Source organism: Ctenopharyngodon idella, chromosome 8 (assembly GCF_019924925.1).
Source record: "Ctenopharyngodon idella isolate HZGC_01 chromosome 8, HZGC01, whole genome shotgun sequence".
Lineage (NCBI taxonomy): Eukaryota > Metazoa > Chordata > Actinopteri > Cypriniformes > Xenocyprididae > Ctenopharyngodon > Ctenopharyngodon idella.
In genome coordinates, this window is record NC_067227.1 from 28275638 (window position 1) to 28336585 (window position 60948).

At 35.0% G+C, this 60948-nt stretch overlaps 2 protein-coding genes across 5 annotated transcripts; one reads left to right on the top strand and one right to left on the bottom strand.

The window, feature by feature from the left end:
• Positions 1 to 4051: 4051 nt before the first annotated feature.
• On the bottom strand, positions 4052 to 10056 carry fxn (frataxin). The gene is made up of 6 exons (XM_051904285.1): positions 9862 to 10056; positions 9392 to 9472; positions 9184 to 9260; positions 8149 to 8269; positions 6064 to 6161; positions 4052 to 5122 (listed from the first exon to the last, which is right to left on the bottom strand). Exons 1-6 carry the CDS (start codon positions 9970 to 9972, stop codon positions 4984 to 4986), a joined length of 627 nt encoding a protein of 208 aa, XP_051760245.1. The 5' UTR covers positions 9973 to 10056; the 3' UTR covers positions 4052 to 4983.
• A 551-nt stretch (positions 10057 to 10607) lies between these two features.
• pip5k1bb (phosphatidylinositol-4-phosphate 5-kinase, type I, beta b) lies at positions 10608 to 60194 on the top strand. 4 transcript variants are annotated; one of them, XM_051903983.1, is made up of 15 exons: positions 10610 to 10811; positions 25707 to 25852; positions 26075 to 26143; positions 28877 to 29007; positions 31735 to 31852; positions 37121 to 37273; positions 38808 to 39104; positions 50133 to 50326; positions 51766 to 51849; positions 51993 to 52041; positions 52152 to 52236; positions 53635 to 53790; positions 54928 to 55063; positions 57388 to 57496; positions 59193 to 60194. In XM_051903983.1, exons 3-15 carry the CDS (start codon positions 26075 to 26077, stop codon positions 59193 to 59195), a joined length of 1584 nt encoding a protein of 527 aa, XP_051759943.1. In that variant the 5' UTR covers positions 10610 to 10811; positions 25707 to 25852; the 3' UTR covers positions 59196 to 60194. The 4 variants fall into 4 exon arrangements, 3 of the variants coding, with proteins under 3 accessions (XP_051759943.1, XP_051759941.1, XP_051759942.1); XM_051903981.1 differs by having other exon boundaries at positions 25743 to 25852; XM_051903982.1 differs by lacking the exon at positions 10610 to 10811 and adding an exon at positions 20826 to 20844 and having other exon boundaries at positions 25743 to 25852.
• The last annotated feature ends 754 nt before the right edge of the window (positions 60195 to 60948 follow it).

The following is a 60948-nucleotide window of genomic DNA, read 5'->3' on the forward strand; positions in this document are numbered from 1 at the left end:
TTTTACTTTGTAGAAGTAGTTCATCCCACAGAACCATTGACATTAACCAGTGAAATTCAAAATTAAATTAAAATGGTGAAAAACAGGAAATCATGACCAGTTACAACACTAACAACATTCCCCATATACACATTTGTACATTTTATCCTAAACTCTTTCAAAATATTAATTTCAATTAGTCAGCCACCACTATGATTTAAAAATAAATTAAAAGCTTTTTAAAATTAAATTCACAATCAGATTGTTGATCATCTTAAAAACTCAATTAGTCCCATTACACCTACATTTGTGTTTAACGTCTTAATTTTTTCAGTATATAAAGTCTCCCACATGACAAATGGTAACTGTTCCATGAAGACTGGAGGAATTTAATCTTTGAGTGTGACAGCAGAGTCTAGTGCTGTCACAGACCTGAAGAAAATTGAGACAAATTGCTGCATTCACCGGAAATGGGAGAGATTAATTTCTCATCTTTGACAGACACTCTGGAGCACTCATATCTTCAAAGCAGGACAATTTTTTTTTTGCTTCTTTTGTGAGACCTCCTTGAGATAGCATCTGAAGGATAATCTGAGAGGGACCTTATCTTTCTTGAAACAGCGGCTCTCGCTACTTTAGCTGTCTGTCTACTGTAGAGCGTGTTCAATAAGTTATCGGCAAAAAATGTGCAGTGACACACTGACATTTTTCTTCTTACTTAGTGTTTTTGACCAGACCAAAACATTGCTTACTAGCATTCAGCCTAACAAGTATCATGTCATAATTATTGCAACACTAGTATATACTGTGTATATATAATATATATATATATATATATATATATATATATATATATATATATATTACACATACACAGTACAGACTTTAGAAGTGCAGTAAGTGATTTCTGAAAAATGCTGTTGAAAGTGGATTGGACTGAGCGCCACAACACACTTGTATCCAATCAGCAGTAAGGGGGTATATTCACTCATGACCTGGGGCAGGAGAGAGAGTGAGCAAGAGGGAGATTTGAAGAAAGACTGTAGAAAGAGTGATGGCTGGGAAACATTACAAAAGAGAAAAGGTCAGAGGAATATCACTGGAAAAAGAAGGGTTATGATCAGGCAAGAGCTTCAGGACCCACGTTAATATTAGAAAAGCTGTCCAGCTGTCCAAAAGCTGTTGATTTTTAATGATAATTTATAAGCCTTTAAAGACAGTTTTACTATGAGGTTGTTAATCGATGCTATTTGCTTCTGCTGAAGCCGCCAGACCTCATTATTTTAACTTAAAATAATTGTTTAACAGCGGAATTCATGGTGAAAAACTACATTACCCATGATGCTGAACAGAAAATTCCACCAATCAATCACCAGTCAAAAAAGTTTATATATAGTCAAACCAAAATGTATTCAGACACCTTGAACATTTCATTCATTATTACAGTTTATTCATTATAGTTTAAAAAAAAAAGGTAATAAAATATGACAAGATCTCAGAGTTAAACTGTCAGAAAAAATTCATCTTAATTATGTCAGATAACACTAAGGCAAAACATGCATAATTTTTGGTTCCAAATTTTATCATCAATTTTACTGGTAGTCCACTGTATGAAGAATTTTTGGGTATAATATGACAGTTTATTTATTTTGCTATCCTCACTTACAGAAATGAACTATAGTGTCCTGCACCCACTAGTAAAAATATATCAAAAATGTCTGAATAATTTTTGGTTTGAATATATATATATATATCTCATTCCAAACCCGTTCTGACATAGAACCTGGAAGCACTGAACATAAAGCAGTTATTTTTGTTTTGTTTTTTGTGCAGAAAAAGTATTCTCATCGCTTCATAACATTACGGTTGAACCACTGTAGTCACATTGACTATTTTAACAATGTTTTTACTACTTTTCTGGACCTTGAATGTGGTAATTGTGTTGCTTTCTATGGGGGATAAAAAACCTCTCAGATTTCATCAAAAATATCTTAATTTGTGTTCCGAAGATGAACGAAGGTCTTATGGGTTTGTAACGACATGGAGATGAGTAATTGATGACAGAAATGTAATTTTTGGGTGAACTAACCCTTTAATTACATTATGCTGTTTGCAGTGGTTCATGGGATTGTAGTTCTTTCTTTCACTAAAGCTGGAAAAAAATACTTCCGGAACCAGCACTCTATTGAGACAATTTCTTATTATTTTGACTGTCATAATTGAGACTATATCTTAAAATGTGATATGATACGAAGTCACAATTCTGAGAAATTAAAGTGGCAATTGTGAGATATAACATTGCAATTACAAGAATTACCTTTTTTTGAGAACAGGCTTCTATAAAGCAGACTAAAATTGCCATCTGGATATTATAGAAATCCCTTTGATAACTATGCAAAACCATGGGCTGCATTTTGTGCTTATTAACATCCAACAAATTCTAATTAGCCAGTTTCTTTTGATGTGGAATTAATTCCAAACATCCCACATGATCTCTACACAGTACAGTTGAGTCATCTGAAGTGCATCAGGCCTTTTGTTTGATTCATGGCATTGATGTTGACAGTGAAATAGCAAGAAAGGAAAAGACTCACCTGAATTGAAGAATACTCCTTTTTCGTCTTCTTTAGAACACTGAATCCTCAATTAGCAAATGCAAAAAAATCATGATTGCATCATCAGATAAGTGTTTTGGGGCACTTATCTAAATGTTGCTTGACATGGGTTAATTTTCCCAGGTCAAATTGTATTTTTAGCCCCATGCTTTCATGTTATTCCAGAATGTTTACATTAGACGACGTCCTTCCGAGAAACGCTCTGCCGAGGGCGATGTTTGATGTCCAGCAACGAGGCCGAAATGACAGTAAAACGTGTGTGAGCTTGGGAATCTTTCAGACTTCCTTCGCTTGTTTGGAGCAAAACCACTCAATTGACATCAGAGTTCAGTGATAAATCCATGTTCCCATGGAAACTTCATGCTATTTTTGGGCCTGTGATTCGAGCTCTATAATAGACATTTGCATATTCATGTCTGGACAAAGAGAGACGAAGATGCTCAAAGTGTTTATCATCAGCCTTGAGCTCTGATTCAATAGCTGTTCGTATCATAATTAGGTGCCATTAGTACTGGGAATAATCTGCCATCTTAAAGGACACTTTAGCTCAAAGACAGAGAGTGTTACAGCTTTCACAAAGATTTAAAAGCAGCTGGTGCAATTAATCTGAGAGACTTATCTCAAAGTAATTGGTCTCAAATCTTCATATCAAAGTGTAACACTGAAATCAGTTGCATTTAACACATGCATATATCGAGGCAGACTCCCTCCGATTCACAAACACCTACCGAAATTAAACTTATGACTGAAAACTGGTCTAAAGATATTGATCTAAAACATTGTCTTGCTAAAATAAATAAACATCTAAGTAATATTTTAACATGTATTATTAATAATCATAATATTCAAAATATAATACATAAATAATAACAATTATTATTAATAATAATAATACAAATATAATAAAAAAATATTTTAATGATACTATAATAATGAAATAATATTTTAATAAATAATAATAAAAATATACAATGCTAAAAATTAAATTACTGAAAACTGGCCTAAAGATATTGGTCTAAAACATTATCTTCCAAAATAAATAAAGAAAATAAAAACATACAAGTATTATCATTTTAGAATGTATTAATAATAACCATAATCATTTAAAATAATAATAATAATAATAATAATAATAATAACAATGATAATGATAATAATACAGTGCTAAAATTGAAACTACCGAAAATCGGTCTAAAGATGTTGGTCTAAAACACTGTCTTGCAAAAAAAAAAAAAAAAAAAAAAAAGCATTATTATTATTATTTTAATTAAAATATATATATATATATATATATATAATAAAAAAAATATAAAATAAAAAAATAATATATATTTATATAATTGTTTTTATAAAATAATAATAATAATAATAATAATACTATAATAATAATAATATTTTAATGATAATAAAATAATAATTAAATAATACTATAATAAAAAAAAAGATAATTTGTATACAATGAAAATGAAACAACATTCTAATTTAATTAACATTATATTTACATATGCATCAATGGACACAAACATCAGATGTCAGACATCAACACTGCGGTAGACGTGCCATTGTTTCATCACATGCAACCCGATTAAATACATCAAACATTTCACCACAGTACAATAAATGTCATATTTCAATATTTGCATGGACAGCGTATCAGGTTAATGTTGCGATATATGGGCTTTTATGTTAAGAGGCGTCTGGGGAGTAATGATCGACTATGTTGTATCACCAGAGTTAATGACGGCGCTTTAACTGACGGGTGGATTGATGCTAAATTGGGCTGATATTTTTAAATCAGAGGGTGGTGGTAAAGCTGTGTGAAATATAATCGGAGAGTGATGCCGTTATTCACAGATAATTCCTGAATAAAGGCTCTGGCCGGGGGCTTTTAGAGCAAGAACTTCTCCATCTGTCTGTCATAATCCTCTTCTTTTCAGGCATCTACCCAGCAGCCTATAGTTCAACTAGGGCCAGGCGTGCAAAATACAGCCTCCAAAAAACAATATGTATCCATTTGTCTTATTCAGCTGGTTTAAGAGCCATTAAATGTGATCTCTTTAATCTAGGTTTAATCTAACCAGGTTCATTTACAGAGATTTGATTATGAGAGCACTTTCTGCTGTTCTGAGTACATTTAAAGCTTAGAATTACATACAGGTTTGATGCAGACAAATAAAATCATCCCTGCGGTTTATCTGAGGTCTATACTTTTTTTGTGCTTTTATGGCCAATTTTTAGGTCTGTAAACAATAAAACCATTAAAAATATCAAGCCTGCCTAATAAGTTTTTTGAGCTTTTGCTACAGTAGTAACTTGTTAAGATCACGAAAGTCATGAGAACTGGTGAGGAAAAGATCAATAACGGTGTCCGTTCTTCAAATTGTTCTCATCATGAATGGATGAGATGTGACAGGTCTATATTTGTTTTGAAGATGATAGACAACTCTTTGGAGAGCAGACTGTGCAATGTCACACCATCATGAGCGTACACCCATTGCTCCCCCGTCCAATCGTAGCGCTTTGGCCCACTGAGAAAGGAAACATTCAGAAATGTCTGATAAAGCTGAAAGCTGAACATATTTGCTTTTATTATATCACATTGTTAATATGTAATTCAAAGAACTAGCATTTCTAAGGCTACTCAGTTAAAGAATAAAAAAAATACTTTCACTTTAAAGAGTTAGTTCACCCTAAAATGAAAATTCTGTCATTAATTACTCACCCTCATGTCGTTCCAAACCCGTAAGACCTTCGTTTGTCTTTGGAACACAAATTAAGAGATTTAATGAAATATGAGACCTCTCCGACTCCTCCATAGACGCATTTAAAACAGTTCATGTGACTACAGTGGTTCAACCTTAATGTTATGAAGCGACGAGAATATTTTGTGCGCCAGAAAAACAAAATTCAAAAATATCTAGTGATGGGCGATTTCAAAACACTGCTTCATGAAGCTTCGAAGCTTTATGAATCTTGTGTTTCGAATCAGTGGTTCGGAGCACGTATCAAACTGCCAAAGTCACGTGATATCAGTAAACGAGGCTTCATTATGTCATAAGTGTTTCGAAATTTCAATGGTCCACCACTGGGGGGCGTGACTTTGGCAGCTTCATACATGCACCGAACCACTGATTCATAAAGCTTCATGAAGCGATGTTTTGAAATCGCCCATCACTAGATTTCAAAGATAAGTCGTTATTTTGTTTTTTGCCACACAAAAAGTATTCTTGTCGCTTCATAACATTAAGGTTGAACCACTGTAGTGAACGAAGAAGGTCTTACAGGTTTGGAACAACATGAGGGTGAGTAATGACAGAAATTTCATTTTTGGGTGAACTAACCCTTTAAGTAATTACCAAGGTAAAAGATGTTATCAAGAAATTTGCTGATTTAATTCTAATTCTTTTACATAAAACATATTCAACACAGTTAAGCATTACACACAGACATCAATGAATGACTGTCTAACCTTGTCGGCGAGGAAAGCCAAATCTGTCGGTTGGGTGTCTGTTTGTTGATAACGTATGTACCGTGGTCAGAGCCAACTTTCAGTGTCAGCACACCACTCTGTCAAGACATTTAACACACATGTAAACATACAAGAGCTTCAGTCTGTGGCTTTAACATTGAAACAGTGCCATTGACAAGGAGAACAACCTGGAATGAGTTGATGAAAGAGATTTTTTACAAATATTTAACAATTAAACTTTTTAAAACCCAAAAAAGAAAATATATAAAAAATAAAATATAAATGTAGGGGATGGGGTTCACTTATTTTTTTCTCATTTCTGAAGATATTTTTTAAAATAAAATGTTTTTAATTAATTACAATCACTTTCACCCATCACTGCTGTCCAAATGAAGTTTGAGTATCAATACGCCAACATTTAAAATAGATAAATAAATAAATAAATTCAAGGGGTGCACTAACTTCTCTCACAGATAATTATAATTATCTTAAATCATAAAAAAAAAAAAAATGAAGCTCAGTTTAAACCACAAACTATTTGTACCGTTAAACTGATGCCAAAACGCCACTGGTTCAGAATTCCTAAAGAACAAAATGATGGTTTAATTATGTAATACTATATGAAAGAACCTCAACAAAGATGATCTATATATGTGTGACTGTATAGTCAGATCCGAGGCTAAACATTGGGAACACGGCTCAATTCGTCACCCACACCTTGGCTTGCAGCTGTCCGAATGTTTTGATTTAAAGGGTTGTGGTGTCATTATATCATCCCAACTGTAGCAACAGAGTCAGTGTGTTTAAACAGAATTTTCTGAATCCCTGTTAACGGGATGGCTGCATTGTGAGGCTACTACATACTGTACATTATTGTTGAGAACACCAGCACTGTTTACCGGCTGCATGTGAGGTTATAGAGAGGTGTAAAAACAAGCTGCTCAGAACAAGCAGCTGACAGGAAGCTCAGCACCTGACATTTATCCAGCCAGAGGAGAGCGAGGAGCGTGAATGACCAATCAATCTGTCAGCAGGGCCTGCTGGCCACCCGCCAGATGCTTAAATGGAACGAGTGCAAGGACTTAATCATTCACTGGAGGTGAGATATGATATGATATGATTTACAAATATCATATTATATATATATATATATATATATATATATATATATATATATATATATATATATATATATATATATATTTCTTTTTTTTTCTTTTTCTTTTTTTTTATTAAAAAGTTGGTGTTTCCAGTCTTTACTTAAAGATACACACTTCACCTGTCATGTAACCCATTTGTCTAACCTTTACATCCCTAGCCTTTTTGTGGAACATTGCAATTAAGTTGTTGCTCTGTAAGGTGAAAAGGGGTCCTAAAACTTTTATGATAGTATATTTTCTTTTTTTATATGAAAAAAGGTTTGCTTGAGTGTTATTGTTGTTGAGTGCTCCCGCACAACTCCTGTTAAGAGTTCACAGCCAAAAACAGCCTTTTGTGCAGCAGCCTTTGTTGGAGCACCATGCAGAGAAAATGCATATGTCCTGCAGGATTTATGAAGGCTACAAACACTCTGAGCTTTTAGTATGTTATTGTAAGACTGGACTAATGCAATCATTTCACACACACGCATTTATTATATATATATATATATATATATATATATATATATATATATATATATATATATATATATATATATATATATATTTTTTTTTTTTTTTTTATTTTTTTTTTTTTTTTTTTTTTTTATATATTTTCTTGCTAATTTTTATTTTACTTTTGTAAAGGCAATGGTCTATATTGTGTCTATGTATGCTTTTTTTTTTTTGCTAGTGGTTCCTTTGAAGGTGAATTTACACTTTCCTGTGTTTTTTTTCTCACTGAAGATAATCAAGAATCAGATAGAATCAGTTGTAAACAACATTTCATGTTTACTTTAAAGGGAAAACATTTTAGTTTTTAGACCAACACTGACCCCTACTGGACATCTAGGCAAAACAAGACTTTTCATATGGTTGAGGCATAAAAGCACCGCAGGCATATAGTAACATGCAAGGATGTGAGAATAAGGGCATGTGTACTTACAGAAAAGACAACGTCATATTCCATGCCAGTGAAGTTCTCATCTGTGAGGTCTTCAAAATAATCTGCTAATGCGTCCAGCGTCTCATCTGCTAGTCTCCCATAGTCTGTCTCTGTTAGTTCGCTATACAAAACAATTACTTTGTATGTTAAAAAAAAAAATAGTAGAACCCCATCGTTGCAAAATATAGGTGCATGTGATGCTATTATGTAAATAATATATGAGAAGGTAGCACTTTACAACAAGGTCACATTAGTTAATGCATACCTAAAATTAACAATGAGCAATAAATTTGTTACAGCATTTATTCATCTTTGTTATTTGTTATATTTAACAACTTTTCATTGTTAGTTCATGTTAGCTCAGGTCCATTAAATAATATGAATAGATACAACGATAATGTATTAGTAAATGTTGAAATTAATAAAGGCTAGAAGTATTTTTCCACTATTTGTTCATATTAACAAATGAAACTTTATTGTAAATTGTTACCAATGAGAAAAATAAGTGGTTTAATTAATAGTTGCTTGTGTTAAAAATAGTTTGATTTAAAAAAATAATGTTTTTTGTGTCAAAAATACTTTTAGTTATATATTATAAACTGTAAATGATAAGAACTTTGCTGCTTATTTCAACTATTTCAACTATTATTTGGATGTAAGCAATATCAACACATTTTATGAGGACAGGGAATTGGAGGCTGATATTCCTGGGATTTTTCTTGTATATAAACGAATAAACAAAAATGGTGAACTGCATATTAATGCTTTAAAAGCAATTTTACATGCTAAAATACAAATTAATATAAAATAATTTTAGAATCATTTAAAATAAGTATTAAATTAATACAAATGCTTTTGATGAGCAACAAAATTACAATGAACAAACTTTCACGAACACAATGATAAATCATAACAGCAGTATATTATTGTATAATCAAAGTACAAGCAATATTGCAAATATTGTGCTCAACGAGTCGGTGATTATTACAAAACTTATTACAACTTTTCACTCAGAATTCAGTGAACATCATTTACCTCAACTGAGATGTCTTTTCTTCTCCAAGTGGTGCACTTGAGTGAAGTCCTCTTCTCTTCAGACTCCCATCAAACCACTTAAAAATATTTAAGTATATGGATGGATATGATAGCAGTTCATTTAAACCTTTATACATGTTTAGACTTGATTTAGAAATTTAGATTTTAATTCTGTCACAAAAGGCACAAAATGGTCTGTGTCCATTACCTGTGTATGTCCTCCCCATACATTGGTCCTTGTGATTGTCCTTGCTGAAGAAATACTCCTAAATTTGCCACCACATATTGACTAAAATCAAATGGGTCACAAACAAAACAGAGATTTAAAGATAAAATATTGTCCTGACATTTAAAGCACAAACAGTTACACTAATTAATTTAAGTAATCAAAACTGGACAACATTTCAGCATCAATGACCAGAATCAAGTAATTAGACTGCACGTGCTGAACTAAAGGCAAAGTTTCATGTTTGATATTTCAAAGAGCCAAAATAAAATAATGCTAGTTTGTGTTACGTCACGTCCTTACACAGATTTGATTCTTTATAATAATAAACAAAGAAGAGACATTTATGATAAATAAGGCACTATGATACGAGGAGACATACGTTTCATAACCTACCACGGGCAATTCAGTCATGCTAACAAACCGGACATTTTTGTTTTAAACTCACTCACTTCAAGTCCACTGCTCATTGTTGACAGTCTGGAGGCTTGTTGGTGGCATTTCCATCTGGAGCTCAAGTTCAGTAGATACAGACAGCGACACTTATTAGTTAACCTTGACATAGCTTTAAAAAGGATGCAAGTTTCTGGCCAGTCAGTCTGATTGCATATGCCCGCTTTGACGGTCCTCGTTACATTTCAAAATACAGGCCCCAACAAAATAAAAGTCTGTTTTATTCAGGAAGAGTTTCGTTCTTATTACAGTTTTTTCTCGCTTTGGCTCATTTTTTGAAATCGTAATCTGTATTTAAAAATATATATATATTAAAATTTCCTTTTAAAGGTGGAAATGATAAGAAAGTACAAATAATAATAATAATAATAATAATAATAATGTTTAATTTATATAGAGCCTTTCCATAGCTCAAGGACGATTTTTATACTTGACATACAATGAGAAAAGAGTAACAACAACTGAATAATACAAACAGTAGAATAGTACAAAAATAATACATGAACAAAAAAAGGGCATTACATAAACAGGGTAGTAATTTTCAACATAATATAAGAACAGAAACAAAATACAGAATAACACTCAAAATCTGAGTGATAGATAGATAGATAGATAGATAGATAGATAGATAGATAGATAGATAGATAGATAGATAGATAGATAGATAGATAGAAAGAAATGAATAAATACCACCTCAAGCCAGTAGGTGGCATTAACCGCTCACATAGAGCGTGGTGGCATTATGGGAATGAAAGATGTTTCTCTGAAGAGCAGGAGGAGGCGGAGACTCGCTGCCGTATGACTTTAGTCGCCTTCAATAACGATGCCACAAAGTAGAGGGACTTACCTCTAGTGAGCGAAACATTACAGGCTCTCGGAATATCAGTGTGTACTCAACCTCTCTCTCTATCTAAAAGCAAGACAGATCCCCACCACAAAAGACATAAAGGTAAGATATTTTTAAAATGATGTTTATAGCGACATAACCTGTCTGAACCTGTCAGATGGACATACACCTGTACCTACCAATTCAGCGGTGTCCTTCCGCTCTCGTGTAAGCAAGACGTCCTATTTGACATATTAATGTGTTTAATTACAGAAAATATTTTAGCTATGCTTAGTTCTATTAAGTATGTAAGGGAAAAAAACTTTAAACAACGTAGTAGCCCAATTAAAATAATTCAGTTATAAATATTTCATTATAAACTCAAATTTTATTTTGTTATATTTGTTCATTGCAAAATCATTACATAGGCTGTTTTTACATTTCAAGATTTTACCTTTTACTCTCTGAGAGTGTCAAAAAAAAAATAATTATGTAATATCACATGGAAGAGGTTTCTTAGAAATGTTACGAGATCTTGATCTTGCATCTCAAAACCTAGTGTGCTGTCTATGGTGAACGTGATTTTACCAAGTAAAACATATTCCTGGAACAACATACTAATCACCCAATCAGATTTGAGGGACAAGTTTACAGTTTATGTCAAGTTTAGGCTTACAACCAGGGTTAGGTGCTTCTACATCAGTGTTATTCATTTATAATTTCTCTCTGATTTTAGGGATAAGTTATGGGTAGGTTTAGAGGTAGGGACAGGGTTAGGACTAAATTTTTAATAATTTTTTAAATAAAAAATATGTTGATCCAGGAACATGTCTTTTAGTTGGCAAAATCACGATGACCTGCTGTCTATATAGACAACAATGTTGGAAATCATTTAATGCTGTTTTTAAAACATGTTTTTATGATCTTTCAAGTGTTCCTTATTTAAAAATAACACATAAACACATTTAAGTCCGGGCGACCAGGGCTAATTATCACATGGGATGTTGTCACAAGGGTCATATCTCAGTATTGGCACAAAAGGTTAATCTGTGTTCAGTGAATTGTATAATTTGTCTCTGAGCAATAACAGTGTAGATGTTAAATAGTTTTTTTTTGTAGTTAATATGCATATAAAATGTGTGACAACTAGCCCCGGTTTCCCTATATTGATTGATCTTTATAATGTCAGTGGGATAGAACACAAATTCACAATAACTACATTTACTTTTGTAGTCCAGAATCACTGTGTATATGAAAAACTGCATATTTTCGACTATCCAGATTGAATATAGTCTGGGCTTTTTACTGTAGGAAACATATGTTATGAGAAAAGTCATATGTTGAATTGCTATTGCTTATAATTTACCAGATCAAATGAGGTTATGAGAAAAGTCTTTTAACTTTTAGCCATGTTGAAAGTAGCCCTGACTGGGCAGTTGTTTAGACAAGCTTTGTACCTGGAGGCACAAAACCACATGACAGCCAAGAACAATGAGAGGAAGAAGAAATATTCTTGTAGTGTTTGTGGTCATGGTCGCTTTAATGCAAAGCTCAGTGTCTCTCGTGCAGATCTTTTCCCAGGTGATTGTATGCAAAAGTGTTCTGCTGTAGTACTGAAAATCTGAATCAGAAGTTTGTATTTTTGTGCACTTAGATGATTCTATGTGCTAAATAGCTTGGTAGCAAGTAGCAACTTTTTCTTCATTAACACAAATTTCTGTCACGACAACTCTCAAGAGAGATTGGCATGGTAATGGATATGGGATATGACAATGTTAATGTATTTGGTCTTGGCGGAATAGATCTGCTACGCTGCTGCTGCTGTTGATTATTGCTGCTGCTGCTGCAGAGCAAGTACAGAAGCTGCGTCCGAAGTCGCGTACTGTCTGAGTAGGTACTACATTTGAATTAAAATTTACATTTTACGATCGTTGAAAAAGTACGTTCTATATAGTACGAATGCGTGTAGTATGAATGAAATCCGGACGTACTACATCCGCCATGTTGTTACTGTCACATGACCTACCAGCGTCAGTTACGTCCCTTCAACTCCATTCACAAATCCTCTCCCGTGGCCTCATGGGATAGCAAAGTGTCCATCGTATGCGCACTTCAGAATCTCGCCGGAAGTAGTAAGTCATCTGGGTACTTTTCACCTACTGTTTTTCGAATACTATGAATTTGGACATACTACTCTGTTTGCAAACTGTTTTTGTGTACTAAATAGTAGAGATAGAGATTTCAGATGCAGTGAGAGACTTGCTACTGCCAATATATTCACAGACATGCTGCTGTGAGCATGTAAGACATGCTGCTGCTGCACATAGGCTATAACATACATGAAATTTCCCTTGTATCAGATTTGTACAGGTGGAGCTGGGGAAGGGGGAGGGTTTCTGAAAGCGTGCTGCAGGCTGCTAACAGCAAACAATGCCAAGTATTTGAATGTTGAGCCGCAGCTCATTGTCTGCTGAAGCAACAGCAACCAATCAACTTTTCTATGTAGCTAACGATGTGATCGCTAACAAAGTTAAGGACCTATCAGCCTGTGCCATCTAGGGTTTCATGACAGAACTTTGTATATTAGATATATTCAGAATAGAATTTTAACATAACCGTTTCACTATTTCTGCAGTATATAGTATGCATACTGTCCATAGTATGCATATTTTCTGTATGCATCAAGAGGTCAAGGTTTGTCTAGTAATATTTCATTATAGTTTAGCAGATGCATCTATAACATCTCACCTTTCGACTTTTTAGACAAAATTGAATTTAAAAAAATAAATAGCTAATTTGATTACTGTATGCCACTAATATCCAACATGATGAAGTTATACTTCATGTTCTTTTTAATGCAAAAGTTTCATCTGTATCCCAGTCCTCTGTCAGATCAATAAGCCACGTGATTTCATTTTTAATCTTTCTGGAGCCTTTCAAAGCAGCAGCTGAATGATGAACAGCAGTCGTGACCGGCGGTCTCACTCCCATGCACATTTTTTTATTGCTCCCACAGTGGCATGCTACATTCCTCCCTAGTTTTCAGACTGCAGACAGCCAATAGACAGACTGACCCACACCAGTTTTACCACGTCTTATATAAGAAATAAGATCTGTTTTATTTAACTAAGCTGCTCTTTGATCAGTACAGAAGAGCTGGGATGGCATGTGACATGCTCTTTTCAGCTTGATATGTAAAATACCATCTCCCTGGCTGGATTATGCCAGCATCATCATTATTATACCTGTAGTAGAGGATTTGATGGTGAACTTTTGACTGATAAAAGAACTTTTGGTCACATGATATTAAGATTAGTATGCGTTACTTAAAGGTGCAGTAAGCGATTTCTGAGAAACACTGCTGATATTTAAAATCAGCCCTTCATTGCTCCACCCTCCAAATGCACCCCCAGTGCAAGATGTCTCTTTATCATAGCTGAAGCGAAGCAAAATAATGCTTCACAAAAAATAAAGTGAAGATGACGAATGAATGATAAGGAAGAACAAAAAATGAACATACAGTACACAAGAAAGCAAGAGTTGATTGTTAGTCACCAGCAGCACACCAGCTCCAGATAAACAATGACACTCAAAACTGTCCTGTTACTATAGCTAACATTACAACAACAGCATATCTGGATTCTGTGAAACATAACAAAACCAATGTTACTCATTTATGGAGCAGAAACAACACAACCTCAATGTCCATTTTCAGGACTACCCTCTTATGTCTCTCCAGCGCTGGAAAGCTTTTCTAATGTTAATGCAGGTCCTAAAGCTCTTGCCTGATCATAACCCTTCTTTTTCCAGTAATATTCCTCTGACCTTTTCTCTTTTGTAATGTCTCCCAGCCATCACTCTTTCTACAGTCTTTCTTCAAATCTCCCTCTTGCTCACTCTCTCTCCTCCCTCGTCATGAGTGAACACGCCCCCTACTCCTGATTGGCTACAAGTGTGTTGTGGCGCTCAGTCCAATCTACCCTCAACAGCGTTTCCTAGAAATCACTTACTGCACCTTTAAGGCACCTTTACACAGCCTATAAGGCTACTGTGATCAGGCTCTGTGCCGATTCAAAATTCTGTATAAAAATGCAAAGCAGAATAAAAATTATACTAAGAAATGCAGCTCTGACCCACTTCAGCCTCCCAGCACAAGTGGCAGCTCTAATGCAGCTTTGGTTCTGTGTAAATAAAAAGCAGCATCAGTGCAGCTTCAAACTTTGTTATTATCATTTTTATTTACTTAGGTGAATGCATTTTAATTATTTATTTAATTTTATAATTTAATTTCTTTTTTATATCCATAATTTCATATGATATTTTTTAAAATGTATTTATTTTAAAAATATTTTTTTAATTTATAATAAACATTCATTTAAAATAATTTCTGCCTCTGCAGCATTAAACAGTCTGGGTAAATGCATGTATATGCCACTTCAGATGTAGCATTAGTGGATCAATTTGCAGCAAAGCAAGCAGTGTTACTTTATTCATTAGTGTAGTTTATATTATTAAACCTGAGAAAACTGAAAGACAGTGTTTTTACGTAGGATGTTCCTGCAGCTCTCACTGCTGAAGGTTACTGTACCCGTGCTTTTGAATGGGAAATCAGCAGATGCAAATGAGTGTCTGCAAAAAAACATCCACAGCATTATGGTCATCTTTCCCTCTACACCTGTGTGTAACTCTCACTTGAAGAATTGCGTAACAAAACCTGTGATGACGCATAGCTGAGGCAAAGGTTGATGAGACGAGAACCTTTTTAGTCTGAATAATCACAGGTCAATGAATGTCACACTGTTCGTGACTATAAACTTACAGATGATTCAGTTAATTGTGACTTCAGTACTAGCTGCAAAGGACATTTCTCCCATTGACCCAATAAAAATTTTTCATTTGACACATTACATAACCGTATTCCCTGAGGTTGTTTCAGCCCGTAGGCTATTTAGCAGGCGGTCATGATCATTTGAGTCTTGTGACATTTGTAAGAGCATAATAAAATGCATTCTTGAACGCTGCCGACCGTGAATATGTCTTCTTTTATTTAGAATGTGACAATAAAAGCTTGTTTGAAAATGACTTTATGTTTTAATCTATCTGTTAACACTACATGTAGATACTTCACTTACTGGAAATAGTAAAATAGTTCAAATAGCCAAATAGTTCCTGATCCACTATCAGTCTCTCCATAGAAAGCCATATAAAAGATGGTTGCTAAGGTGTTCTGAGTAGTTTTAAGTCATCAGTGCCACAAATGGTCACATGACATGCCAATGATGTTTGGCTTTAAACCTGGCATGACTTGTCAGTGATGGATGAGATTTGAGAGCTTTGATGGAAGGGAAAATGTAATTAAATTTAAATTAAAAAAATAAATTATCTGTTTACATTTTTTACCTATTACATTTTAGTACTTCTGTTTAGTGACGCTAATTGTGCAGAAAATGTATACTTCATCTTTAATCTATCAATGTCAATTTGTGTTTCAGAAAATAATTTTCCAAAAATTAAAATAATGAGAAAGAACAAATAATGATGAATTTTAGTTGTTTTGTTGAACTATTCCATTATTAAAGTGAACCTTTTATGCAAAATTCACTTTTATAAGGTGTTTGAACACTGATGTGTGTCCGCAGTGTGTGAGAACAACTAGGCTATAATGGTAAAAATCCACTCACTCATGTTTTTATAATTCCCATAAATCAAAAACAATCTCTTCAAACGGGCTGATTCAGATTCCCCTTACGATGACTTCATAATAGGGAGAAGCTCCGCCCACAGCCGGTGATGATCCTTCCAGAAGAAAATCGGTAAAGTCAATCATTTTGCGCCGGACTGCTTCACAAACGAGGGTCTTTTCAATGACTCTGTTTCGAACATATAAGGCTGAACATTATATGTCAAATAACATGTCAGTTTCTGACATTTTCAGTGCGTGAGATTGTCCTGTTTTGTTGTTGCCAGTGTTCTGGCAATCTGTCCTACAACGGATGAGCTCTTAAAGCTCCACCCTCTTCTCGAAAGGGGACCATGAGCAGCAAAGGGGACACACACAAAAACAGCATGTTTTTGCTCAACCCCAAAAAGTGGCAATTTTAACATGATATAAAAGTGATCTGTGGGGTGTTTTGAGCTAAAACTTCACATACACACTCTGGAGACATCAGAGACTTATTTTACATCTTTTAAAAAGTGGCATAATAGGTCCCCTTTAAAGTCGCCATGAAATAGAAGTTGCGATGGTCTTTTCTTCACCTCTGTGATGTATATTCAAATGAAACGGCTTCTTGAACAAGAAAAAATGTAGGGCGGGACTTGATTTTGTCCATGAGGAATTGATTGGATGGTTGGTTGTGGTTTGCTATTGGTCAATCTCATGTGAGTGACAGGTTGTCCCGCCCTCACGCCAGTAAACGCCATCAAAGAAGAGAAGAGATGTCACTGCAAGACGGAGGGGAACTTAATTTTATTAAAGATTTTGAGGGCATATTAATTAAAAAATAATACAAGGATGTGCACAGATAAATCATTTATAATAAATACATACTGTAATGTTCCACAAAAAAATAAGAATTTTGATTTCATCGTGACTTTAATACTCTTAACTTTAATGACTTTAATGTGAGCAATCCCTAATTGCCTTTTCACTATGACTTAGTTAAAAGTTCGCAGTGATTACTCAGACTAGAGTGGGAGGGCAATCCCACCCTGTCATGGAATGCCTGTCAATGAGCTTGTTGTGGTGATTGGCTGCTTTATGTGTAGGAATGAACCAGCATTCTCACATTTAGTGTTAAATGTCAGACAGCAGTGCGTGTTAACTGTTTGGAGGCATTGTGGGGGAGAGACGAACGGAACTGCAGGCGATGTTGTTGATCTCACAGGTTTCATAACAACAATGGAATCTAGACATGCATATCCTGTTCTTTTGATTTTCAAAAAAAGCATCAATCGCTTCCAATGGCAACGTGTCCCCAGCGGGCAACAACAGGCTCCTGGAAAGGCTCTTATTGTCAAAAAACAGCTTGAGGGAGATATTAGTCCCCTGCATGGACAGGGCTTGGTCATGGGACCTTTTGTTTTAGTTACCATGTTATGAGTCTTATGATCAGGTTCAAACATCTCATATACCATATGCCTCTCTATAAGCAAATGCCCTGCAACAACCTGAGAGAACTTGGAAATGTTTTCCTTATGTCATATGCAGTGGAAACTGTTTTTAGGATTCTTTGATGAATAAAGAGTTCAAAACAACAGCATTCATTTGAAATAAAAATAATTTGTAGCATTATAGATGTCTGCACTGTCACTTCTGATCAGTTTAATGTGTCCTTGCTGAATAAAAGTATTAATTTCCTTCAAAAATATAATCTTACTGACCCCAAGCTTTTGAACGGTAGTTCACTGCAGATGTCTTCTTCTGAATATCTCATGGAATGGTTATGGCCATATGTGCTGATTCAACTTAAAGTATCACAGAGGTCATTTAATTCCATCACTACTTCACAACTTCCTGTCTGCAGCTTGCAATGACTTAACAGGCAAAGAAAAGGGAAGTGCATAATGGTTTTCTTATCACAGGTCTGGACCTCAGCCAGAGTGAGAGTGGAACAGCGGGTCCAACTTCATCCTGGGTACACCATTATCAGATAGCAGTGTGATAAAAGTGCATAAAGAGGCTTATTATGTGCCTGTAGTAGACCTCCACCTTCCATATCTTTCAGTTATGCCTCATTGACTTTCAAAACATTTTTGTTTTATCCCTTGAGAGTTAAGTGAATAATTATTCTTTTTTTAAAAAATGAGGATCATTGTTATGTTTCTGCAGAGGAATTTGTCCTTATTCTTATATTTTAGTCAGAAACATACTTTATGTTGCGCTCTGTGTTTTTGTCTCAATAAAATAAACCAGTTAAGAGTAATTTGTTCTGCAATCAGAATACACAGTATGCACTGTGTGTGTTTGATTTACTATAAAGAACTGGCTCATAAGACATTGGAAAATCGGACTATACTGGTTGTGCTCTATTCCTGCGTTTAACTCCACTTTTAGACATACACCTGCAAACTTCCCTAAGCACTTCCCCTTAGGGGAATCCCTGCCGCCATTTTGAAGTGCATTCAACTTCGTCAAGTGGATGAGGGAAGTTTATTTGGAAAGACCCTTGACCCCTCGATTCTGACCAAGGGAGTGAGTCTACTCATATGTACGCTTCAGGCAGATCCATAAAGACCACAGTGCTTGCACTTAATTTACCCACAAGTGCTTAGAGAGTTCCATTTAAACTCATTGCAAGGGTTCCGCCAGTAGTGGGCACTTATGCATCGTAAGCAATGACATACATCCGAGTGAATGAGATGTAGAGAATGGCATATAAAAGTTTGACTCACTAAAAAGAACCAGTTCATAAGAGTCATTTGTTTTGCAATCAGACTACACAGAATGCACTGTATTTGTTTGATTCACTAAAAGGAACTGACTCATAATATTCATTTGTTTGAGAATTGGACTATACTGGTGGCACTGTATGTTTTTGCTTCACTAAAAAGAATTGGTTCATAAGAGTCATTCATTCTGGAATTGGACTACACCAGATGCGCTGCATGTTTTTGATTCGCTAAAAAGAACTGGTTCATAAGAGTCATTCATTCTGGAATTGGACTATACCAGATGCGCTACATGTTTTTGATTCACTAAAAAGAATTGGTTCATAAGAGTCATTCATTCTGGAATTGGACTACACCGGATGCGCTGCATGTGTTTGATTCGCTAAAAAGAACCGGTTCATAATGGCTGCCGCTTTTGCATAGTTTGTGCTTGCTGTTTGAAACATACTGGCAGCTCCAGTAGTAATGAAAAGATTTATCTCTGTCATGGACACTAGAATGTATAAACCTTAATTAAACAATTTAATAATCAATTAAAAAGGAATTTATACCTATATGATTTTACGCTGTAGCCACATTGAACCAGAGGTTTGGAAAATGGATGGATGGATGATTCAGCTGCGGGCGCCATCTTTAGGTCAGACATGGTGCACGAATTTCACGGTGCATTATGGGTATTCTCTAGCTGTTGAGCATACATTGGTTGTACACTCGTTATTATGGGATTGAATGAGTGCACTCAATAACGTCCACTATGGTTTTGGACACCACTACAAATGGCTGTTGTGCCCTATTTAAGGGTATAGAGGAGAATTTGCACAGAGCCTATGTTTTTGATTCACTAATGATTCGGTTCATAACTGAGTCAGTCATTTGGTAATCTTTCTACATTGGTCACGCTGTAGAATCACTAGCCTACCGCCGTCGCGACGTAGTTTAGTAAATATTGCAAGAAACTCCCTCAGAGTATTTTACTCGGTGTTCCATGCTCATTGCATGTGAAAAGTGTTATTAAAAATGTAAAAAATATGATTCTTTGTTCTCAAACTTAAATAGGACACAGTGTACCACTTCAGGTTGGATGGCACAGACTTTAACTTTAGTCTATTTGCCCCCTTGAGTTCTGCAACCCTTGCTTAAATACTTGGGTGAAATATGTTTACGGCCTTTCTCAAGCTGTCTATTTTCTCCCGTTTGACTTTCACAGTGAATCGCTCTGCCCTTGCTACGAGTCGAGTCTTTCAGCAGTTGGTCTGCTTGATCACCTGGCTCATGCTGAGTTGAACTCGCTCAGAATAGTAAATAGAAGCGTAGCCTGAATGTCGTCCCTATCGCTTACTCTTTGCTCCTTGCCTTTATCTTGCTCTTCCTCCTTCTGACACTCCCCCGCTGCTCCTCAGAGGTCTTAAGATAAGCTCAGCAACACCACTGAATAAAAATGCATTTTCTATTTGCTGAGAGGAGAGAGAGGACTGGAATGATGGGGAGGTTATCACCCAATTCAAACCAGTATTATTTTAGTACCATCATAGTTTTTATTCATATTTTTAATTAGTTTTTATTTTTATATTTTCAGTTTTAATTTTAGTATTTTTTGTCATTTTTATTCTATATTGTTTTTATTCATTTTTATTTCAGTCTTATTATCAGTTTTGAAATAACTTCAATTTCGGCTTGTATTCACAGCAGCGTTTTTTTAGTCTTCATTCATTTGCCTGGGGAAAATGTCAGCTTTGGATTTTATCTGGATCTGTTTTGCATTGGTGTAAGTAAACAAAAAACTATAGAATTTTATAAAATTAGCCAAATCTCTATTGGATATTTCTCTTCGTTTTTGCATATGCCTCATGCCTGTATCTGTACAACAATAATTAGCATTTATAGCTTCATTGTACTCCAATGCAAAGCTGTGCATATTGTCCAAGTACAACAAATTCTTCTATAAAATGCCTTTAATAGCATAATATCTATTACAGCTTTTAGCGGGAAACTTCACACAGTACACTAAGCCAGTTATGTAATCACTGTCACTGTATCCAATTAGTGAACTGAAGAAAGAACCTCCAGTCAGAACAAAGAGTGCATCCGTGAGGCCTGTGCCATGTTGGATATGGCCCTAATCCTATTTCTGTAGCTTTAAGCCCTCAATTAAAATGAACGGACATGGTATTTTGAACCCCCCCCCCAACACACACACACACACACAAACACAAACACAAACACACACACACACACACACACATGAATAGTTCTTTGGAACTGTTAAAAATTTTTAAATGTAAGTTTCCACTTCAGAATATCGTTTTAAAGTAAGTAGAATTGGGATGACTGCACATTGTACAACATTTGGGAGGCAGAACTGAGAATAAACATGCGTTTATGCTAAATTATCATTAGTAATGTTTAGGTTTTTTGCCTAATGAGTACATATTTTATACTTAATACACAGTAAATGTTTATGAACTAATATTTTAACTTTGTAGCATAGTATCCTGGATGAGTTGTTATGGTAAGGGGCGTGACATTTCAGAACACGCTCGAAGTGATTGACCAATCACAACTATGTTTGCAACTATTAGCATAGTTCAACGAGTCGGTGTTTCCCGAAAACCATAGTTTCAACGAACATTCGCAAAGTTGTGTGGCTGGAATGACAGCTCTCGACCTGTGGTTAGAAGCATAGTTTCTTGTTTGCATGATATGTGGACCTAATAAATCCTTATCTTGAGTAAAATAAGCAAGCTGACATTCAGTACAAACTATATATTATAAATTTATATATTTCAAATTTATAAAAATTTAATTAACATCTTCTAGTTTGTCAAGAGATTTAAGACACTCCGATTTGAACAATGTAAGGCTGAACACCGTTACTGACAATCGTCATTTTGGCTGCGTGAGATTCTCCAGCTTTGTTGTTGTTGAGCAACCGAAGCGTGAGCTGTTAAAGCTCCGCCCTCGTCTGGAAAGGGGGCCGGGAGCAGCAGCTCATTTGCATTTAAAGGGACGCACAAAAATGGTGTGCTTCACTCACACCCAAATAGGGGCAAATCTGACAAGCTATAATAAATTATCTGTGGGATATTTTGAGATGAAACTTAACAGACACTCTCTGGGGACACCAGAGACTAATATTACATCTTGTGAAAAGGGGCATAATAGGCCCCCTTTAAGGAATCTGTGGTAAAAAGAATTTGTATTAAGTTTTTTTTTTTTTTTTTTTTTTTTTAAATCATGTTTGCCATTCAGTTAAAAATCTATGAGCTAAAATGCACTTGAAAATTTGAATGATTGATGGCGTTAGAGGTTTTGAGAGACTGACCCAAGAAGTGTTGAGACTCTCTTCAATCAGTGTGCCCAACTGATTGTGTTGATTACAAGTCAAAACAGAATTTTCGGGGAGTTGTGTGTCCCTCAATGCCTGCGGGTGGATACAGTACGGCCACTGTTTACAAGCACTGAACCTGGACTCATAGCAACCACAAAGAGAAGAACGAACGAGAAGAAGAGATAGATAAAGAGAAAGACAGTGAAGGTTTTTAAAGTGTTATGGTGATAGAAACATAAGTGTTTTCTGTTCTCTGTCCTCTTATTATCTGGCACATGGTCACATATCTTTAATACCTTTAAAGGGCACTTGCCTCTTCTGAGAGCACTTCCTGATCCGTCTTTTCCACTGTCAGTGCCACATAATTTGTTTGTGCTTCTTACAATGAGACTATTGTTTTAACTGAATTATAGAATAACGTCATATGCTGTATATTAATCTTTAGGTTTTATGTTACAAGGAAATATGACGATCGGGGGGCTTCCAGTTTGGACAGACTCTGCCCTGGGCTTGTTAACAGGTTAAAGGTGGAATCATGTAATACTGTATAACTTTCTAGATATTTACATAAACGAGATGTTGAGATTGACCGTAACTTGCATAAGATGCTTTGCTAAATACAAATTATATTTGTTTAGCCATTTCTCATACAGGTAAATATTGACTCGTGTGTCAGTAAATCATCTTATATTAATATTGCCTCTGCTTATATAATTATTTGGCTTTATCATAATAGCAGTTACTGAAGTATATTCATAAAGACACAAGACTTTTCAAACATTTGGGGTCAGTATGATTTTTTTCTTTAAATTAATTTTATTCAGAATGGATTCATGAAATTGATTAAAAAAAGACAATTATGACATTTATAATGTTAAAACAATTATATTTTAAGTAAATGAGCACCAAATCAGCATATTAGAATGATTTCTGAAGGATCATGTGACACTGAAGACTGGAGTAATGATGCTGAAAATTCAGCTTTGTCATTACAGAAATAAATGACATATAAATTGTAATATTACTGTATTGTATTATTTCTTCAGTCAAAAAGAAATTAAGGTTTTTGAGGAAAACATTCCAGGATTTTTCTCCATATAGTGGACTTCAGCAGTTACCAACAGGTTGAAGGTCCAAACTGCAGTTTCAGTGCAGCTTCAAAGGGCTCTACATGATCCCAGCCGAGGAATAAGGGTCTTATCTAGCGAAACGATCGGTCATTTTCTAAAAAAATAAAAATGTATATGCTTTTTAACCACAAATGCTCATCTTGCACTAGCTCTGTGATGTGCCACGCATTACGTAATCACGTTGGAAAGGTCACGCATTACGAAGGCGGAAGTACCACGGTAGGGCGAAAAACTCATTTTCTCCTCCAACTTCAAAATCGTCAACATCGTTATTTTACCTTTTTTTGTAAAGGCCGTTTGGCTTAGTCTTTGCATGTTTGCTTTGTAAACACTGTACTTCCACCTACATCACGCGTGACCTTTCCAACATGATTACGTAATGTGTGGCACATCGCAGGGCTAGTGCAAGATGAGCATTTGGGGTTAAAAAGTATATGATTTCTTATTTTTTTTAGAAAATGACTGATTGTTTCACTGGATAAGACCCTTATTCTTGTAGAGCCCTTTGAAGCTGCATTGAAACTGAAATTTGGACCTTCAACCCGTTGGTAACTGTTAAAGTCCACTATATGGAGAAAAATCCTGGAATGTTTTTCCTCAAAAACCTTAATTTCTTTTCAACTGAAGAAATAATACAATACAGTAATATTACAATTTATATGTCATTTATTTCTGTAATGACAAAGCTGAATTTTCAGCATCATTACTCCAGTCTTTAGTGTCACATGATCCTTCAGAAATCATTCTAATATGCTGATTTGGTGCTCATTTACTTGAAATATAAATGTTTTAACATTATAATATAACCTTAATTTATTTTCGACTGAAGAAAGACATAAACATCTTGGATGACATGGGGTGAAATTTGCATTCTGAAGTGAACTAATCCTTTAATCCACAAGAGCTAACAACACAGTCTTTTTAGCACATCCTGATTTTGCAGAGTTAGACGTGTTCCTTGGTCAACATATTTTGTTGATCCTGGATCAACATTCCTGTCTGAAAATGTAATGCTAACCATATCCATAACCATATTAAATCAGAGGGAAATGATAGATGAATAACACTAATGTAGAAGCACCTAAACCTGGCTGTAAGCCTAAACTTGACATAAACTGTAAACTTGTCCCTCAAATCTGATTGGTTGATTGGAATGTTGTTCCAGGATCAACAAAGATGTTGATCCAGGAATGTGTTGTACTTGGTGAAGGCTCTGTGTCTTTTTACACCCTTTTAACTATGGTTAAATCACTCTGCTGCATGACCTTTTGTGTTTTAGTGCTTTATTTGATCTTAATGTTCCATGATGCATCTGGCTAGCGATCACTCGTATATTTAAACACTGCTCCATGAGTAAGCTTTGTGATGTATGATGTGCCCTTTTCCAAGTGTAAAACAGTTTTATAGCCTCTATTTTGATTGTTGGTCAGTACTGACGCATTATTGACAATATGGTTAATGACACAAGAAGGAGGTTGTGTTTTTGCATGAACTCAACTGGGATGGCTTGTTTTACTCGTGGTGGATTGTGTAATAGATCTGGATTGCAGTCTTAGGGTGAACTGACATGCAGGTGTTAGACGCTCCTCAGACAGCAGCTGGTTATCAGGAGCAAACATCCACACTTTCACTGGGTTTTACCTCTGTTTTCCTTCTCTGCAGACCCAAATGTGCTGGCACAGAGCAAATGGCAGGGATGCTTTAGACTCACAGGCTGCTCTTGACTCTGAATAAGGGCTCGGTCTCACAGTTTGTTTATGCAGACAGTCTGAAAGACCATTATTCCTCATTTACACAGACTGTGAGGCCCTGCACTCTGTCTGCTGACTTTACGACGCACCGTTTATTCAGTGCCGTGGCTGCAAACACACTTAGGTGGTCACAAGATCAACTTAAAAACATTCTGCATTGTCTCGATAAGAATGCCTGAAATCAGTCTTTCACTAAAGGTGAAGTGTGTAGCTTCTGCACCTCTAGATTTACATACAGAATTGCAAAGACTAATAAACAATATGTGCTTAACTTGTCATGTCACTAAATAATGCAGCAGTGCAAAAACATCCTTATGGTCAAAGTAAAATTTTGGTTTGAAACATGACAGGTTTTTGTCAGATTGTTTTTTGACATTAAAACTTTTTGGTTTTCCATCCACTCCCATAAACTAACTAGAACACACCCCTTCCCTTCCCATCCTCTGGTTGACAGGAAGAACATCAATTCTGAGCCTGAACTCTGCTTTTCACCCGGTCCACATGACTGAGCCATGCAGCAGCGCTGAACAGCAGACCAACACCTGTGTTCTTGGTTAAAGCAAGGTAAACCCTAATTGCATCATATTTTATTAGCAGTACCACACATGTGCTGCATTTACAAGCCACTCAATTACTCTGGCAGGATATCCTGTGGTCCTTGTCGGGCTCTTTTGCAAATCTGATGGTTTACGGCTGGACACGGCCTGAGGACATCATTTACATACACTCAGCTAATGACTGTAAACTAGTCTTGTGTAACTTTTAACTCTTTATCGCTTCATGTAGATGTCATCAGCCAATGAGAATGGAGTCAGCGGGTCTAGCAATAACAGTAGAGAGAAAACATACAAAAAGGTAAATTGTTTTTCATTAATGTTTTCTTTTGTTTTGTTTTTTAACGGAGAACCCATTATTATAAAATATGGCTTTTTTGTATTTTTTCGAATGTCTGTTATTTTTTTGTTTCATTTTTATATGATGTATAAATTTTTTTTATTTTTTACATTTGATTTATTTATAATAGGTCTGTCAAACTTTTAGTTACCTAAAAGTTTGTGTTTACATACTGTAATATATGTGTGTGTACTGTGTATATTTATTATGAATATATAAATACACACATATTCATGTACACATTTAAGAAATATTTACATGTGTGTGTGTGTATATATATATATATATATATATTATATATAAATATATATATTTTATATATAAATATAATATATTTTTGTTAAATATATACATGCATGTGTGTATTTATATATATATACATAATAAAAATACACAGTACACTCACGTATATTATGTAAACACAAACTTTTAGTTTGGATGCGATTAATTGCGATTAATCGTTTGACAGCACTAATTTATAAACATTAACCACAATAGCTCCTTGTCAATGATGTTGTTTACACATAATGTATAGATCAATAGATCTAGAGTAGACCATTGCCTTTACAAAAGTACAAAAGTAAAATTAAAATTAGCAAGAAATTACAACACTTAAAAAATGCAGTAACTAATAATTTAATATATTTTAAATATTGATCATTTGGAGTTGGTGTAGTTGGTTCTTAAAGGTACTACCTTCTCCTTTCTTCTAAGGCCGGGTACACACTGCACAATTTTAGCCCCAATTTTCACTTGCCGACAGTTTCATGGAAATCACCAATAAATGCCCAAAATCGAAGGGAAATTGGTGCTCGTTCACGTGAGTGACAATCACTTAGTGTGTATTATCTCTCTGAGAGAAGCCAATGCGCTGAAATATCCAGGGCTAGATTTACTATCTGGCAAATTAGTGTGAGAGCGCAATTCCATAAAAGCTCTGATGGGAGTGGAAATTTCTGCACGTGATCTACTGATGATGCTCAAATTAAAGAACACAGACTCAGCCGGATCATTTCTATAATGACCAACGCAATCTACCAAGAGCAGCACAAATTTGCGTCTGGTTTAAGACATCCTTTTTTAACGTTAAATTATGGCGCAAATACCAGTAAATTGACTAGCGCAAACCTTAGTAAATCACTTTGCATGATTAATTTAAATACTCTCCTCCCATACATTTTGTGTCTGAAAGGGAAACTCTTATAAATGCATATGCAATAAGGTCAGCCGCAAAAATAACCCTTCCACGCTGTTTCAGTGCTAATTTTTTACTGCGTGTTTTTAGTAAATCCGGACAGTAGTTTTTTAACGCCAAAAGAGGGTTTGCGCTGGCACAAGCTGTTAGTAAATCTGGCCCTTGGAATGCTAAATATCTGGACCCGTCTGTGACCCGTCAAGTTTGCAACCTTAGCCGAAAATAGCGTTACACTGCGGTACTCAGGGAAGGAGACAAGAGGCCTTGTTTTGAATGGATGTCAATGGAGGAGATGCTTCACTACGCTGAATAAACCGCTTTTGTGAGCTTATCATTTAATGAATCAACAGCCAATTGGCTATCTTCGACATGTTTACTCTTAAACATTCCTTTTGGATTGATCTGTTTTTAGAGTTTACACCAAACAAAATGCTGTTTTATAAGAAAGGTCACGGACAATTGTGTGACAGGTATGATTTAGTTTAGGGCACTTCTCATTCATTTCTATGGTATCCGCAAACAGTGATTGCACAACGAAATTCAATGACATCAAGGCTGTAATGTGATTGGTTATCAAAGCACATGTGATCCAAGTTAGCCGTTACACTTTTTCCAATGGTAGAGCCAAGGACCATCGTATCTCCCAATAATAAGCCCGTCTCTGCTTAGAGTCATGAAGTGCGAAATGTGTTTTGACTGGAAATTACATCCCCGATGACCTATAGCCAATGAGAGCGCAAGATACAGGGAAAGGGAAGTTTGTGAAATGTAGTTTGTGGACCAGACAGAGTTGTCTGCGATTCTTCCTGTTGAAATGTTGTGTAATGTGTGACCCCCGGTCGCCGATCCATCATGTAATGTGCACACAGCAGCAACTATAAATGGTACCCCAGACAGTTGTGTATAGTGTGAAAAGAAAAGCAATCCGACGACTTTGAAAATCGTGCAGCATTTACTCGGCATATGCCGTTTGTATATAAAACAAAACAAAACAAAACAGAAACTTTTCCAAGGCAGGGCCTCTGAATTCATGACTATGTACATCAGAGTTTTGCTGCATGTTGATAAAACAAAAAAGAGACACACACCGCCAGCACCTCTGTTCAGTGAAGAATGAGCTACATTTTTCCAATCATCTTATTGTCAGTGTGTCCAATGACGAGTTTAGTTTGTTGATAATGTCCACCCTTCTAAATGTTGGTATCAACAGAGGCCTATCAATGAACTTTCCAAAATTCCAAGATTTGATGCTTTTTTTAGACGCTACACGCCTGTAGTCAGACGCTACACACCTTTTCATGTTATGGCTGATATAACACTTCCAGTGAACCTTGCTCAAGAGTTTGACCCACAAATGTCATTTGTTTAACCAAAGGAGATTTAGGAGGCAAGTTTAGTTTTGTGCATCTAAAAATGACCTCAATAAACCCACATAAGAGCAGGTTTCAAAATTTCTCTATACTAATTTGTTTTGCTTTTTATTACCAATATTGTTTCAGACTACTTCATCTGCCCTAAAAGGAGCTATCCAGCTTGGCATTGGTTATACCGTGGGGAATCTGACCTCAAAACCTGACCGAGATGTGCTCATGCAGGACTTCTATGTGGTGGAGAGTGTGTTTTTACCCAGGTATGGACAGAGGATGCATACATGTGCAGGACGCTGCCTGTGCATATTGTTGTTTTGTCTATTTTGTTGGTCTGGAAATTTCTCAAATTCTCACCTATTGTATTTAGTTTAGGTCATCTGCTCTTTATTTCTTCTCAAATAGGGAAATCTTCTTGCACTGATTAATCACGCACTAAAGAGAGTGTATCATGAGAACCAAAAACTTGAGCTCATGCTAAATCCTGCACAGTTGATTCTTGCACAAATGATTCCCAAAAGACTCTTTTGAGTGAGCAGAGTATATACAAGATTCAAAGGGACGCCACTGATCCACTAGCCCGACTTCCTTATTTATAGAGCCTGATTTTCTCACTGGGGATTGCAGTCCAGTTGCATGTGCTCGCCCTCAGTTTGAACCAATTTGACAGTCTGGTTGTGTTCGGCATGGAATACTAGTGTACTACTTACTTACTACATTGTGCATACTTTGCGATGAAGCAAAATGCTTTATGCAACATTTGAATGAATGGATACCTATAATGCGCCTTTTCACAAGATGTAATATAAGTCTCTGGTGTCCCCAGAATGTGTCTGTGAAGTTTCAGCTCAAAATACCCCACAGATCATTTATTATAGCTTGTCAAATTTGCCCCTACAACAACAAATCTTCCTCTTCTCTAAAGCAGCCCAACATGGCCTCACCCCCTTTGTTGTGTGTTTATGTAAATTTTGGGGTTTGTGATGTCACCCCCCCAGGAGGAAGCTCGTTGTAGTCCCTACCAGCCGTTTGTTGTAGTCCTTAACAAGCCATTTCTGTAAAGGAAAATATCTCCCTTTGCATTGAACTTTGAGTGTCGTAACTTTGCAGATGTTGTTTGTGCTAAAACAGCAACATTACATACTAACTAAAGTTAAAAAAAGTAAAATCATAATCGAGGACCCCTTTAAAGTTTGCATACTGTGCATAATATCCTGTATTTACTGCATACTAGGGGTGCGCAACAAAGCCATTATCTGTATCTATATTGGGTATTTGGTTAAAAGCAGAAGTGGACATGACTTACAGTAAGTTGGTCAAAACTAAAAGAATCTAAACTTTAAGGCACGTTACTCTACCGTTACCCAAAATTTTACAGTCTGTAAGATTTGTATACTCACCAATGCCTCATTTATTTGATATAGTACAGTAAAAATACAGTAAAACATTAAAATTGTGAAATATTTTTACAATTTAAAATAACAATGTTTTTATTTTAATATATTTTAAAATGTAATTTATTCCTGTGATGGCAAAGTTGATCTACTCAGGTTTTCAGTGTCACATGATCTTTTAGAAATCATTCTAAAATGCTGATTTGCTGTTCAAGAAACTTTGCTTATTATTATAAATGTTGAAAACAGTTGTTTCTTAAAATATAGAAACCATAATACATTTATTTTAGGATTCCTTGACGAATAGAAAGTTAAAAAGAATCCAAATGCATCCTTGCTTAATAAAAGTATTAATTTCTTATAAATTGAATAAAATGAAATGAAAGGCGCGTGATTCACATTACAGCAGTAATATTCTAAAAAACCATAACTGTTTTATTTTATTATGGCTCTATTAGGCGTATCTATATAACAAAAACCAGAAACAGGCATTTTTCATAGAGGGTAGATTATTATTAAACAGGGAATGCTCAATGCTCAGACTTTGATATTATTGACTTTATAGGCATATCATCAAATTGTAATTTTACATGTGTTGATTGAAATATCTGCACTTATTTTGATGATATTAGAAGTAATTCTTTTTTATATTACTTAGAAGTATTTGTTATTCATTCTAAAGTTACTATTCATGCTTTGCAGAATAAGGTAATCAGGTAAAACTGCCAAAAACAGGCCAAGAGAAATGACTCATATGTCTATGAGACAGATTTGCACATGCTGAAGCCTCATTTTTCAGAGTTAGGTCAGTCGTCTGCCCCTCATCGGCCTGCTATTGTTTTAGCTCTTAGAAACAAGCTCTAATTCAGAGGTCAGTTGTACATTTTGGATTGGATTACACACTGGGCACGGATTGGGGTTTAGCGTTTAATAATGGGACATCGTCTGCAAAAGCTAATTCTCAGAACTCATTCGAGTGCCCTGAAAAACAGCAACTCTCTAACCCACTTGTTATGAGGGATCACAGACACTTTTTGTTTATCGTTTTAAAGCGAGGTATTATGACATCATTTGGCCCTTTCAAGTCACACTTTTAGGAATTACTCAAACGGGGTTAATCCAAATACTAATGACCTGCCTCATAATAGAAAAAGGCGAAAAGTGGGTTACAGGATTTTTTTTTTTCCCAGGGTTTGCTTACATTTCATCATGTGTAACTGATGTGGCTGACCCTGGTCTTTAGTTTGTGTAACCGTTAGTAGAATAAGACTGGGACCTCCTTGTCCTCAGGCATTGGTTACTGTTGTGTGTCTCTGGAAAAGAGTACCTGTGGTGTTTACTGCTGGTGGGTCACATTGCAACAAGGACGCACTCAATGGGGCTCAGTGGGGCTCAGTAAGATCAAATGTGTCTCTGTTCCTTGGGCATAAAGAAGCATTTAGATTGGGTAACAGTTTCTCACAATTTCTTACAGGATTATGTTTACAGATTCTGCCCAGAAGCCTCTTGTGTTGGGGAGTGTGATGATCAGTAATGAAAAACACATATACGCTTTGTTTATTGTGATACCTTAAGTAAATGCTTTTACTTTTGCAGTGAGGGAAGCAACCTGACTCCAGCGCACCATTATCCAGACTTCCGTTTCAAGACGTACGCACCACTGGCTTTCCGTTACTTCCGGGAGCTGTTTGGGATCAAGCCAGATGATTACTTGGTAAAACTTTACAGTCTTCACTGCATAAATTATATAGATTAATCCTTATTAAAGCTACAATTTTGTCTGTTACCTTTGTTCTTTGATTAACATTATTGACAGACATCACAGCAACTGGATTATTAGGCTGCTGTGGCTTTAAGAACTGCCGCTGCCGAATATGACGCGGATCTGACGCGCATCTCATTATCTCACAACTCTTTAAGTTAATTTAAGATGTTATTTGACTCATTTAAGACTGCTCTTACGAGGATACTCGACAAAACGGGCATTTTGGCCCGTTATTGTTTGTTCAAGCGCGAAAGAGAACTCGATACTGGCGCGCGTCTTTGCGCACGAGTCATGTGTGTGTGTCACATGACACGACATTCACAGACAGCGCGTTCTCGTTTGTCTTGTGGCGTAAATAAGAGCGTGATCATATAATGTAACGCTAGCCAAATTATGACGGAAAAAAACAGATGCTGCGTTAATTACGCTAAATATTTTAAACTGAAAAAATGTGTTAACGCGCTAATTTTGACAGTACTAATTTATAATGTTTCACAATATTTCTGTTTTTTGATTAAATAAATGCAGCCCTGGTGAGCATAAGAGACTTTCTTCAAAATCATTCAAAAATCTTACCAACCCCAAACTTTTGAACAATAGTGTACATGTTCCAGGTCTTATTTTGCACAGTCATCATTGCAAAGCTAGATGCACGCATGAACTGCTATGACTCTAATTAAATGCTATTTTCACCTCCATATTAATGCCAAGATTATTATGTGTCGCATTCCCTAAAAGTTCCCTCTGTCTGGGCCCTAACAAAGCATCTTTGTTTGAATTAAAGTCCAGTGCCTGCTTACATCAGGTGCCAGTATAGCACTACTGACCACTGATGAACTTTACCGCTACACCTTGCCAACTGTGACTGGCAGGAACTCAGAATCCGCGTCCTCATTTCTAAATTCCCAGCAGGGATTAGCAGTTTGGTTTGATGTGTTCTCGCTATGTAAGATGTGTCCTGGCACATTGCAATGAGGTGTCGGAGGTGTACGTTTCCCTGCACTGCAACACTGCCTCGCAGCCACTGCAGTGCCTCTGCAGCATCTCTGCAGCTCTCGTACAGTTCAATCTGTGTGTTTGCGTGTGTAAGTCAGGGTGGATGATGCTGATTATGCATATGATCTCAGTCGAGCTGTTAATTGCCCTCTCTGCACTTTGACATTTAACGGCCGTGCAATTAACCCAGCAGAGCGGTATCACTCCCAGGTGCCTGTTAGTCTGGTCTTCCCATGTAATTTATGAACCTGCATTATATCATCCTCTGTTATGAATCTATTGTGCACCACCTTGACCTTGCATTGCACAAAAATGTTAATTATATAATGTGTGCGATGCAAAAGCTGGATGTCTCTAATGACAAGGGAATACCTTTTTACATAATATCATTCAAAGCTACCTTTTTTTGCATTCTTCATTTTGCATAGGCGAATGGGAGTTCCTTACTGTTTGCATTTACTATGGACACACTTAAGTATTCCAGAAAAATCTGCATGAAGTGACTCGGTCAAAAATGATCTTAGATGGAGTGAAATCTATTTAAGTTTAGAGTTAAGTTGATGGTGCTTGCAATGACAAAGTTATGTTTTATATTCCCAGGGAACACGTATACTAATGTTTTGGGCTCACCAGTACTGCATTTATTTGATTAAAAATACATTAAATACAGCAATATTGTGACATATTATTACAATTTAATAGTTTCGAATTAAAATATCTGCCAAATGCATAAATGTGACAGTCTTAGTGTATTTTCATAATGGTATATATTAGCATACTGCACTATAAATGGTATGTTAAACAGTATGCAGTATGCAACATTGAATATTTCAAATAATAGTATGCTAATTTTGTGAGTAAACTACTTTTAAAGGGTTAGTTCACCCAAAAATTCTGTCATTAATTACTCACCCTCATGCCGTTGCACACCCATAAGACCTTCGTTCATCTCTGGAACACAAATTAAGATATTTTTGATCAAATTCGATGGCTCAGTGAGGCCTGCATTGCCAGCATGATAATTAACACTTTCAATGCCCAGAAAGCTACTAAAGACTACAGTGGTTCAACCTTAATGTTATGAAGCGACGAGAATACTTTTTGTGCGCCAAAAAAAAACAAAAATAACGACTTTATTCAACGATATCTAGTGATGGGCAATTTCAAAACACTGCTTCATGAAGCTTCGAAGCTTTACAAATCTTTTGTTTCGAATCAGTGGTTCGGCGTGTATCAAACTGCCAAAGTCACGTGATTTTAATAAACGAGGCTTCGTTACGTCATAAGTGTTTCGAAATTTCAATGGTTCACCACTGGGGGGCATGACTTTGGCAGTTTGGTACACTAACCCTTTAATGTTTACTTCAGTAGGTGGCATTCTAGTTATTATCTCTCAAATACAGTTATTTTTGTATTTTTATCCAATTTTGTGTAAAAAAAACAAAACAAATTGGCAATCTGGTGTGGTACAATATTCATTCAACTGTCGCACTTGAAATGAAAGAGCATTGCATTGTGGGATACAGTATTCCATGTGCTCTGTTGTATTTTGGCAAATGAAGTAGGTCATCCAGCTATGTTTGGATTTGTGTCTGGTGATACGCTTTTCCAGTCTCTTCATTTGGAATAGCATATTAACATACCACTCTTACTGTTTCTGTGGTATGTTTAGTATATACCAAGTTTAGTCATGAAAATCTTCCGTGCCACTGATTGGCTGTCTCGTCACCAGTTCTTCAGCTAATCAATCGCTTCTTCCTATCTATGCTCACCTTTGTTTTAGATCAAGTTCAGTCTGTATAGCCCTATAGCCCCTCCTCCTCCCCAGCACCACCTGTCTAGATATGCTACGGGTGTTCTCCTTTGTCTAGTCTGCCAAAACCAAACCTATTTACATTCACATTTATGTTTCTTATTAATAAAATGTGTTACAAACTACTCAGAGAGTTGTCATGACTGAAATATAGTACAATGTGCACTGTGCAAGGTTTGCACAGATGACCTTCTAGATTTGCCAAAGTGTGCGGTATACAACAGAGCACACTGCACAGAATACTGTATCCCACAATGCAAAGCTTTTCTAGACTGATTATTTGATTTAACTGACAAGACTTAAGACATTTGTACACAAAATTCAATTAAAAATACTTAAAAGTAATGTAGCGTACTATGTTTTGAAACATTTATCCAGTAGTTTATTTAGTAGTAGGCAGTGAGATAGTAATCTATTCCAAACACAGCCATGCATACAGAAATTTGGCATAATTGTGCATGCATAATGCAAAAATGGTATGTGTTGTTTTGTGTTATGCTATTCTAAATATACCCATAGTTTTTATACACTAGCAGTGCCCACAATAATGTGTTTTCTAAGTGCTTTAGTACAAAATGTAGATTGTTTGCACTATAACTGGGCACTATTAATAAGGAATGAGAAAAGTAAATGCAAGACTAAAATACAGTAGTAAATGGTCAGGCTAAAGATGAAATAATATGATGTTTCATGCTCTTCTGAGTGTGTTGTGTACATTTTTATAATTATGCAGATAGGCCAGAGGAAGTGCAAGCTAATTAAGAAGCCACACACACGCGGGATGAAATGCTAATGTCCATGTGTTTGGGCTGGAAGTACAACGTGACTGTTGACTTTCATCAGGCAGGCCTTGAATATAAGTGTCTGGCCTCAGTTCAACACTGTCCTCATGCTGCTGCTGCGTCCTGGCCTCCTCAGGGAACCCTGCCAGAAAACGCAGTAGAAATGTTTGCTTTAAGACCTCATAATGTTTGGGGCTTTTACACAACCCTAATTAAACCACAGGACTTCCAGGCAGTAATAATCTGGTCTTTTAGTGTGTAAGGCACAGTGTATAACTGTTTTTTGGATATTGCAATTAGAACACAGTAGGCCTATACTGCAGCCAGTCAAATTGGTGATGTTTTATAATTCATGTTTTATGAGTGACTCATTTCTTTTGAGTTTAATCTTTGTTGCCAGTTTAACATGAATATGAATGGGTGATTATTTATTTATTTATTTTTTGAGGCATATATTTAAAACAGGTAAAAACAGATGTTCTTTCATAAAAGTCCCAGAGTACCTCATTATAAGTTGCACACACTGTAGTCTTGTGCATTTCAGACGTTTTCTGCTCTTGATGATTGTATAGTGCACAACAAGACCGCCCACTTTTTTAGCAGCCTTAGTTTCCCTTCATTTTCTTCATAGGGATTTCAAAAAATTCTTCAATAAGCCATGAACTAAATTACAATCCATTACAATATGTGATTCGAAGCAATGCAGTACTATTTTGCAATACAGTATGTATATACACTGCCCGGCCAAAAAAAAAAAGTCGCTGTTTGGATTTTAATAGGCACATACTTAAGAATCTATGAATGGATCAATATTACAGTGATTATTATGTTTCTAGCATGTTATATGTTTGGCAACAGATCTTTTAACCCTTAAAGATGGAGTGTGTAGCTTTTTATTTCTTAAACAACCATGTAGGAAGACACATCATTGCCATATTCCAGGATGACAATGTCAAGATTCACCAGGGTTAAAATTCTGAAAGAGTGGTTCAGAGAGCATGAAGAATCATTTTCAAAAATGAATTGGCACCTCTGAGTCCAGACCTTAATTTCATTGAAAGTCTTTGGGATGTGCTGGAGTAGACTTTACAGAGTGCTCACCTCTTGCATTGTCAATACAAGATCTTGACCAAAAATTGATGCACCTCTTCATGGAAATAACATCACAACATTTATTTCCATCGAGAGGTGCATCATTTTTTGGTCAAGATCTTGTATTGACAATGCAAGAGGTGAGCACTCTGTAAAGTCTACTCCAGCACATCCCAAAAACTTACACTGAGGTTAAGGTCAGTGCCAATTCATGTGTGAAAATGATTCTTCATGCTCCCTTCCAACCATTCTTTCACAATTTGAGCCTGATGAATCTTGACATTGTCACCCTGGAATATGGCCATGATACATCTTAAAACATGGTTGTTTAAGAAATGAAAAGCTACACACTCCATCTTTAAGGGTTAAAAGAACCGTTGCCAAACATATAACATGCTAGAAAAATAATAATCATTGTAATAATGATTTAAATCCAAACCGACTTTTTTCGGGTTGGGCAGTGTATATGCCTCTCTCAGACAGTAGGTGTGTATATATATTTATAATGAATTGTTTTTTGTTGTAATCCTGCAGTATTCCATTTGTAAAGAGCCCCTGATTGAGCTGTCTAATCCCGGCGCCAGTGGCTCACTCTTCTACCTGACCAGCGATGATGAGTTCATCATCAAAACAGTCCAGCACAAGGAGGCCGAGTTCTTGCAAAAACTGCTTCCAGGATACTACATGGTGGGTCTCAGTAAAGTAAAGGGTCATTCATCTCTTTAGCAAAGAAACTACTGATGTCTTTAAATTACCTTTTTTATAATTAAGTTTATTGAAGTTTAAAGGGTTAGTTCACCCAAAAATTAAATTTCTGTCTTTAATTACTCACCCTCATGTTGTTTCAAACCTGTAAAACCTTTGTTCATCTTCAGAACACAAATTAAGATATTTTTGATGAAATCAATGTCTTTTAACAATGTCTTTTCTGACCTTGAATGTGGTAATTACCTCTCGGATTTCATCAAAAATATCTTAATTTGTGTTCGGAAGATGAACGAAGGTCTTACGTGTGTGGAGCGACATGAGGCTGAGTACTTAAAGACAGAAATTTCATTTTTGGGTGAACTAACCCTTTTATTATAACACAAATATAACAAAGAAACATTGAAATAACACAAATAAAACAAAGAAACACACACAGCTCAGATTTGTATATAAGACAGGACTTAATAATACTTAATAATACATAATAATAAAATAAACAAAAATAACAAAATCCAAAAAGATGAAGAAGAGGACAAAAAATTATTCCAGTGTATTATATAATTACAATATTCCTAATATAACAGGATGAAGATGACGTTCTATATAGTGCAAATATGGGGTCCAGACCTTATAAAACTGGCCTGTTTTCTGATGTAATATATAAGTAAGACGCTCTATAGTGGAATCAACTCACATAATCAAATAATCTTTTGCCAACCTTTAAGTGCTTTAAATGACTTTGAATTCATGTTAACCTTTCTCATTTTCACCTTTCATTTTATCCTTTCACTTTTGTGCAGAAGTATCTAAAGCTACCAATATAGGTTTATTTTTGTGGCTGAAATAAGCCATAAATATTTCTAACCAGCCACAAAAGTGTATTTTACATAATTTTTTAAAGATAATATTTCAAATAAAATTAGAAAATTAATTAAAAATAATAAATTAATTAAATCATATTTAAATATAAAAATAGTAAATAATATAAAATAATATTTAAAAATATTTTTTCTGTGTATATTTGTAGCAAACAGGCCATTGTGTCACTCAGTGCATTATATATTAGCCAGTCTTGATGTGAAATGCCTCTCATAAAAATATTTATACACTTGTTTTAGTTGCTTAATACGAGTATGTAATATGTACATTTTTAGGCATCTTGCTGTTATAGAGGACTATTCTTCATGGTCAGGTCATATATATGTCCTCTGTGTCTCTTTTTCCAGCTTTTCCAGTTCAGTATTTTGTGTAAACATTATTACTAATAGCCATGCAGATTTTTCTGTTGAATAACTTATGCCAGTAGTTGTCACATGAGAAAAGTTTGTTTACGCTCATACTCAACAGTTGTCTTGCTGTTATAGTTCAGAATTTCAGGAGAAGTGTGTAAGTTTTGTGCCTCTAGTTTCACAGAGCCACAGTATGACTCACTTAAATTTGACTATAAACATTTTAATAAACATTAAAAAAAAAAAAGACATCTCCTTAATTCAAAGCTATTTCACTTCCTCAGAACCTCAACCAGAACCCAAGAACTCTCCTCCCCAAATTCTACGGCCTGTACTGTGTTCAGTCTGGAGGAATCAACATTCGTCTCGTGGTTATGAACAACGTTCTGCCACGGTCTTTGAAGATGCACTACAAATATGACCTGAAGGGCTCCACGTACAAGAGACGGGCTTCACGAAAAGAGCGGGAAAAGTCCTGCCCCACATATAAGGACCTAGACTTTGTGGACATGCACGATGGCTTGTACTTTGACACAGAGACATATAACGCCCTGACGAAGACGCTACAACGGGACTGCCGGGTGAGTGCTACCCTATTTCAACATTTTGTAAAGAAAATGTGAGTTGCGTCTGCTTGTGGGTTTCCAGGGAACTGCTGTGGTTGATGACATGATTGGAGTTTGCTGAGTGTGTTGCCAATGCTGTTCTTTTGAAGTTTCTATTCATCAAAGATTCTGGGAAAAACGTGTCACAGTTTCCACAAAAATATTAGGCAGTTCTCAACATAATAATAATAACAAGAAATATTTCTTAAGCACCAAATCAGCATATCAGAATGATTTCTGAAGGATCATGTGACACTGAAGATTGGAGTCTCAGGAATAAATTACATTTTAAAACATATTCAAATAGAAAACGGTTATTTAAGTTAATTGTAACCCCAGCCTTTTGAATAGTAGTGTACATCGAGAGCTAATTGCTTGTTGTCTTACACTGCTGACAAGATCACAAAAACACTCATTACATGAACACTCAAGAGGCAAAAACATGCATTAAAAACCTTAAAACACACACTTAAACACTCCATACTTGAATCACGAAGAGGGTAACAATCAGCTAACTAATCTTTTTGAGGATCAAACTCATTCTTGCATCACAAGACATGTTATATGTTACTAAACGAGACAAGAAAATCAACAGCATCAATGTAAATAGAACTAGAAAAGTGATACAATTATATTAAGTATGCCTGCCCCAGTGCAGAATGGGACAGAACCACAAAACCACCAGCTATGCTTGTTGTTTTGACTAAAAAAATCATATAGTAGGCCTTTAACATAACAGAAAGGCTGCACTGAGATGCATTTTTTTAGATACATTTTTTTTTTACAAAAATGTGTTGTCATCAGTGTTGGGGAAAGTTACTTTTAAAAGTAATGCATTACAGTATTGCATTACTCTGTAAAAAAGTAACTAATTGCGTTACTTAATCACTTTATGGAAAGTAATGCATTACATTATTTTTGCTTTACTTTTTCTCACCTGGGCTGGGCTTGCTTGTTTGTTTTTTAAATGAATAAGCTTCAGGATGATCACAAATGTGATGTTTATCTAAAGTAATTTTTGCTTATTAATATGGTTGAATTGGATCATCAAAGGTCAGCAGCAAAGACATTGGTTAATAAAGTGAGATTAAATACATAAAGTATATTTGTTTAATTTAATATATTTAATTATTGCAGGTTTGCGCAATATTCTGAGATTGCATTTCACTGTTTTTATTCATTTTGAGGAATACTGACTCTCATGTTTACTAGGGCTGGGACAATTCTCGGTTCGCGATACAATGATTCTGGATCGATTCTGATATTTTCTCTCTCGAATCGATTCTGAGCTTAGTTTTAACAGCAGATGGCGCTCTAGGCGAGTTTTCTGTCATGTAAGTAGTTAAATATACTTGCACCTCGGCTCAGAATGCTTTTATGACGCAAGATTAATGTAAACACAGCCCACTGCGAACACCCTTGTAATTCACTTCAACCTTTTCGAACTTTATGAATGATTATTTTAGGTTTAAGTGGTGTGTGTAAACAAACTGGAAGCAAGCAGAGTACGGGTGTTTGTAAAGCACGTAGTGCCATCAGAATCGATTCGAAAGAGAATCGCGATACATTGCAAAATACCAGAATCGCTCCAGATTATTTGTATCATGAATCACGAATCGATGTATTGTCCCAGCCTTAATGTGTACACACATTAAACAAAGTAACTCGGATATTTTGTTGTAAATTTAAAAGTAATACGTTACTTTACTAGTTACTTGAAAAAATAATCTGATTACGTAACTCTACTTGTAATGCGTTACCCCAACACTGGTTGTCATGTTGTGTTTTTCTTGTCGTTTTGTGTGTTTTAAAAAGTAAGAGCAATTTTCTAAAAATGCCATTTAGATTTAGCTTTAGCTTTCATATAAATCTGCACTTTTTTTGACTGCTGAGAGTCTTCTGCCCCTCTAATCAATGGTAAAGATGTTTAGTCTTATCCTCATGCACAAGCACCGGGGAAGACGCCACAGTTTCATGGGAAACAAGTTCATGATAGTCTTCAGCTCCACAGTAGCTTATTAACAGATTCAAAATGTGCTGAGTGTCAAACCTCTCTGTTCAGCTGGGAAACAAACCGCATAAATCCAGTCTGGCATTCCTTTCTATTTTAGAAGATCAGGCTGTTGACATGGTCTGGTAAATATTGCTGTTTTTCACATGATTTTCTTCCAATAAATGATTTGTAAACAATCAGAGGGTATTTTCCCTCCTTGACAGTTTCCATTACTGCTTAACTTACTTGCCCTAAATTGTCTGTTCTGACAGTATTTGACAACTACAGTATACTGTAGATAAGCAACATTCTTTTGTTCCCCATGGGAAACCGCTGTCACAGTGCCGAGGTGTTGTGGATTTTGATACATAGAAATTGATATGTGTATTCAGCTAAGATGAATTTGATCAAAAGTGACAGTAAAGACATTTAATACTTTACAAAAGATTTCTAATTCAAATAAATGCTGTAAAAAAATATCACATTGTCCACAAAAATATTAAGCAGCACAACTGTTTTCAACATTGATAATAATAAGAAATGTTTCTTGAGCAGCAAATCAGAATGATTTCTGAAGGATCATGTGACACTGAAGACTGGGGAAATGATGCTGAAAATTCAGCTTTGCATCACAGGAATACATTTTAAAATATATAAAAATAGAAAACAATTATTTGGTAATAATAATATTTCACAATATTACAGTAGTAATTTCTTTCAAAAACCATAACAAACCTCAAACTTTTAAACTGTAGTGTTGTGTATTTTGGTCTTGGAATGATTTCATACAAAGATCTTTGACTTTTGATTGGCAATTCTAAGCACAATTTGGTAAACATATGTCTCAGTGTTTTGTTTTGGACCCCATTTCATGGACAAAAAAAGTTAAAACATTCTTCATAATATCTCCTTTTGTGTTCCACTAAAGAAAGAAACTCATTCAGGTTTAGAACAACATTTATGAGGGTGAGTAAATGAAGACAGAATTTTTATTTTTGGGTGAACTATCCCTTTAAGAAGTCTTCTTTTGCTTTCCATTGCTTTAATTGTCCCTCCACGTTGCTATCCAGGAAAAACAATTAATATTAAAATGATCTCATTTATCATTTTGTTATGTATCACAGTGTTTTACTTTGACATTTTTTCTTTTACTTTTTGAGTTTCCCCAAAAACGAGTTGCAAGTAAACAGTCCAGTAACTGAATTACCCAAATGATTGTGGCATGATGTTGAAGTGTCCCAATGCTGCATTAGGTAACCGTCTGTGGTCGCCTTGTGCTTCTCAAATTCTTTGGCAGACCTGGCGTTCGACCAAGCTACGTTTCTTACTGTTCATTTGTTTACCAACAAACGAGCCTCACAGCAGTGCCATTGCGATGGCATTCCAGACATGACCTGTTGTTAAAAATGCGTAGAGACAGAATGTTCCCATATATAACAGTTTTTGGCACATTAAGTATGTACTGACCGGCCGGCCCCAGTGAGCACTGAACTAAAAGGATCAGCCGTAATGCGAGTCACAAGAGGGCCGAGGGAAAAATGAGAACTCGAGTTTCACACAATAATGACCATAGTTGGGGACATTCGGCCCGCTGTAGCCCACCTGTGATCTAACTTCAGCCTTTGAGAAGAATGTAGACTTTTATGGATTGAAATCTTTCATTTTTGGGTGAACTTACCCTTTAACACTATACTATGTAATAAGAAATGATTCTCGATGCAAGGAAACACAAAGTGCAGTTCAAACACATTCCCATGAGTACTGTAAGATTTTATTGTTAGCTTTTCCTTACGTCCTGTGCAGAAACAAAAATGAACACTAAGCAGAAAGTTTCTCCTGAGTAAGCAACACACCCTGGGCCTCAACTGCAGAACACAATAGAGCCAAATCTATGAGAATCAAGAACAAGCCTTTAAATGGTTTCTGCAACTCGTCACCTAACAGAGAGCGCAGTCCTTATGGGATTCAATAGTAGCCTACATAGAGAACTTTTATTACACTGACACATGAAAAATAGTGACACAGGTCTTTTTAGCGAGTTCCACAATAGTGGGCCAGCAATGCCTTTCCGCTTACAGCAAGAAGACGTGTATGATTTTGTTTTTTTGCATGTTCAGAACTAAATCAACATTTGGGTTTGATTTTAATCTTACAAGAACAAATGCTCTGTTAAAATTTGTCACCCCTCAAGGAAACATTCAGTTTATGAACCATGAAAAGTGAAATTTACTGTGTGGTTTAATAACACACACAGCACAGGACATTAAAAGGAACAATCTTTAATAACTCAGAAAAACATAGAGGAGAAAAAACAGCTTCCACACTTAAAGGGATAGTTCTCCCAAAAATGACATTTCTGTCATTAATTACTCACCCTCATGTCTTTCCAAACCCGTAAGACTTTTGTTCATCTTCAGAACACAAATTAAGATATTTTTGATGAAATATGAGAGCTTTCTGTCCCTCCATAGACAGCTTTGACACTTCAAAAAGTTCATAAAGAGATTGTAAAACTACTCCATATGATTTGAGCGGTTTAGTCCAAATTTTCTGAAATGACTCAGTCGCTTTAAATGATGAACAGATTGAATTTAGGCTTTTATTCACATATAAACATTCATCAACTCACACATCAGTTATGGTAAACGGAAGCTTAAGCATGTTCGCTTGACGTGCAAGAACCAATGAGGTTCATGCTCGTGTTACACTGTGTCCTAACTACACGTGATGTGATAAGATTCCAGCGACAATCAGTTTGACTGTCCACACTAGATGCGACGCAAAAATGAGAAGCGATAAAATCAATCAAAATCAGAAGAGAGTGTGGGCGGGCTCTCTTGGCAAGAGCACAGCAGACACAATGAAATGGGTTAGTACATAGTAAAATTAATAAATATTACACCATTTAAACATTTAAAGTAGATATGGAGTGACTGAAATAATCTTTGTCATAGAATACACTTGTTTGTTCGCACTGAGTTGACAGTTTGAACGTTCTTGTGTCCATTTATTTATTTTCAAGATCTGAGGTGAATTAGCCAGTGTTGTTTTCATTACAGCTAAAAAGCTGGGAACACAGAATGATATTCAAACTCACATTAGACGCTTTTATCATTAAATAAAGCACATAAACAGTACCTGAGATTATCATTGCCATACTTTGTGTTGTTGTTCCAGCTGCGACGTCGCAGAGAAATAGAAACCGTTTCTAAAATAGAATCATCATGTGTCGCCGTCACGGCTAGTTAGGACAAAAACTCTGATTAACATGGAAAAGATATCTTTTGTTACGTGTTGCGGTGTCGCGTCGCGTGTGGTTAGGACACGGTGTTAAGTGTCAAAGTAGTAGTTGCATAGAGTGTCAATGGAGGGCCAGAAATCTCTCAGATTTTATTAAAAATATCTTTTGTGTTCTGAAGATGAACGAAAGTCTTACAGGTTTGGAATGACATGAGGGTAAGTAATAAATGACAGAATTTTTGGGTGAACTATCCTTTTTAAACATTGAACAATGAATTGAAAGAACTGAGGGCTTAAATACACAGAGAGAGTAATCAACTTAAATCAGGTGCAGGAACTAATTAACAACCAGAGAAACTAACGATAGCTGGGAACTCATGCAAAACACAGGAAACACAGTGAAAACGAAACCAAAACAGAATATACATGTATATACATGAATTTACATAACCATACATAGAACCTTTGTGAAAAGTTTGGTTCATGTATGTTTAGTGGAAGATTTCTGTGCCTAATTCTTGAAAAATGTTCATTTAGATCAAACGTCTTTTAAACACAGGCACTGCTAATGTAGCATCATAAGAAAGCACCATTTAGAAAAATCACACATTTAATCATATTGATGTTGCATGGGAAATTTTATAGACAAAGATTAGCACGAAATTTGAAAATGGATAACTTTATTTTTATTTATCAAATGTAATGTTTCTTATGCTCAGACACTCAAGATAAATCTTAATGAGAAAAAACTATTTTTGTTAGGTCAAAGGAGGTCACATAGCTCATGTTTACATAAAATATGAACACAAGTGACAGTTTTCGTTGAACTCTTCACCTGATGTTAATGAATGACCAGTGACTGTAAAGAGAACCTGTATTCTCATTTCAGCTGACTCGACCGATGGCAGCGCACCAAGCAGCAAAACAGGCGGTCTTGATAGTGGTATAACAGCACGTCATTGTGGACTGCCGGCCCGAAGCCCAGGAAGTTTGTGGAAAATAGAACATACTTTACATAACAAGTATCTCAAAACAGGAAGAGCTTTCACGAAACATCAACCGTTCACATTTGTTCCCTTTTGTGTTAGCGTATTGAACTATGTTTATTCCATATTTGTACATCAGATTTTCAGATCATGGAATCAAAAGAGCTTGATGTACTGTGAAAACGTATTGTTATTTTCAGAGCTTCCTCCCCAGTTCAGAAAAGCAAAAACTGTTCATTTTGCAACTTTCTGACTTCAGACAAATGAATACATTTGAGTATGTGATCATATACAGTTACACATCAACAACATGTATTCAGTCTAAAGCCTCATGAGAATGACTGTTTTTTTTGTCTAAAAATAGATCTTTAAGGACAAAATTACTAATAGAAACATGTATGATATGACCCCTTAAAAAATTGTTTATTTCATGTTCTATTAAAAACCTTTAAGGCTTGAAAAATGTTTAAAAGGGACCTATTATGCAAAATTCACTTTTACATGGTGTTTGAACATATAATGATAAAAATCCACCCACACCTTTTTTAATCCCATAAAACGTCAACACTCTCATAGAACAAGCTGTTTTCATTTTTTGAGCAATGTGACATCGCATTGCTTAGGCCCCGCCCACGACTGCTTACGGACTCTGCCCTATTAGCATAGACCCCGCCCTAAGAAAGCTGTATGCAGTCCGCCATGTTTATCTCCTCGCCAGAGCATTTAACAGCAGCATTCAAGTAAGAAATGTATTCTTATTAAAGCTACTAAAGTCAAGAGCAGTGAGTGATTTTCTGGCAGATTTTGGCAGAGTATCTGAGGCACGAGTTGTACAGGCTCCGCCCTCTTCTGGGTAGGGGGGTGGGGAGCAGCAGCTCATTTGAATTTAAAGAGACATGCACGAAAACGCATGTTTTTCCTTCCACTCAAAAATGGGCATTACAACATGGTATGATAAATTATCTGTGGGGTATTTTGAGCTGAAACTTCAAGGACACATTCTAGGTACACCTTATATTACATCTTGTAAAAAGAGACATAATAGGTTCCCTTTAAGAAACTAAGCTTCATCTTAATGAGTGTCTTTCACTATGGAAATATGTAGTAAAACCAGTTTTAAAAATGATGCTTCCTTTTGCCACCCACATTGTTTGTGCTCAAGCTTACTTGGGATTTCATAAAAAGAGTATTTATTCAAACGCCTTCTCAGAGCAAATTGTTAAACTGTTACCACACCTGAAAAAAGGTGTAAATTCCCTTTATTGCAAGTAAACCTTTGACTAAATGACTCCATGTGCCAAACAAGCAGTGTTACCTTCCACTGCGGCCTTTGTTGGGTATTACTGTGACCTAGATGAGGGCCCATTTGGAGGCTTTTAGACGTTCCTGACGGGATGCAAAACAAGGATGTTGTGTGTCCCTATAATCCATCCATTTGAATGTAGAGGATATGAGGGGAACAAGAGCGTCATGCAAAAGGGAAATCATGTAAACCCTTTATTTGTTTACGGCAGCAGCTTTTACCTGCTTGTTTGAGATTGTTTCATTTAAAACCAGAAGTAAACGACCTGGAAGTATTTCATGTAGACGTATAGTATTCATATATGGGTCAATGACGTATAAGGATTTTCGGCAGGCCAATTTTAAAATACAAAATTAATAATATCTATTGCAATTGTTCCAGCATTAAGAATGTTGTGTACACATAAATTCATATTAAAATGTTAAATTAAATGATTTTAGTGCTTTTTTTTATCTAGATAAATTGGCCATAGCCTTAAAAAATGTCATATGGTGCGACCGTGATTTATCTTAAAATTAATTCATTTCCTTAACATGCTTAACATTTTTTTTTTACAAGTTCTCAGTAATTAAAGTGTTTAGAAACAAAATATTTGCAGTTCGTTAATGACCTTATATTTTTGCTTTATAACTTCAGAGTACCCTTCTTAAATGTAGTTTAACACTTATTTTTCCTGTAAATTGCATAAAACTGATAAAAATGTTTTAAAAATACCATTCACTTAAGCATACTGTATCAGTGATTCATATTTCAGCCACAGAAATTAGATATTTTATTTTAATTTAATAGTTATTGCTATTTTTGGTCGCACCACATGACCTTAAATATCATTACAAATCTATTTAAAGAGATCAATAAAAAGATTTAAACCAGATTTTATTAAAATTTCACAGAATTTTCATGAACACAATTTTTATAAACATTTTTTATATTTAAAAAATCACATCGCAAACATAAGTGCACCATTTCATTTAAGTTGACTTTCATTTAAGTTCGAATGAATTAATACTTTAATTCATCAAGGACACATTAGACCTAAATTGATCAAAAGTGACAGTAAAGACATTTATAATATTCCAAAAGATTTTATTTCAAATAAATGCTGTTCTTTTGAACTTTCTATTCATCAAAGAATCCTGACAAATAAAATATATCACAGTTTCCACAAAAATCTGAACATTGATAATAATCAGAAATGTTTCTTGAGCAGCATGTCAGCATATTAGAATGATTTCTGAAGGATCATGTGACACTGAAGACTGGAGTAATGATGCTGAAAATTCAGCTTTAATCACAGGAATAAATTTCAGTTTAAAATATATTCAAATAGAAAACAGATATTTTAAATTGTAAAAACATTTCACTCTTCTCCTAGCAAGGTGTAACTCCATTCTTGCTGCAGGGTCAGAATCAACACGGTGCCTATAGCCAACGGTTTTTACTTTGTTTGGCAGTGGCATCTGGTAAAATAGATTGAAATAGTTATAAATAAAAAAACAGTAAATGACTAATAAATGCATAAATACCAAACTGAAATTACATACTCTAAACAATTTTTTTACAATACAAACATAAACTGCCTGAAATATTTTTATAAAATTACCCAAATTGCATAAAAATCTATTCCAAATGATACTAAAATCCAGTACTTTATGTATATAGATCATCAATTGAATATAAAAGCACAAAAACTGCCAATCTAGGACATATATCTATCATGGAAAACACTCTGCAGTGGTTGCACCACATGATATTTTCAAATAGGAATTGGCCACCTAAACAAAACAAGCTAGCTTCCCACAAAAGGTCACTATGAAATTTGTAATAAAAGTATATATTTGCAGAAATAACTTAATATTCATTGTTATTTTTGAGGTCATACCACATGATATCCAAATGTGGGAACTACATACCAGCCATTAAAAAGGTTATTTTTTTTCCAAATTTAAGACAGTTACAAACCTGCTCGCTGCTTCCATGGGTCCTTCGCAAATTGGTATATGATGCAACTTCCTGTCTTTGAATGGATTTCAACATGAAAGTCCCAAAGTGGTAGTTTTTTAATGGTCGCACCACATGATATTTCATAAAATGGACATCATCGGACAAAGTTTGTTTGTATATTATGATGGAAATATAAATACGAATGCTTAGCAATTTTGTACAGGATTACAAAACATGTTGGAAATCATGCCAAATAGTGCAGAAAATAATTTCAAAGACATTTCCAAAACAGAAGTTATGGTCGGACGGTCGCACCACATGACATTTTGACACTTTAAATAACAGAAAATTACAAATAACTTATGTTTGAAATAGTGCAAGTGAGTACATGCAGGGGGGAGGTACTACATATATGTGGTATCTTTTTATGCATTTAAACCAAATTTTAACTGAAAAAAATGCAATCGGACAGAAAATGTAGGCGTCACGTCATTGACCCATATACACTAACAGCCTTAAGTGCAAATAGTTTTTTTGCGGTTTATTTCCTTCTTGCGCATATTTTTGTATAATCTGTGATCTTTTATCTGCCGACCTATTGATGACTAATGCCGAAAGTCTGTTTATAGTATTATCTTGCCACTGATAAACAAATCTCTTTTCCTTTGACTCATTTCTGAAGATACTGCGCAGACTTTCCCCAGTCTTTCTTTCTTAGTATTGTCATCTTAATAGTTCATTCAGGTTTTCATTTTGAAGTGACTCTCTGAGCTTTTTGATCATTTTTATTTTTCATTTAATTGCACTCTAATACTTGCTATCAGATTTGATGCATGACACCATGGATAAAACCTACTAAATTAAATATCTGTGTAAACTGACAGGTGCTGGCATTTTCGCTCCATCATTGCTGTTTTTTTCTGATATGTTGCTAAAATTGTGTATTAGGATAATGTGCAATGTTGCAAAGTAGAGGAGCTTAGAGCTGTGTTAGTGGGCATTCACATCATGGTTATTATAGTTAACTAAAACTAAACTTGGTATCGCGGTCAGTACTTTTGAAAACACTATCAGTGACACTAAAATAACTCACAGGGAATGTTTTTGTGTTCACAAACAGCTAGACAGAGCACACGATGAACGGAATTGAACAGAATGTGGGGTCTTGATAAGTGCTATTTTTATGTAACTTGACATGTCACCTGAAAAAGCTCATCGTGCGAAACTTTGACTTTGCAGGGTTGTTTCTAGCAGCCCTTGTTCTGCAAAAAGCCTGACATGCTACATCCAAACACGTCTTTATTCTGTTTATTTGGTGTCCTATAGCAACCCTACAACCCCCCAAACATTAACTTGGCAAAAACAGATCTCACAAGACTTGCAGAATGAGGGTTACCATCTTGACAAAATGAAAAATCACAAACAGCACAGTGGCCAACAAGGCAAGGTACATTAACCAGGAGGATTTTAGCAATGGCCCTCGTCATATTGTGCATGAGATTCACAGTGTGCTTAACGTTGTGTTATATGTTGTGCAGGTGCTGGAGAGTTTTAAGATCATGGACTACAGTCTGCTGCTGGGAGTGCACGTTCTGGACCAGAGTCACAGAGAAGGAGACGTCAACGGTGTGGACGGGAAGAGGATCGTGGGACAGAAAGTTCTTTACTCCACCGCTATGGAGTCCATTCAGGGAGACGGCAAGGCTGCTGAGACTTTGACCACCGACGACACGTGAGTCCCTGTCTCTGAAACCAGTGTTTGAACATTCATATACATTCAAAATGAATGTGGTGTTATGTGAATATACAGAGAGTAATGCACATTGGATGCAAATACATTTTTTTTTAGTTATATTGAAAAAGTTTTGTGTATAGCATTATATTTAATAGCATTAAATATAGTATTTAAGTATAGCATTAAGTATAGTATAGTAATTTTATTGAAGAAAATGTAATTATTCATATATAATTATTAATTTATATATATTGTAAAGTATTTATAATGAATTGTATTTGTTAAACTGCCTTTAATTTATAATTTAATTAATGAACTGTCATATACACTAAAATATTTATATATATATATATATATTATATATATTTTAATAGTTACATTAAAAATTGCTTTAAATTACTTTAAATTGAAAAACATTGTATTACAGTAATTTTAAGAATAATGACAAGTACAAATTAAAAAAAACAACAAAAAAAATGTTGCATTATAGCAATTAAGATTTAGAAATTGTCATAATGATAAAAAATATCTTTATATATATATATATTAATGTTCTTTATGATTTTTTTTATTTTGAAGGGAAATTGCTTGTTTTGATCTTGCTGTGTTTTTATGAGATAAAAATTTTATAAAACTGTGAGTTCCTGTCCTTGATTCTGATTGGTCAATGGCTGTGTTTTATTCACGGTAAAACACGGCTATGACCGCTTCACCCAACGGTTCTGTGTATCACTACACAAAACACTTAGCAACCACTCTTAGCAACGTAAACTGTTTGTTCTCAATTGATATTGTTCATTGAAGCTTACTGTATTATGTAGAAGAGTATCGTGAGAAAGAGATCGAGTGATCGAGTTTATTACCTGCATTCAGATTTAGCATTTTCCTTCAGGTCAGACCTATGTTCATAATAAAAAATCTGTTTAAATGTCCGATGTATTATCTTGTCTTTTTAATATTTAAGGGGTTTTCCCGTGACTGACAGCACTAGTCAAAGCATTTGTCAGTTGCGTCAGTTCTGTCTTTTCAATATAAAAGTATTCGCTACCGACTGACACACTCATAAAGACAGTCTTTGCCGCCATCTAATGGCGTAATAATGTAACTTCTGTTGCTGTTCACGGTCAGGGACTATTTTTTCGGGTGGAAGGAAGGCTTTTGGTAAAAGTTTAATTTATGAAAGTTGCATTGATATATATTTTTGGCTTTAATATTTGTATTGTGTGGTAACCGTTTTATAAAAGCAATAAGCAATAAGGTACTCGAGGCTAGTGCTGTGTCGTGAATAAGTCACGGCTTCGTGTTGTGCCTAACAACTCCCTTCAGCCGTGACTTATTCACGATACAGCACAGCCTCTCGTACCTTATTGCTTATATATTATATTATATTATATTATATTATATTATATTACATAACTCAATGTTTTTTTATACAGAATGGGAGGCATTCCTGCAAAAACACACAGGGATGAGAAACTACTTATTTTTCTAGGCATTATCGACATCTTGCAGTCTTACAGGTAAGTCTGGTGTCAGTTTATGACAAACCCAAGAGCCCAAATGTCATGTTACACACCGGCTTACAGCATATTAGCTCACTGCAGCTTCTTTAAATGAACTCCCTTATCCCTGACGAGATCTCTCGCTCTTATTTCCCACCAAGATTCATGAAGAAGCTGGAGCACTCCTGGAAGGCACTCGTCTATGATGGTGTAAGTCTATATGTCTCTCTGCTCTTTTCGTTTATGAATAGACTATTCATACCGCTGGGGGAATTAAAGATGCTTCCTGGTTTGATTGTCTTGTATTCTCTTTCTCCTAGGATACGGTGTCTGTGCACAGACCTGGTTTCTATGCAGACAGATTTCTCAAGTTCATGAGCACCAGAGTATTCAGAAAGATTCAGCGTAAGTCAACAATACCAGCAAATTAATTCAGTATGCCAAATATTACATAATCACAGTGGGTTAAATTTTTTTTGTGTTAAACATCATGTTGGTGTAACTTGCATATGCAAAATTCATATATTTTTAAGAAAATTTGGTAACACTTTACAATAAGGTCTCATTCATAACATTAGTTAAAATGAACTAACAATGAGCAATATATTTTTACAGTATTTATATATTAACCATTGTTAATTTTAGTTAATAAAAATACAATAGTGAATTAACCAATGTTAGATACAACTTAACATTTTGCAAATGTATTAGTAAATGTAGAAATTAATAAATAAGATTAATAAATGCTGTAGAAATATTGTTCAATGTTAGTTCATGTTAACTAATGTTAACAAATGCCCCTTTTAAAAGATGTAATATAAGTCTCTGGTGTCCCCAGAATTTGTCTGTGATGTTTCAGCTCAAAATACCCCACAGATCAATTATTATAGCTTGTCAAATTTGCCCCTATTTGGGTGTGAGCGAAAACATGCCGTTTTTGTGTGTGTCCCTTTAAATGCAAATGAGCTGCTGCTCCCGGCCCCCTTTCCAGAAGAGGGCGGAGCTTTAACAGCTCACGCTTCAGTTGCTCAACAACAACAAAGCTGGAGAATCTCACACAGCCAAAATGGTGATTGTCAGTAACAGTGTTCAAATCCAGCGTTGGATTGCCCCTCATTTGTGAAGCAGTCTGGCGTAAAATGACAAAACAACCCTTCCTCTTCTCTAAAGCAGCCCAACATGGCCTCACCCCCTTTGTTGTGTGTTCCCAGGGGCGGGGTTTATGTAAATTTTGGGGTTTGTGATATCACCAACCCAGGAAGAAGCTCATTGTAGTCCCTACCAGCCATTTGTTGTGGTCCTTAAAAAGCGATTTCTGTAAAAGAAAATATCTCCCGTCGTAACTTTGCAGACGTTGTTTATGCTCTAACATCAACGTTACACACTAACTAAAGGTAAAAAAGTGAAATCATAATCAACCACCCCTTTAAAACTTCCTGCCAATGACAAAACTCAAGAACGGAAGTTGAACCAATACTCTTGCTTGACCTTTTATTTCATTAGTAAGAATATTTTGAAACATTACATCAGTGCACACAATAGCAGAACTTCTCCTTCCTCTTTCTTAGATGTTCTTCAGCTACTCAAAACGTCTGAAACTGTAATTCACAGTTTCTTATAAGCCACATTAATACAGCAGAATGTAGATTTATTTTTACCCTTTCTAATAAAGTTAGCGGGCCGAGATTTCATTTCACGGTCTAATTGTCGGCTGCCAGGTAACAGTTAGGGAAGAGTTACATCATCATATTTTCAGATCATTTCGGACAGTGTCTATAATTAGTCTCCTTGTCGCACCTCCAGCAAATCGTTTCTCCCCGAGCAAGAGGGCGCGTAACTCCATATCAGCGCTGAAGAGCTCTTCTCAAGAGGTGCTGTCCCCACAGAAGGAGGAGAAGGCCGAGGAGAGGACGGACAGACTTGGAGGAGCCCGTAGTCTTGCCAGTCTGGATGGACAAGGTGGGCAGCACTGACTATATGAAAAAGGTTGGGTTAAGGGCCAAAGGGCTTTTCGCACTTGAAATTATTTTCTGAGGGACAGTTTAAACTCTGGATTAACATAATCCTGGGTTATCATATTTTATTTCACACTTTTCATATTTGACCCTGGATTAGTTGATCATTGTGCATCTGTAAAACCTTGGTAAGCATTCTTATTGGCATATTTATGATGTCAGCAACATTAGCCAGGGTTAAAAATGGCATAACAACGGGGATAAATGATACCCTGGGTTAAATGCAGTGTAAAAAGCCCTTAATTTGCACAATATCCCACCACCAAACACCAATGGTGACATACTTCCAAAATCAGTTCTATTAATGTTGACAGATATAAAAAGGAAGTGTTTGATTTATTTTTTTCATGCTGTCTTTTGGAAAAACCCTGAAAAACAAGCTGCCATCTGAGACAGTCATTTTTTTTCCAGACAGTCATTTCTTCCTTATTCAATTCACATTTACTAGCTGAACACAAACCTTATTGCATTGACTTTTTGTGCTAATGTATGTCACTGGTTTAGAGCTGCTGCTGGGTATGAATTATAATAAAAAATGTAATACCTTACCGTTCAAAAGTTTGGGGTCATTTATTTTTTCTTAAATTGATCAAAAGTGACAGTAAAGACATGTATAATGTCACAAAAGATTTTTATTTCAAATAAAATGCTTTGTTCTTGCTGTTCTGTTCATCAAAGAATCCTGAGTTTTTCAATGGTTTCCACAAATATATTAAGCAGCACAACTGTTTTCAACATTGATAATAATAAGAAATGTTTTTTGAGCAGCAAATCAGCATATTAGAATGATTTCTGAAGGATCATGTGACACTGAAGACTGGAGTAATGATGCTGGAAATTCAGCTTTGATTAACAGGAATAAATTACATTTTAAAATATATTCAAATAAAAACAGTTATTTTAAATTTTAATAATATTTCACACTGCTTTAATATATTTTAGATCATTGGTAAGCATAAGAAACTCTTTTAAAAACATTAACAAACCTCAAACTTTTGAACAGCAATGTAGTTACTTTCATATACTGTACATTTATACAGGAAATCACCTCATGTGATGTTTCTATCATCTCATACCACAGTGTTCTGGTCCTATAACCGTCCTGACCTGGTCCCTCAGACTCCTTACCCACATGAAGCCTCTTCCTTGAGAAACACCCTCTCCCCGCCCTCTATTTTCGTCACAGATCGGTACCTGAAGGCCAGATCTAATGAAAGGTGACACCTTTCACACACATCTCACAAACCTTCAGACCCATAAACCTGACACACACCTGTTAGCTTCTCACATCTCCACTTCTGTTCCTTCCACAGAGATACATAAAGGAATAGTTCACCTAAAATATGAAAATTTGCTCATCATTTATCAAACACATTTTTCATGGAACACAACTAGAGACATTTTTAGTCACTCTTTTTCATGCAGTTAAAATAAATGTGGACTAAGGTATTCAGGCTTCTAAAAAGGAGGAAAAACACTATAAAAGTATTATAAAAGTAGTCCATGTGACTTGTGCATCATATGATTGTGAACTTTATGTGATAAACGGATCAACATTTAAGTGGTTATGCTCCACTCATCCTTTTTCTGCAGGACTCACAGTTCTGACTTCTTACTTTTCGTTTATCTTGCGATTTTGAATTTATATCTAAACTCAGAATTGTGCGAAAAAAGGGAGAATTGCAAGAAATAAACTCACAATTGTGAGAAAGAAGTCAGAATTGTGAGATATAAACACAATTGTGAGATATAAAATTGAAATTGCGAGATAAAGTCAGAATTGTGAGATATAAATAGAATTGCAAGAAGAAAGTCAGAATTGTGATATATAATCGCAATTGCGAGAAAAAGTCGGAATTGTGATATATAAACTTGCAAATGTTAGAAAAAGTCAGAATTGTGTGATATAAACTCGCAATTGTGAGAAAAAGTCAGAATTGTGTGATAAAATCGCAATTGTGAGATAAAAAGTCCGAATTGTGTGATATAAACTCGCAATTGTGAAATAAAAATCAGAATTGTGTGATATAAACTCACAATTGTGAGAAAAAGTCCGAATTGTGTGATATAAACTCGCAATTGTGAAATAAAAATCAGAATTGTGTGATATAAACTCACAATTGCACGAATAAAGTCAGAATTGTGAGATTTTAAACTTAAAATTGCAAGAAAAAGTTGGAATTGTGATATATAAACTCGCAATTGTGAGAAAAAAATCTGAATTGTGAGATTTTAAACTGAAAATTGCAAGAAAAGGTAGGAATTGTGATATATAACCTCGCGATTGCAAGAAAAAAGTCAGAATTGATATAAACTCAGAATTGTGAGAAAAAAGTCAGAATTGTGAGATATGAAAATTGCAATTGCAAGAAAAAAGTAAGAATTGTAAGATATAATCTCTCAATTGTGAGAGAAAAAAAGTCGCAAATACCTTTATTATTTGTTATTCCATGGCAGAAACAATCTTCCATAAATGAGCTAGATCTTTTTTTTTTTTTTTTGTCATTTGATTTGTTTCAAGTTGTATAGACTACATTTTTATGGTGTTTTTGTGTTTTGATGTCCTTTTTGAAGCCTAAAAACCTCAATTTACCGTAATTGCATGGGAAAGAGCAACAAATAGCTACTCACATTACGGAAGAAAGTGATATAGGTTAGGAATGACATGAGTGTTGAGTAAATGATGACAAAAGTTAAATTCTTGTGTGAATATAGTCAAACAATGGCACAGTGTAACACTTCCAGATGGATTTCTGTGATCCTGCTACAGCTAGCGTGAGCAGCTGACCAGGTGTTGTCATGCTACACTTGTTCTTCTGCCCCATTCTTTGTGTTTGGTTTTCACTGATCTCCTCACCTTTGACACACACCTGTTTTAAGAGGAATTCCTGTGAAAAGACCTCATAAATATTTCACCTGCTTGCTAAGGAGGAATATAATAGAGGTATTGTTTTATGACACAGAATACCACAAAAGGGGGCATTCTGTGCTTGAACAATGATTATTGAATTAAAAGAGCTTTGTAAGATGTTATCTTGTTGACTTAATCAATATAATATATTAATTAGTGATCCTTGCATGCTGAATAAAAGTATTAGATTCTTTCCCAAAACATCTTACTGACCTTAGACCAGGGTGAGTCTGTGTTAATGAACACCCTCAGCGTCTGAAATGTGTCACATGCACAGAGTGCTTTAGGTTCATGAGGTGAACAAGGGTCTGGTTGCCATGGCATCAATAACTCAAGAGATTATTGCAGGCAATAAAAGCATAAGCACATTCCGAAGTAGATGTAGATGGCCAGCGCTCATCTGAAATGTGTCACGGTAATGATGAAAAATATTACAAGTGAAATGCTTTCTCCCTGTCTCTGTCTAAACACGGCCACATGTATTCCCTCAGAGCAGCGCAAACAGAGTTTTGGCATTTATGAGACCACCAGCTTTGCTCAGTATTCATCTGTCATTTCCTAAGGACTTTTAATTTGCCCTTGAGCTTCTTTGTGCTGCTCTTCTGATTCATTGCTGTTGTTTCGTTTCAGATGTGCCTGCTCAACTTTTACATTGGAGGACAGCGCCATCTGTCTGACGTCTGAGCAAAGCACCATGGACATAGATAGAGACGACGACTCAGTGCTGGATGCATACTTTGTGAGTTTCTACATCACAGTTAGTCGATTGGATCTTGAGCGATCTATGGACCTTAATCAGGGTCATATTGAAAATAAAGTTGCGAGGAACAGAAGTACAGTACGTTCAATAGGTTGTACTGTCCTATGTTTTTTGCAAAGACATATTTTCAGCATTTTTAACTTAATTATTAATACCAAGGTTAATAATTCCACAGTATTTTTATCCCTCGCAGGCCTTGTTTTCACTCAAATTAAATATGGCGTCTGTCTACCCTAAAGTTCCTTTAGATCTGCAATTATAATGTCAAAAATTATTATATTAAAATATCTATTATTACATAATACTGTATAAATAGTAGTACAAATAAATAGTTGATTCTGATTTGTAATACTGACCGACTAACATTTTTCCTTACCTATATAGCAACTTTATAAAAAGAATTTTACAAATATTTATAAATTATTAAGATTAAATTCTGAAATTATACTTGCTTAAGTATAATTAAGTAAGGGATAAAGTTAGTCAGTCAGTATTATAAATATAATAAAATTAAACAAGGAATAACTTAATAATGATAACTTTTAGAATTTAATCTTATATATATATATATATATATATATATATAGATGCAATTATTATATTATATTCTAAAAATGTAAAAATATCAGATTAATTATTATAATTATTTATATTATACTAAGTTGTTTTTGTTAGTATAAAAACTTATTTTAAATATATTATGAAATGTATAACTTGTAACTGCTATAAACTTTGATCATGTCACTTCCAGTGAGTTTGTTAATAATATTAATAATAAATAAATAGTTATATATATAATAATTAAAAATAATAAATATTTAATATTATTAATAATACATATTATTATTTAATAATAAGAAATATATAATTATATACATTTATATATATAATAATATTGATTTAAAATAAAAATATATATAATTATTACATTATACATTTATAAATATTAAATTAATTATTATAATGATGTTATATTACATATGTTGTTACTTGTAACTGCTATAAACTTTGATCATGTTGTTAATCATCTTTCCAGTAATTTAATAATAATAATAAATGAGCAAATAATAACTTTTGTAATATAAATATTTACTTTCAGAATTTGATGATATTTATAAATGATTACAATAATTAAAATATTATATATGTAATTATTATGTTATAAATGTTTAAATATATGTATCTATTTAAAAAATATTTTTATTATTATTTTAAAAACATTTTTAATATATTATGAAAGTTATACTCCCAAATAATAACTTGTAACTGCTAAAAACTTTGACCATGTTGTTGATCATCTTTCCAGTGAGTTTTATAATAATAATAAATAAACAAATAATAACTAATATAATACAAATAATCATTTTCAGAATTTATTCTGATATTTATAAATATGTATAAATTATTACATATATATATATATATATATATATATATATATATATATAATTTATTTATTATAATTAATTATTTTATTATAATCTATTTAAAATAATTAATTATAATTTAAATATCAGATTAATTATAGTTATTTATATTATATTAAAATATTGTTTTTATTATTATTATTATTAAAAAACTTTTTGTAATATATTATGAAAGCTATAATGAAAGTTATACTGTCACTAATAACTTGAAACTGCTATTGATGAACTGTTCTTGATCATCTTTCCAGTGAGGAGCAAAATGAGATGATCCTTCATCTCGCCCCTTTCCATCACCTCTGGATCCTCATGTGCCGAGAGCGCCCCCTGCTGCCAAACAAATAAAAGAAGTCATTGTGCTGACATTCGCCAAAACAACTACAAACATACATCTGTACATCAAATCACAGTGCTAAACATTTCCTTGGACTGTCTGAACGGACTGTGGCTGTAAGATGGACATCCAACCAAATGAAGATTGTGCTTTTGTAGCAGCAAAAGAACTCTACAGATTCTTACACTGAAGGCAGCTCTGGGGTCAGACTAAGACAGACGTGACGTGACGTCGTCGTTTCGTAGACATGCAATAAATACGCTCCTCTGATATGCAAAGATGGTTTCTAACAGCTATCCTTTTTACCTCTTAAAGGATCTAGTCTTTAGTGATCTAGATGCAATGCTTAGCGATTCAAACTCTAGCTAACAGAGCTGTTCAGATATTTTTAAATGTGCAATTTTCATACATTATTCAAGTGTGTGTTATGGTAGTTCTCCTCACTGGAGTAATAATCCTGATGTTTTATTTCCAAGGAAACACACAGTTTCTAGGAAACAATGGATGTGTGATTTAGTTCTCAGACATCTCTTATGAGCACAGATGTGTCATGTACTGTAAATGTAGGAGTGTAACTACGGTCATGCTCAGATTTATGCTGGTACATCAGCTCCTGATAATCAAGAGTGGGATTCGCATCAGCAGCGCATCATTTACACAAATCCAGATGCCAGAATGTTTTTATGTGCTAAAATTCAGATTAGAAGTCAGTCTTTCATGTGGGGATGGGTGAGTTTCATACACGCATAAACATTCACTCAGGAGATTATTTTCCTAGAGGCGTCCAAATGATTTCTTGATGTTAGACGCTAGTGCGCTTCTGATTTTAAATGCCATGTCAGAACTGTCTTTTGAATATTATTATTGCACCTTTGTTTGTTTTGAGGCCATAATTTATTAAATCATTATTATAAATTAACATTGTGTTGGTCTGAATTTCATGTTGACCAATATTTGGCCATTTTGAGATTATCGGGACATGCCGATAATCTCAATTTTCACTTTGTACCATTTTCACTTAGTTGGTATATAGTGTTAGATACCGAACTTAATGAATTTTCATGGGTTTTTTAAAGGCACAATATGTAATATTTTTGGATTAAAATATCCAAAAACCACTAGAACAATGTTATATATTTTGTTGACTTGTGTACTTACATTATCCCAAATGTTTCCAAGAATGTTTAAATAAGTAATTTTAACCAGGACACGGGCCATGTCTGTGCGTCACCTATCAATGACATACCCGCGTTACCCTCGGTTTCCGGTTTTACTTTGTAGAAACCATGGAAACACCAAAGACGATTTAATATATTATGTGTTTTATTAGACAGGTGAGCAACTGTTTGGATACATTCATCAACAGAAATAATAAAAGTTCCACTGCTCTCGAGACTCTCGTTTCTGCTCGCACAGCACTCTGCCCTGCTCTGCTTCATACTACAGTAACGTTAAAATCTCATCCATGAACATGATTTCTGCCCGAGTCCCGTCCCGATTCTTTTCCACCGGCTGTAGACGAGAAGACAACAACTCCCATGATTCCGCGAAATCAAGGCGTCATCAAGCTACGCCTTTGTTTTGAACAAGCGACCTCTAGTGGTGAAAATTTACACACTGTGCCTTTAAAGGATTAGTTCACCCAAAAATGAAAATTCTGTCATTAATTACTC

Coding starts and splice junctions, on each gene's coding strand:
- fxn (XM_051904285.1), bottom strand. CDS start 9,972: ATGTCAAGGTTAACTAATAAGTGTCGCTGTCTGTATCTACTGAACTTG. Junction 9,473..9,861: donor CAATGAGCAGTGGACTTGAA/GTGAGTGAGTTT, acceptor ATTTGATTTTAG/TCAATATGTGGTGGCAAATT. Junction 8,270..9,183: donor GAAAAGACATCTCAGTTGAG/GTAAATGATGTT, acceptor TGTTTTGTATAG/CGAACTAACAGAGACAGACT.
- pip5k1bb (XM_051903983.1), top strand. CDS start 26,075: ATGTCATCAGCCAATGAGAATGGAGTCAGCGGGTCTAGCAATAACAGT. Junction 37,274..38,807: donor TGCTTCCAGGATACTACATG/GTGGGTCTCAGT, acceptor TCACTTCCTCAG/AACCTCAACCAGAACCCAAG. Junction 52,237..53,634: donor AGTATTCAGAAAGATTCAGC/GTAAGTCAACAA, acceptor TCGCACCTCCAG/CAAATCGTTTCTCCCCGAGC.